Source organism: Amblyomma mixtum, chromosome 9, assembly GCF_055824585.1.
Source record: "Amblyomma mixtum isolate Tamu chromosome 9, ASM5582458v1, whole genome shotgun sequence".
Classification (NCBI taxonomy): domain Eukaryota; kingdom Metazoa; phylum Arthropoda; class Arachnida; order Ixodida; family Ixodidae; genus Amblyomma; species Amblyomma mixtum.
In genome coordinates this window covers 26478858-26550783 of record NC_143020.1, presented here as the reverse complement: position 1 = coordinate 26550783, position 71926 = coordinate 26478858, and the positions used below count along the sequence as shown (strand labels likewise).

The 71926-nt window shown below is 45.4% G+C and overlaps 2 protein-coding genes across 2 annotated transcripts; both read left to right on the top strand.

The window, feature by feature from the left end:
- The first annotated feature begins 12801 nt into the window (after positions 1–12801).
- LOC149328566 (venom metalloproteinase Antarease-like) lies at positions 12802–37710 on the top strand. Its single transcript, XM_089559022.1, has 14 exons — positions 12802–12928; positions 16847–17019; positions 18874–18963; positions 19900–20014; positions 24523–24591; positions 25523–25635; positions 29017–29085; positions 29176–29315; positions 29379–29428; positions 32253–32361; positions 35420–35572; positions 36546–36696; positions 37405–37524; positions 37636–37710. The coding sequence occupies exons 1-14, from the start codon at positions 12802–12804 to the stop codon at positions 37702–37704; spliced, it is 1548 nt and encodes a 515-aa protein (XP_089415148.1). The 3' UTR covers positions 37705–37710.
- Positions 37711–48761: 11051 nt separating this feature from the next.
- On the top strand, positions 48762–67294 carry LOC149328565 (acetylcholinesterase-like). Its single transcript, XM_089562263.1, has 7 exons — positions 48762–49021; positions 52373–52594; positions 55111–55457; positions 60010–60300; positions 63259–63526; positions 65116–65474; positions 66835–67294. Exons 2-7 carry the CDS (start codon positions 52394–52396, stop codon positions 66974–66976), a joined length of 1608 nt encoding a protein of 535 aa, XP_089418389.1. The 5' UTR covers positions 48762–49021; positions 52373–52393; the 3' UTR covers positions 66977–67294.
- Positions 67295–71926: the final 4632 nt, after the last annotated feature.

The following is a 71926-nucleotide window of genomic DNA, read 5'->3' as shown; positions in this document are numbered from 1 at the left end:
TTTCAGAAGTACTGCATAAATGGGGACTGTGTGCCGGCTAAACTGAAACCGGCAGTGTATAGGCCATACGAGTGAAAGCTGCAAATACCAATATTATGTGTTTTTACTTTTACATTAAAGACATTTTTTTATGTTCGAATCTTTTCCCGGTGCCTTTGTAATCATTTCCGGTGAAGCAACTACTTGTGCACAAACTTTTTTTGTAAAATCCTCCAAGGAACGTCGTGAGATGAAATAGCAAAAAAGCACGTTCTTTATGAACACGAAAGTGTAGCGTGGTATTAGATGACTTGCGAAGCACATTTCTTACTAAGAGTAAATTGGAAGAATGTAAGGCTGCTTTACTTCGGACGTATTGCTTCTGAACACGCACGCCCCCCTGCCTCCCTCCCCTCGCCCCCTTTGAATGCCTCAGGACTTTGCATCAATCGGTTGTGATGCCTACTGACGTCATATTGCACCTCCTGGAAACTACACTAACAGCCACCTCTCTACCACAGCCACGCCAACCTTCACCCTCCAAAGGTGGTTCTCGTCGCCCATCCACCCAAATATAAATTTCAGAAGAGCCACACTCAACCAAATCGTCTATAATTACCCTTCACAAAAACTCCACCCATTAGAAGACCACGCAACGGAACAAAGAACTACAGGCACTAATATCGAATTCAGAGGAACTGTTGGAAAGGCAGCTTTCCTCTATAACCACCACCCACCAGACACTTCTTCAGCCTCCGACCTTAGGTACGGACTAACCACACACACCTACCCCCTCGACACACCTTCAGAAGCTCCACCAACCTCGAGCCACATTTAATCCGCCCCAAAATTTAAATGGCATGTATAAAGCGTCGGCAAAGAGTAAAACACCAGAACGATAATCAAAGACAAATGGAACTGTTTGGACAGAATTTCCACACTAGATGTCTGATCGTTCTCTAATTTTTATTGCTGCTCTATCAGGCGGTTTGTATTTTGTTGGGACGCAAACTAAAGGAACCATTTGACGCACACTAACCGCTTTTTCTGAACTAAGGGGCTCTTTAAAGTGATGAATATGAATTGCCACTAACTTTGAAATATGTTGATGGCGTCATATCTTTGACAGCATCTTACAAACTGGTCGTGCTTTAAAAAGAGAACAGCCGCTTGCAAGTCCTGCGATTGGCGAACGGGCTTTTGTAGTATCAGTCAAATATAATGTTGATCAAAACAAAATCTTTATTTTGATGATTAACTATATTACACTGCTCAGGCATATCAACTTCTTTGGGCTTAGTTGTGCCATCATCCTATTCCTTTGCTAAAAAAGTACGGCAAATACAGAGTGCGTCTTTAAGACGGAAAAATTCAGACGGTTACTAATGTCTGCACAGCTTCACTGCACATTATAAAACGTGCAACCACCGTCTCATAACGATGGCATAGAAGCGGGTATTTTACTTGCTTTTTTCAGTTATTACAAACAATTAGGCTCCAAGTTTTCTGTACTGCGTTCACCTGGCGTTAGAATTGTAAGAGAAATTTTTGTTTCTTGAAGTCACTTACAGTTACCCATTCCCGGAAGAGGTAAGCGTTGCTGTGCCAGCAGATTTTATATAAAAATCCTGCACCTGTTTCCCAGTTGCAGCTAGGTGTCGTGCTTATCAGCGCAGCGCCACCCATCTGTCCTGGCCACGAGCCGAAGCCTGCCACTGCTCAGCAAAACGCCACGCATCCGGCTGAAAGAGTCCGGCAGCGCCACGGCGCCCAGATCCCAACAGATGGCCCGCTATGGATGCGGAACGAATTGATGCAGTCCGGCATGCTCTTTAAATCACTAACCCCCTCCGACACATTGGTCACGTCGTATACAGCCTGGCGTAGAGTAAAGCGCAGAAGGCGGAGACTGGTCTGGTGCTACGAGAGGGTTTTCCGCGACAGTAGGCAAATCAATTTAGTACCTAGAAGCCGTGATGAATTCGGCTTCCTTTGTTAATATTTTAGAATGCTGCTTCGAAGGGTGTAAATATAGAAGTTCTCGTTCAGTGTGTTATCACGGTTCTTCAGCCGCCTCGACGGTGTGAGCCCTAGATGTTTTCATCTTAATTCCACTGACCTCTATAGAGCAGATGTTCCTTGTTTAAAAAAGGACGATATAGAGCACAACAGGGAGACTTATTGTTTCAAGCCAAGTCAGAATGATTTCAAACCAAAGTTTGCTGTGAGAGTACAAACACAGCGCTGATGCAGAGACCTGCCTGGCGCGCTAAGTGCTGGCACCTCGTACCATGCTCGCTCGCATGAACACACACACACACACACACACACACACACACACACACACACACACACGCGCGCGCGCGCACACGCACGCACGCACACGCACGCACACACACGCACACACACGCACACACACGCACACACACGCACACACACGCACACACACACACACGCGCGCACGCACACACACACACGCACACACACGCACACACACACGCACACACACACACACACACACACAGACTCCGAGTGACGAAGCAGTCGATAACGCCTGCCGCGGTCTAAGCACAGCCCCGATGTTCTTTAGCGAGGAGAGTGAGCACACGCGTTTCGAGTTGGGCGCTGCATTCATTACGACCCGGCACCAGCGGACGCTTCGCTTGCGCCGTACTTCCGGCGCTCCTCGTGCGCTCAGTTTCGGTCGCGTGCGAAAAAATGCGTCGGATTTCTTCGGGCTGCATGGCTATAGAAATTGAGTATTTTTTTCGTTTCAAAAACTGATATGGACTTGCCTTTTCACGGCGTGAAACTCCCGATTGAGACTAACCACTGAGCTACGATAATTAAAAAGCAAATAGTTGGTTTTGTTAATCACATGGATAATCAGAAGGGGTTTGCAGCATATTTTGTTCATCGGGGCAGAGAGTGTGATCCTAACCCTAATTTTTTGGTGTATTGAACCCAATATATTCAGGAATTTTTGAAAGTGTTCGCTGAAAACACCCATGTATTATCATCGCTTTTCTTCATGTGTCAGCAGCCGAAACTCGGATGGAGCTTTGGAAACCAGGGGTTCGACTCTGCAGGTAGCGCGAGCATACCCTGATAATGAAACTCTTTCCCCGCGAGTAAATCCCAGTCATTTTTTCTGCATGTTTTTGAATAATATTAAAACATCAGCGGATTAGGAGAAGGATTTTCCTTCAGATAGGACCGCAGCGTTGGCCAAGTGGGTGGAGCATCTGCTCCTTAAGCGATAGGGGCGGCTTCCCACACAAATTATGGCTGGGTACTTACCGGTTAATCAATGAGTGGAAGCTTTTCTGTGAACTATCACTTTAAAAATTGTTGTTTGATTCCACCTTGTTAAATCTCAGCCGTCATACAGGCTTTCCGGAAGCACGATGTTGAAGAGGCGCCTGTAAACGTGGTGACACAGCCACCATAGTTCGTTACAGAGTAAGTAATGAAGTACCAATTAGGCAGTATGTCAGACAAGGAGACACAACACTTCCGCGCTGTTCACCGTATTTTTACAGGATTATTTCAGTGAAGAGAATTTGGAAATGAGAAGAATAAACGAAGAGTATCATCGCAATCTACCATTCGCTGACAACAATGGCTTGCTACGTTACTACCTCAATAAAACGAAAGCATCATCAATGATGTATACTGAGAAAAAAAAACAGAATTGCAGATTTGAACATTATTAAACAAACACCTAATGGAACATCCAACCGAGGCCTTATTTATTTACTGAGCGGACAAGAGCCGGGAAATGAGTGGCTCGTTATGAGATACTTATGAAGAGGGCCAACAGTGACCTAGCAATAAAAAAGCATAGACGAATATTTTTAGTTTTTTAATGCGAATATTTGATCAACTAGGAAATAATGGCATAATGATTTTATGCCTCAAAAGAAATTGATTAATAGGCGGAACAAAAACAACAAAACTGCAGAAACATAAATCCTTATGCTTACCTTGCGTCGGTAACAGCTGGCTTTCATCCTATATATATCTCAAGGAGTCCCACATTTCCCTACACTCTTCCGCTTGAAACCTTGACAAGGGACTCGGCTTCCGCGGTATTATGGCACATGTAGCATAAAAAGGTTCTCGCGAAACTGCCGCCCTCACCTTTCGATGAGTTCCATATGCCACTTAAGCACTACAGGACGTACAATGTCCGTCGTTGTGGACGGGGGTGGTGCTGGTGAAAACTCTCAAGGTTAGGTTACACGCTAAATAATTACCTCCGACAGAAAAAATATTCGAAATACTCCGCCCTTGCTCATTTGTTTCAGCCCCGTAAGCGACAAACAGAGGGCGTGGGCTGGGTAACGCTGGCGGCTTTTTTACTTATTAAAAATTCTCTTTCGGTCATAAAATTATTACACTATTTACCCATTCATCAACGCAAATGCTTAAACCAAAAGAATTTCCGTCTGCCACTTTGGTTTCGGTCACGTGGCTTTCTTCATACCTGCGTCACAAAGTGCCCCTCCTTTCCTTGGTCTTATCTGCTCAAGATATTTAACAGCTGGAGAAACGACCACACATTTCGTGGCGGCCAAAGAAATAGCGCATGCTTTTTATGAGTAGATATTGCCTTCGATTTCTTGCCGGGGTAGCCAGAATATGAATCAGGTGAAGTGAGAGAACAAAGCTGCTGTTCGATACTTGCCAGGTTAAAGCAACACAAGTTGTCGAAATTATCGCTGAGTGCTCTCATAACTGTGCCGAAAAGCAAAGCATAACCATAACTCAAAAATTAAGAAAGAGCTTTTATAATGCACTCTTGAGTTCCTCATTTACAGCGTAAGCATACTCGTCTAATACAGAACTCTAATTACAGTCAACTGCACCTCGGAAGACGGTTTCGGCTTTTTGTCTAATACGCCTTTACGTGCCGCCGCACCAAAAATTATTGGCGTTTCGATTTTGTTTGATCTACCATTTTGCGCTTTCTGTCATAAACTCGTTAAAAGTAAGGCAACCAACATGTTATTACGGCGATCAAACCTCGTTGCATTTCCTTCCGTGTTCTGCTCGCACTTCGTGCACACCACGCCTGCCTAGGTATTTTATATTTTGAAAGATATTAAAAACCTCCCGTGAGGTAGCGGTCTGTAAAATTCTGTCTACACCGAGGAGGAGGAGGATATAGAAGAGGAAAGGCAGGGAGGTTAACCGAAATAATAATCGGTTTGCTACCCTACACGGGGGGAAGGGGGTGAGGGGATAAAAAAAAGAAAGAGAAAGGAGAGTAACAGAAAATTGAAGTCATTATAAAACGTCACTGTTCGTTAAAGTCACAGCCTATCGTGGAGGCCAGAAGTTCTCAAGAAGCGGAGCAGTGCCTTGCAGGCCTTCTCCGCCGACGACCGCCGCTGCCAGGGGCCGAGAATCTTCATTTCCGTGAAAGGGCGTGTATCTAGGCGCTCCAGCGCACGGCTGAGAGACTGCCTTTCGGTGGTGTGGGAAGGGCAGTCACAAAGAATGTGGGTTATGGTCTCGTCTTGCCCGCAGATGGAACATGCAGGCCTATCAGCCATACCGATTAAGAATGAGTAGTGATTGGTGAACGCTACACCAAGCCAGAGGCGACACAGCAAAGTTTCTTCTCGTCGTGGTAGGCCTGATGGTAGCCGGAGCTTCAGGTCTGGGTCCAAGGATTGTAAACGGGAATTGCAAAATTGGCCGGAATTCCACGCGGCAAGCGTGTTGTCCCGCGCAAGTGCGCGAAGCCTGCTCGCTGCATCCGATCTCGAAATGGGGATCGATACAAAATCGCCGTCGTCGTGCGCAGTTCGCGCGACCTCATCCGCGCGGTGATTACCTGCTATGCCGCTGTGCCCCGGTAGCCATTGGTAGATAATGTCATGCCCTTTGTTGATGGCAGAGTGATGTAGCTGTCGAATTTCTGCGACCAGTTGTTCATGGGCTCCACGGCGAAGAGCAGCTTGTAAGTAAGCCTTGGAGGGCAGCTTTCGAATCGGTAAAAATAGACCACCGCTGAGGGCGCTGCTGACTGATGCATTCAATGGCGACACGAAGAGCGGTGAGTTCTGCACCCGTCGAAGAAGTGCGGTGACCTGTCCTAACTCTAATTTATGTAGTGCTTGCGGGTATGACGACGGAGCCAGAAGAAGATATAGGGTTCACTGAGCCGTCGGTGTAAACGTGCACCCGGTTTGCATGGTGCTCATGTAAATATTCAAGGGTGACTTGTTGTAGTTCTGTCGGCGATAAGTCTATCTTCTTCCTGATGCCAGGTATCGAAAGAAGCACACGGGGATTATGCAGGCTCCAAAGTGGCGAGGACGGTCTAGAGGCAGCTGTAAACTGGGACGGCAGAATGGCGGGATGTGCGTCAATGACGTCTGTAAACGATGTGCGCGGCCTGGTAATAGGAAGACTGGCAAGATGGTGAGAGGGAACCCGGGAAATGTGCCGGAAATGTGCCCTCAGTGCGTCAACTGTTAAGTAGGTAGGGATTGGATGCTCCTGGGCGATAAGTACAGATGCGGCTGTAGAGGCACATTTTGGCAATCCTAGGCAAGTCCGGAGAGCTTGAGCTTGAGCGCTCTGCAGACTTCGTATGTTTGTTTTTCGAATATTTCCAAGTACAGGGAGGCTGTAGCGAAGAAATCCCATGAATAAGGCGTTGTAGAGCTGCATCATCGACCGCACCGACGCTCCCCACGACTTTCCCCCAAGAAAGGCGAGAACGTGAGAAATCGCTGTCAGTCTATTTTTCATGTATGAGATATGAGGGGTCCATGATAGATTTCGGTCGATGATTACTCCCAGAAACCGATGGCTCTTTACGTAGGGTATTGCTGTGCCGTTTATGCATACGGTATAAGGAGACATGTTCTTTCGTGTAAAGGCAAACAGCGAGCACTTTTCGGTTGAAATCTGTAGGCCTTGCTGGCGAAGGTAGGCAGCAAGAATACTTGACGCCTTTTGAAGTCTCGCTCGAACTTGTGGGCGCGTAACTCCAGATGCCCAGATACAGATGTCATCCGCATATATTGAGAGTTGCGCCGACTGTGGTAGTATATCGACAAGCCCGACAAGTGTAAGGTTGAACAGCGTTGGGCTGAGCACTCCACCCTGCGGGACTCCACGGGAAGTGAAATGAGAAGATGTTGGGCCTTCCTCTGTCTGCACAAAGAGAGATCTATTGGATAAATAACTACGTATCCAGCAGAATACGCGGCCACCAAGCTCGGCAGTTTCCAGAGCGTCCAAAATAGCCTGGTGGGTTACATTGTCGTATGCGCCCTTTACATCCAGGAACAACGCCGCGGTCAAGCGCTTCAAATGTTTTTGGCGCTGGACGGATGACACTAGGTCGACCACGCTGTCGATTGAAGAGCGTCTACGTCGAAACCCGGACATTATATCCGGATATATGCGGTAGCGCTCCAGGTACCACTCAATGCGTGTAAGTACCATCCTTTCCTGTACTTTGCCAACACAACTAGCCAGCGCAATTGGACGGTATGATGTCAGGTCAAGAGGCGATTTCCCTGGTTTCAGGAGCGGAACTAGACGACTGGACTTCCAATCGTCTGGGACTGTGCCCTCATTCCAAGATTTGTTGTAATGCTCCAGAAGGACACGCCTAGCTTCTTGTCCAAGGTTTGCAAGTGCAGTGTATGGCACACCGTCGGGTCCCGGCGATGATGATCGTCTGCAACAAGCCAGCGCAGAATCAAGTTCCTCCACGGAGAAGGGAAGGTCCATCCGAGAATCCCGAGAAGCAGGAACATCGCTGCAATGCAGCGTCGCAGATGGGGAAGATGGTCCTGCTACCCTAGCGCAGAAATCCTCAGCTACCTCGGCCTCGCCACGTCGTTGGAAGAGTGAAAGAGACTTGAAAGGGTGCAGCTGGTGTGGGGATGTTCGAAGGCCACGAACTACATTCCAGATGCGTGACAACAGTTTCCGTGGATCAAGCGTTTCACAGAATGACCTCCAACGTTGTGCCTGTACTGCTTGAATTCTGCGCTGAATTTTCTTTTGCATGCGCCTCGCATCTCTGAGGTCAAGGCTCGACTTTGTGCGTCGGTACCTACGCTCGGCCCTACGCCGCAGTGATCGCAGGCGCTGCAATTCCATATCGAATTCCGTGTACTGTCAATAACACATTTAACACTCACACTGCATGTATATTAGTTGCTAAGGGTAACAAAACCTAGGAAGTAGGAATATCAATTGTTGGAGACAACGGCAGTGAAGTTCCGCCCACATCCGGCACCGCCGCAGAGAATTCCTCCACGACAAAAGAGTAGCCCCTGCTTAAACGTTCCTTGTTGACTAAACAAAAAGCTTCTCAGCAGAAAAAAAAATTATGAGCGCTTTAATTGTGATACGGCGATTCTTTGATATAGTCAAATTGATTTACTTTACTGTTGCGATTAGCCATCGGAGCAATTCAGGACGCTGCGAACCACGGCCCAGCGTTAGCAACTCCTGTTTGTTTAAATTGTATCCTGCTACAGCTAACTCCAATATATTATATTATGTCTTGTGAATAGGCATTTTTGCTAGAATTGTACCGCAATGTATTATGCGTGCTCCAATTCCACATTGTCGCGTACATTCTAGCATGGAAAAGAAGATTAGGGAAGGGCTATGAAATGCATTTTACTCATGTTGTTTTTTGTACCCCAGTTTATACTGACATTTTAACACGCGTTTATTTTAATTTTCTAGCTGCGTTTCAATGTATCCTGCCCTGCACCTTGCAGCCGTTATCACTGATCAGTGGCATCCAGATTTCAAAGCAAGATAAGAAAAGAAGTATGAATCTGGCTTTACATTTTGGTTTTCCCCTGAATTCTGCCAGCCAGATGCCGTGTTGCACGAGCAGCAGAAGGTGCCCTTTTCTTTGACCTCAGAAGCATTACTGACCAACTAGAACCCTGCGCACTTATTTCAGCGCCACAGATGTGCGTGGCAACATGAAATGAAAATCGCAAACCTCGCCTTTAATATCATCGGCATGCCTTTTAGCATGTTATTAAAAAGAATGCCTTGGTGCTCATATATCAACTGAAGGTGAGCTGGAAAAAACATGTTGAAGACGCGTCGGCATGGTGAGTAGAAAGCAATTTTATTTCGCTAGGCCATCATTTAACATTACTATGCTGGAAGCTTCACAAAACGCCTTCATGAAACTAGACCTCTTTCCCGTATAAAACTCGGTCCACAGGTTTCAGTTTGAGCAAAAATGGCCAAGGCAAGTATGTTGGAACAGCTATTATCGAGTACCTTTAGGCTTCAGCTTTTGCCCATAGCTTGCTTTCTGCTGCTGGTATCTCCTGCTAACTTCGCCGACTGTAAGCATCTCTTTCTAATGTTCTCCTTCTGTACTATTATATTAATATCACCGAAAAGCGGCTCTATATATGTTGCGCGAGGGCATCTGCAGATGGTAATATCTGCATATTAAACATGAATTGATATGAAGCTTGGAAGCTCTACTCCAGCTGAAGGGCGCTCAGCTTACCGACAGCAAACAAAAGAAAAATTTTACTAGGACAAACTCTTTTAAAAATACCTAGGTCATGGTGAACTGCAAAAATCTTTTTTAGGGAATGAAACAGAAATATAGCCCATTTCTTACATCCCCCCTTATTTTGAAGCGGTATTGTAACTTTTTTTATAGCGGGATGTATTTGCCCCTTTCACTGCCTTCTTAATCCTCTCTGGGATCTATCCCCATGTTCTCTTCTGCTGAAAAATTTTAAACATAGTCTCTATCTGTAGTTTGATAGTACTGCGGAAGGGTATATGCTTGGGCTTGTTGGTTCATATTTGAAAGGTGAAAAACGTAGCGCAAAGAGACGAGGACACAGAAAGACGGACAACACACGGAAGCTTATTCTTCACACCAGGGTAGCATCAACCGCATTTCCTGCTGGACAAAGTGACGCATAGCAACTTCCCCCCTATACCCCGCCGCGGTGGCTCAGTGGTTACGGCGCTCGGCTGCTGACCCGAATTTCTTGAAGGCGAAATTCTAGATGCCCGTGGGCTGTGCGATGTCGGTGCACGTTAAAGAACCCCAGGTGGTCGAAATTTCCGGAGCCCTCCACTACAGCGTCTCTCATAGCCTGAGTCGCTTTGGGACGTTAAACCCCAATAAACCAAACCAAACCAACTACCCCCCCCCTATAAATTCCGACGTAACGCGCGCGCGCGCGGCGCTCCCACGTCACGTTCGCCGAAGCGAGACCCTCTGTACTCCGACGCCGCTTGACCACCGACGTTTTCGGCGGCTTCATTGCGATCTGACGGTGCTGGCCTTGAAATGGAACATGTGCCGATTCTTCGCCGGCCGCGTCGAAGCCGCGAACCCAGAATGCACCGCGCGCGTCATCTTCGGAGCGCGCAGCCGCTACTCGGAGGATGGATTTCTGCGCATGCGCGTGGCTTGTCCTTCAACGCGGTTTCGCGTCGACGTGGCTGTGGTATAGTGGGGAGAATTTCTGCGCGGCGCAGCGTCGCCAGCGTCTGACCACAACCGCCGAGCTTGCGTGCGCCAAGAACGTCGAAGTTATAACAGAGCCATGAGTGTCGCGCACCACGTACAAACTCCACCCCCCCCCCCCCGCCATTAGCCTAGTTTTTGTGTGTAAAATTATGTCCTGGCATTTTATTTCATACTTCGATACCGCTTTTTATCACTTCTTAACGAGAAGAAATGGTCATGTAGCATGTATACATGACTGACTGGGCCGAATGTTGACTAAGGAGATGTGTGCTCTGTGCCATGATCTCAGCGTCACAACATTCAGTTTGAATTCCTTTGCCAAAGTTGGCCTTCGACAGAGTGTCGACAGAAAGTAAGAGATAGCGCACGTACTATCTGCAAACTTTGTAGATATGTTTATAGCACTGGATATTTTTGCGGGCAAATGGTGCATAAAGACAGGACTACAGAGGCACCAACGACTACTACATCGACGCCAAGGATGCGAAACTATAATAAGTAGCTTAATACAGCTTGCTGTGTATAATAAGCACTTTTCATTACAGCTGATAGAGACCGTATTTTGCCTGGGACTCCCTCTCGCTTTGGATGGTGACGCCATTCTTCTCCAGGAGCGCGTTTATCTCGTGTGTTGTCCTCGTTCTTCAGTAAGCAAGCAAGTGCTCCTAACCGCGCGTTGAAAGGTGGTCTCTCAAGGCGACTGAAACAAGTGAAAATTGAAGCATGTATTCTCCTACCAGAGACACGCCAGAGGATCATGCGATTTGGGATTGATATATGCTTTAGTGGAGGGGATGCTGGAAATAACCGGGTCCAGTTGAACGCTGATAATGTCTGCATTCAAAATTGTCTTCCGCTCACTGCGCTGCCAACTGCCTGCGACTGCATCAGTAGCAACCTGAGCCATGCGTGCGACTATGTTGCATTTGTTCAATTGTAATGCGGCGGAGCTATAGATCGTGAACTTTAGGAGTCACTTCAGTCAGAGGGTCGGATGATAAACTAAGGAAGATAAAAAAGTACTGTCTTTACGTGGCACCTCGTTGCTATATGATGTACACCATATGATGTGCACGTGCCACATCATATACTGCCCCTGAAGAACCGGTTTCCAACTTATCCTTCGGTTCCAATTATTTCGCTCCTGTAAACGATATCTTGGGAGCGGCTAAAAATGTCTAAGGAATCAGTTTTCAGACTCGTAGTTTTGCAACAGTGTCTTTTCCTACATGTGATTTAATGCATTCGAGTTCACTTACGAAGAGTGATCGAAGCGTAACTCCCGCTGTTGATAAGTGGTCAAAATAAAAATATTGTAACTCATCCTCGCACAGTGTTACGCCACATTTTCTTTCAGTGGACTTCCTACTACAAAATTAAACAGTTTACTTTAGCCGCTGAAGTTTGCTTTTCGTGGAACCCTAACGAACGTCTAGTGCAATTTAAACAACGCTTGCTTTTAATTTATGGGTGTCACAGTAACGATTTTCTAATAAATGAAAATCGCATGTTTTTAGTTGCATGGCAAAGAACTAAAAAAATACTAGCTCACCGCATACTGAATCGGCAACTTGCCGATTCTCAACGCTGGCATCTCTTGCCAAAGTGCTGCAACTTCGATGTGGAATTACTATCAAAGTAGTTTCCCTTCTCACATTTCTCCTGTACAGGAGAATAAAGGAACGCGTTGGGCCGCTGCATCAAATTCATGTTGTGTCGCTCATTCATTCGCGATATTGATAATTGCGCCGTGGTTGTAGGCAGTTTGTAGGGGAAGAAAGCTGGAATCGCATGGAATGCGACCCTATGCTGGAGCGCTGAGGGCTCTTGTTTGAGCACGAAAATGCTTTTTACTCCCATTCTCGGCAGTCTAGGAAAAAAATCCCCACGAAATCAATGTGAAGCAGGAACATACCCCAAGAGGAGGGCCTATTGCTTTGCTCGCGCTTGTTTCCCCTTCATTCTGCATGGCAGCATACTCCCGTCACCTTGCATAACCGTACAAAGCTTCGCTCAACATCGGAGCCAGAGTCGCGTTAATTTCCTTAATGCCATAAAACAAAGCGACTCCAGGTGCTTATGCTAGTGACCTACAATGACCCGTCTGGCTAGCACTTCGCGTTTTAGCGGACGCTGCTACACATGGGCACCACTAGTGCATGTTGCAAAGCAATCTGCATCAAAGTTGATGCCACCAGTTGTTGCGGATCAGGTAGCATGGTCGGGCCGGAGTAGGAATGAGGGAGGTCGGAGACGAGGATGCGGGAAAGAAAAGGAGAAAAAAAATTATACAATTCAATTACATTATGTACAAGCAGAGTCTCGACAAGGAGCTTGATGACGAGAGGCTCGATGGTGAGACGCTCGATGGTGAGACGCCCGATGGTGAGACGCTCGATAGTGAGATGCCCGATGATGAGACGCTACTCGGCCGTACTCGTTGCCGAGTTCTTAAAACATTTCCTTTCTCTGGGTTCCTTAGATGGGGGCCGGGCCTGCCGAGGAAGGAGTGTCCTGATAGCTCACTGTGGCACACACTCTCTCCTTAAGAAACACGCCCCCGTCACGTGTTGGGAGAGGGAGAAAGATGGCATTTACGTCGCGCAGACGCTCGTATGTCCACGAGCGGCGTTCCCGCGCATTTCATGCGTTCGCACGTGCAGGGTCCAGACTACATGCAAGTTCACGCGGTGTAGCGGAGACACTCGCTGAAAACTTCTTCCTGGAAGATGGACGCTGCTGTCAGACTGGACTCAGCTGACCCCCGGGCGCACTGCAGAGCTGTGCTGGGGAGTTGCGGGGTGAATTACTGACGCCACTTCCGTGGCTAATCGAGGCGTTGACCCCGCGCCCCTTTCGTGACTTGTAGGCATTCCGCTGCAACTGCGCCGATTTTTCATCTGGACGAAGGCGAAACGTAACACGTTCCTCAGCCACGAAACATTGGTGACTCCAGCGTAGGATTTTCCACGGCTTTAGGAAACCGCAGTGTCTTGTCAACTCTTCTTCAACAATACGCTGGCGAGTTACACTCCATAAAAAGATTACGTCCAATGTCGAGGCTCAATTTACAACTAGTGGCAGTGTTTCATATCATTTTCATTTCAGTTTTTTTGTTTCGATGGGATTTACAGAAAACAGAGCAAAGGCAAAAGGCAAGAAGCCTGACAAAGGCCACAGCTCCGTTTACAGTCCAGCAGACAGGCGTCAGAAACATAAAAGCCCAACTGCAGAACAATTGCTTACCGTTTTAAGCGACAAAATGGATAAAACAAGCAAGACTGAAGAGCCATAAATGCTAACAAATCACTAGAGAAATGAATCAGATGAATTCAATGTTTTTTTGCATTATTACATTCTTAAGGAACTTTTTGGTAATTGGCTTGCTGAAATCAACTCGTTTTTCAGTGTGATTTAGTAGAGACGCTATTTTAAACTGTACGTGCTGCCTGCTGTAGCGTGTACTGACTATGGGGATTTTCCTGCCATGTGTGCGGAAGCAATAATCTGCTGCGGAGTTTGCTGTGCTGTAAAGTTTCTGGTTGTGGAAATGTTGTAGGAGCCTATAATACAATAATTGGTTAGCCTTTATCAATGAATACTTTCTGGACAATGGATCTGTCGGTAAATATTGTCGATGCCCACGGTAGCGTGCAAATATGCGCAAGACTCGCTTCTGTAAAGTAATCAGCTGATGAAAACTACCCTACGCGCTCATTCGTCACATTAGCCAGCAATAATACATTCTGGAGTAGAAAAGCGTATAATGCACAGGGGCTCTAAGTCATTGTTGTACCAATAGGCTTTGTTTATAAAGGCAGCTTACTGGCTTACTTAACTCGGCCGCCAGTTCCGACACCTGATCATTTCATGACAAGGTGTCCTGAAGCCACACACCCAAAAATTTTTGAACCTTAACGCGCTCTTGGCTGACACCATGAAAATTAAGCCTAATATTAGAGGTGACTGGTTTATTTATAGGTGCGAATACCATATACTTTGTCATGCTACTGTTCAGCCGTCAAGGTATTCTTGTTAAGCCAGCCCGGAAGGAGTTTGAAATAACAATGTCATCATATTGAAGTTGAATAAGTGAATCATTCATGAAAAAACGTTAGTGTCGTCTGCTTACGGGATTATTTTCGGAGGGTTCGGTATACTGCAATTATTATTTACATAGATTAAATACAATAGCTGCCCGAGAATAGACCTGTCAGGAACACCATTCTTTACTATGGCATATAAAGAAAATTCTTGATTAACGCTGACGTATTGTGATACCGGTCGGATAAGTGACTGTACATTAAACCTAGAGCGATTTCGCGCACCTCATACGTGTTTAGTTTCGATAAAACTGTGGTGTGAGACAGAGAATAGAATGCTTTCTTCAAGTCAAGCAATGAGCTAAGTATAAAGTCTACGCTCCAAATTATTCATTATATCATGTTTTGTGTCTATTAATTCAAGTTCCGACGATAGTTTCTGTCAAAACCCATATTGCAAGTCATTTTCTATATTATATTTATTGAAAAAGTTTTCCAGCCTATTCTTCAGTGCACTTTGTTAGCAATGCACTATTGTTCAAAGCACTGTCGTATGATTTGTACAATACTTACTTTTATTGCTGATTTACTTTAAATTAAAACTGTACAACGATTCTTGTGCCCTTTACTCGGTGACAGGTCTTTTCAGATGAGGTTACAATGCGAAAATAAATAATGAACAGTGTATGCACAGATCGCACTAAGAACTTTGTTCGTGAAACTCTGGGCAGATAAAGACGTTGAGCTAATGACGTCAATAGTCGCCTTTACGAAGATCGCATGCGTAATTCTTGCAGATACTGAACACTGTGTGGTTGTTTGTATTCTATGTGGACATAAATGCCGTCTTGAAATAAAATCTTAAATGTTATGTTGAATATCGTCAGTATGCCTTGAACGCTGCTTCCAAGTAGGTTGCCCTGCATCTCATATGCTATCTGCAGGTCTGATGTGTAAATGTGAAGTGTAACAGGCGCGTTGACGTTTTAAAGAGCAGACTTTGCAAAGCAACAAGAGCATTACTTAACAATAATGGGGTAAATATTCAGGATTTTCAGCAGTGCTGAAAAACTTAAACAAAACAATGTTCAGCTGGGGACTGGTTTCGACCACGTCGTTCGTTTCATAAAGCAAGGCTATGAAAGTCATGCTCCAGCGGGGGTTCGAAAGCTCGATTTGGTATCAGTGCCTGTTGACACTTTGCGCTATGCTGCTTCCATCTGTAGTTGATTGCGCCAAACGTAAGCATCGTTTTTAACTACATGACTCATTCGTTCGCAAATGCCTATATGTCGTGGAAACGCAATATAACAGCTGCCAGTTCTCAATATTTTATTAGAGTATAGAGGATTTCCCGAGAACTCACATTCGGACAGCGAGCGCCGCAATGGTTTCCTGCAGAGTTCTGTGAAATGTACTATGTTTCGCGGTGAATTGTTACTTACTTGTTATCAAGTTCTTGCGACTTTTTAGAAGCTGCAGCAGCAAACAATTCTCGGTTTCACACTCGTTTTTCGCAAATATCGGTACATGTTTTCTTGATATTTCATTCTTCCCTGGGCTATGAAATTGTTTTGCTATTTTTAAAAGCCTAATAGCCGTCTGACAATTTCCTATTAAAGATTTTCTTCCCAGCGTATTGTTACCTTTATTTATTATCGTTAATAAAAAAATCTGATCAAATAACTTCCAACGATGAGTCTGTATACTCTCTTTAATTAAGGTTTTTGTCTTTTAATATCAACTTTGTTGAGATTTGTTTCCCCTCTCCGCCTATTTGTCGTCTCGGGATATGTACATAATTTTGCTTTCAACCATGTCCGCATTGTGCTCTTTCGCTTGGAGTGGTTGTACACAACTTATAGTGCGGTTTTTTATGTCACTCGCACCTGTTACTTCTACTCAAGCATCTCCCTCTGTCGGTTGGTCTGCCTGCCTACCTACCTGACCTACCATACCCTACCATACCCTACCCTTGCCTACCCTGCACTACCATACCCTATTATACTCTAGTTACTTACCTACCTACCTACCTACCTACTTACCTACCCACCTACCACCTGCCTGCCTGCCTGCCTGCCTGCCTGCCTGCCTGCCTGCCTGCCTGCCCGCCCGCCCGCCCGCCCGCCCGCCCGCCCGCCCGCCCGCCCGCCCCCCCGCTCGCCCGCCCGTCCGCGCGCCAGCCCGCCCGCCTGCCCGCCTGCCCGCCTGCCCGCCTGCTAGCCTGCCTGCCTGCCAGTCAACATGTTATTTTTTTCCTTTTAATTTGTTTAACAGTCGCTGTGCATTGAATGCTTCTTTTCTCCAGCCTCTGGCAAGATAAACATCGTTCTTCCGAGAATAATTGAGAGTCGCAGTAGTAACGGACTAAAAATCATTCAAATAACAAAAGATCTTACTCTGAACTTGGAAAAAAGCTGCGTTGTAGGCAAGGAGCTTTTCCTTCGCACATACCAAGGAGATGTAATGCAACACACCTACGTAAGTCTGCCAAAAGATTTTTTTTTTGCAATCAGTTTGCCCAGTGTCCCGCACAGTGGACACGTTCAAGGAGCGAAAATTCATTTTGTACATTAAGAACGCGCTTTAACTAAATGAGCTCAATTGGTTTGTAGTTTTTTTGTGTAAATAAATGAATATCTCGAGCTAGCACCTGATTTAAAGTCATATATCTTTTCACAACGTCTTATGGCGGAATTTACCTGCGTGAAGAACAATTAGCAAAGTAGGAGAAAAAAAATTATGGGCAGAAAAGAATGCACCCTGTTGTTCAAATCGGCTTCGTTTATCTGAGATACTTTTAAAAGTTGCTTTCCCCGCTTAACTTCAAGGATAGCCCAGTTCTAGTGGGAGGTAACACACTCTTATTTGAGTGAAACGTTTTGTGGAGGTGAATATTCTAAAACAAGGTGCCGAGTATAGGAATGCTGCGTCTGCTGGAAATTTGGTCTTGGCTAGCTGTAGCCACAAAAGAATGATGACGACCGAGCCTTGACACACTCTCATTACCGGATTGTAGGTAGTTTATTAAGCGCTGCCATTTACAGGAGTGCAGTTAAGGGCGTTTTTTTCAACTTCTAGTTTTATCGGAAATCTACATTTTGTAAATGAGTATTACATTCAGTATTATCATCAGTATTCATCAGTTCATTGCATTCCTGAATGCACAGTGAAATTATCAGTGCGTGAGTTCAGTTAGCCATTGATAAAAATTTCAGAAGTCTGCGATTGCTGTAACTCGGATGAATGTGGGCCTAAAATGTAGCAGACTCTCTTGAAACGGACCCCAGTCTACTATTTCAAAAAATACGTAATTGGATATTCGACTGTGATACAAAACGCGCAGACTGGAGACTCTAATAGACCGAAAAGATGTGTGATATTCAAATATCTCAAAAGATAACATTCCGCTCAATAAATCGATTCCTTTTCTGAATGCTTCTCTCGTGTCAGTCCACTAGTAAGAGCTCGCGATGGCTCATGACTCATAGCGTCCCCTGCATAGCAACCTGTTCTAGTGAAAAATTTTGGTGCCAGTAAAAAGCTACATGAGCGACGCCGGGGCGGAGAAAAAGTGAGGAATCAATATGGCTTACAAGCATGTCGTTGAGATTTCAGGAGCATGGCATTGAGAATTCAGGAAGGATATTATCACTGAGATCAACCATCGTTAATAGAGGTAGTGCTTGATTTGCAATTCGAAAAATACCGCTCATATCTTCAACGGCTGCTTATGAGGTCGAAGAAGGCGTTTATTTTTCCTATACGGCCAAGGAATCAGTCGCGATATTATGTAATAAGCCGATGTTCAATAGATCAAGAACAAAGTGACGATAAAATGAAAATTTCCCCTAAACTGAGATCCCGTTGGTTATGACCGGGAATATCATACGCCTGCCGCAAGCGATTTCTGCCCAAGTGCTCGGTAATAAAACTTACCTGCTTCGAGAGATCACTGGAAATGACTTCTTGTATTAAAAAGCACGCTTCGGGAAAAATATATTTTGATGACCGCTTTGTGAAAATGTGCGCGGTTAAGTTCTGTGACATCCAGCTACTAGTGGAGAAGTCGGAACATATTCCCGGCAGATGGTGACTGGGCACAAACATAGCTTTGAATTGACAAGCACTGCGATTCTGCATTTTATTACAAGGTGCGCTGAGCAGAAAAGTTTACAAGTTATTCCTTTTAGTTCTTCCCTCGTGGAGTGAGCTTGCTGGCTAAAAATGAGGAACCTGCGTGCAACTCCAAAAATACCGTTTCAGTATGAACTAACGGCGGGATAAAATATGAGAACGTTCACTTTTCAAAACCAACACATTTCTCCATTTCAGCTGGACGGTGAAGCACTCGAGGAAGACCTCTACCAAGATACCCAGTCTTTATCTTCGGTTATGGTGTCTGAAGAAAACGGGCTCAGAGTGGTATGACACCCGCCTGCAGTTAAAACTCTGATTACTGGTACCCTGCCGGTGAAACACGTGGAACATGAGCATGGGTAAAAATTTTATTTAGAGGCAATCACATGCACAAGTCGCCGGTAATATGTCAAGATATTAAGTGGCGTGGATCATTTGCCCGGTGGCAAGAGTACCATGCGACTGAGTAGCGGGCCACAGCTACAATGAAATTCTTCTGAGAAGAGGTGTCCCAAGAACATTTGATCGGGAGAGTACTGTTACTTGAAATGGACAATAGAAGAGACGTCTTTCTTTCTCTGTGAACGATGAACAGTTGCATGTCCTGATTTTTTCATCGCTCTGATTCTTATTCTTTAGTGATTTATATGTGTATCCAGTCCATATTTATTGGGATATTACCTATATCGATGTTAAATTCAGATTAAAACATCTTTACTACTGGGCTGCAGTAAATTCTATCGTACAAATCTCCAGAGGTGCCGCATAACTAAAAATGATGTCGATCGTCATAATCAGCCTAACTACGCTCACTGCAGCACAAAGGCATCTCTCACACCACTCAAATACACATTTTACTGCCCCAGCTGTGGGCTGGTTATCCACGCAAACTTCATAATTTCATGTCACCACCTGGCTTTCTGTCGGCTCTTGGAACGCTTATTCGAAATTCGGCGATATTTACGTCGATATTGCTGATTAACGGCCTACTCTGCTGATGTCCCACTGATACCACAGGTAATCTGTAAGTAACAATACTTCTAAATTCCTTTTCTACTTTGCTCATTTGAAGAAACTGTCTTAGTAAATACAAGTAAAAGATGGTGACCTTTAGAACGACTATATAGAGTGATTAGGGTAAGTGGAATTTTTAACGCATTTTCACCATTGTGAGCCAATATAAAGGCGAAGGGAAACATTACCTTTCTCTCCACTTGACAGGAAGGCTTTCTCGGCCTAAAGCTGCGAATAAAACCCCTGCACGGACAAGAAAGGACAGCCGACGGCAGTGTTCCGCATATGCTGTATGAACGCAACGATGACAATTCTTTTCTTGGCTTTAGAGGTAAGTACAACTGATATTACAAGACAACAGAATTGTTTCAGCGGTCATTTCAATTAATTTGTTTTAGAAATAATGCTTTTACATTAAGGTTGACACACGATTTAGCAGCAAACATTCACAGCATTATTAAAAGCTTTAACGCCAGTGCGACTGAGTTTAGCACTTTCAGACGAGTCAAAGAATACTTTTTGATTAAAGTCTTCGTCCTGGCCCTCCTCCGGTTTTCGTGACGGTCTGCTTGCATGTTCTTAAGGATAGGTTTGACCCGAATGCATTCGCGTATTTCTGTCGCTAAAATTACCTGGCCTGAAGGGTACCCGCATTCTATGCCTAAGCTTCTCAAAATGAAGTGCCCCGTATCTGTCTGCCTGAGCCGCTGCTCTTCCAATGTAAGTTGTGATTCAATCAGCTCTTCAAGGATGTTATGGACCCAAAGAGAGAGAAGTCTCGTTGTGGACGTGTTTCTGGGGAGGCCGAGAGCCACCTTGCAGTTCACGTTTTCACTCTCTGCTCTCTTGAGATCCAGGTGAAGGGTAGCGTATACGAACCGACTGACGACGAAAGCCTGAACGAGCCGACATGTGTCGCGCTCTCTCATGCCTTGTCGCCGAGTCGCCACGCGTTTAAGGAGGCGTATGGTCTGTTGGACCGAAGTCACCAACCTGTCCAGCGTTACTTTGTTGCATCTGTTGGATTGTACAAGCATTCCGAGCACCCGTATCTTTCCTACTTCAGAATTTAGTTTCCATGGACTGTCAGTTGTATCTTATTCGGCTTCGTGTCGCAGGCTCATCTGCTATTACGGATGCCCAGCAGCTCCGACTTTTGTGGGGAGCATTGCTGTCCTGTCCAACGGGCGTGGACGTCTACGACGTCCGCTGCCTCTTGTAGGGCCGTCTCGATCTGCTCGTACGATCCGGGATTTACCGAAATCGTGACGTCATTAGCATACAGGGTATGTCGAATACCCTCTATGGCATCAAGCTTCCTATGAAGTGTGTTGAATATAGCGCGGTGTTGAATATACAACTCTCAGAGTTAATTGCTGAGTGCAATGTGAGAGTTTTAGCCGACCGTTAGGGACAATGGTTTAGTTTTTAGAATTTCAGGAAACAACTTTCCTCGGAGCTGAGGTTGAACAAATGTCGGCCGCTCGCACCTTTTTCAAAAAGTCTGCATTGATCAGCATTTCTATAATATGCGAGAGACAGTGACTCATGCTCACATGGCCTTATCTCCATCGCCTGTACTGCGATGCTGCCGCTGGTCATTGCTTAGCCCACACCCAAGGGAACAGCAGAGGTGACACGTTCGCCATGGAGCGACGTGTGAGGGACTGATGACGCTTTGCTCACTGAGGACGCACGCTTTTTATAAAGGGCACGTGAAGGCAAAAACTTCTATCGCCATAGCGCGTAAAGTAAACGCATTTATGAGATTTATAAAAGTGATATGCTAGTTACAGCAGCCGGCAACAAATTCCCTATCGATACCAATTTCCAAATTGTAATTGCTAGAAGGTTATTTATTAGAAATTAGTTAATGAACGTAACAGTTAGCATAATTGTTCTCTTTTCTGATGTCCACCAATGGTGATAATGATTTATTATGAAAATGAAAATGATAAAAATTGCGTATGACTTAGGGAGGTGAGGCGAAATGGGAATAAGGTGCGCTAGCACTTCTGCTTTCTCTTATGTTCTCGTTCGAGGTGCGGTTTTCAATGTCAAGGGGGCTTCAGACAAAGATCAGACGAATCGTACATAGGCTCCACCTTAGGTGTGTGACTTGACAGCGTGAAAGGTTAATGCCTGTATTTGGGGAATTGACCATTCTGTAGTTTGCAATTATAGATTACTGGGAGTCCTCACACCACTTCCGGCGCAGTGATGCAGCGGTTAAGCGATGCGCCACTGCCCTGCGTTTGCAGGTGCAGCCACCGATGGGGCTTGTGGAACCAAGGTTGCTATTACCGAGCAACCTCCTGCGACCAGTCCTATTCTGAACTGGCTTCGTTCATTGTGGGCATATGGACCGGAAAAACCGACGCGGTGAAATTGGCTAGGAGAGGCTCTAGAGCTAGAAAACTAAAAATCTTGAGCTTCTCAATACCTCATGAATGAATGGAACTTTTTATTAGCACTACAAGCAGATCTGCACCCTAATATAAGTAGCAGCAGCAGTTGAAAAAAATTTAAAGATTTGCACCGTTCCGCAAAAGACTAAGCTGCCCGTGATCACCATCGGTTGCAATCTCGTTCTTCGCTTGCAACCGGCCAACCGATTCGCCGGCCGCTTATCAATCCCAGACAGCGTTAAGGCCTTTGAAAATTCGCAGTTCCTATCCTGCTGCGTTCGACGGCTACAGGCAGGCTGACTGAACAGAGTGCGAGTCGAAAGCCGTATCACTCGTGTTTGCTGCTAACTTTTCCCTCCATTGTCTCCTTGTGCTCTTTTAGGTACAGTACGTCTCGCACTGTCAACTATGCTCGCAGTGCTACTTTCCTCGTATATCGACGGCGATTGCCGATCGGATACGGTTGAATAGTGTTCGCTGACGAATATGTCACTCGTCGCCGCTGCACGACTGGAGCCCCCCGTTGCACCTCGTTTGTACACGATTTTCTGGTTTATAAAAGCGGTGCTTTCGGTAAAGCGACGTATTTGCTACCGGGTGAACCTATAATATAAATCTAACCTTAGTATTCCCCTTTAAGATGGCAAGAGGCCTAGAAACATGCACGGGTGAAATTTTTTTTTTACTTGATATTTTGTTTTCCCCCCTTGCGTCCAAAATAGGTATGGGATGGAGCGGTTATTTGCTAGCGGATTGTTGGAGAAGGGACAAAAATTGCAAAAGGCAAAAACAACGAGCCTAATAAAATGTTTATGCATTTCCTTTGGTGTCCTTGATTCAAAATTGACTGAAAAAGAAACAAGAAAGGCAGGCTATTTTGCTCGGCGCCTAGAAGTGTTCCGTTGTCAATAGAAATTACACCAAACATTGCGTCTAATTGTTCAAAAGTAAGAATTGGAGCATCAAACTTTGTACGCATCTTGTTTTTTATCTTACAGAACACAGTAAGGTATTTAAAGATGCAAAGTTTAATATAATGTTTTTAAAACGTGTGTTTGCATAATTAATACTATACAGATGTTTTGGCACTGTAGGTTTGGCATTTTAATTAAAATACGAAGAGGCTTTTTTTTTCAACAACTAGCTGTTCACGCGTTTTGTTTTTGAAGAGTCGCATGTGGCACAATCATCATGTGGCAAGTCATCGTTTAAGCTAACTGCACTCTGTCCGAAAATTTCTCTAGGGTAGCGTGCGCACTTTCCCCAACGAATATTCACGCATGCTTCTGAGACAATGTATTCTGGCCCGAAAACAATACTTGATATCTAACCATAATGTTCCCTAAACTTCAAGTTGCGATTTGCTGAAACGTCTTGAAATGAAGCTTGGTAAAGATTTGGAAGATTTTGCTACTCTTAAAATATCCCTGAGAAGGCCTTCGTTTTATTAGTATTCAGTATTAATTTGGCGCAAAAGCAGTTTCTTAATTTCCTTTGTACGGGTGCCCCAGATCTTTGGGCCTGGAAATTACACCAATGTCTGCACAAATACTCTCGTCGTCAAGCTTAAGGCAGCCGCCCAATTTTAGATCTTTTATTTAAAGAAGCGAAAGCATTTCATTTTCAGCCTCTAGTGTTATTTCGGCAAGCACCAAAGCCGGAAAAAAAAAAAAACGCCATTCAAGCTCCCCTTTCAGACACAAAATGGCTGCCATCCTAAACTCTTTCTCATGTTCAAAATTTATCTGTAACCAAAGCTTCTTAAGCACGGCCCGTTTAGCCCCATTTCCACTTTCAGTCACCCATCTCACAGTGTTAGATTTATTTTTTTATATAAAAAACCTGAATTTCTTTTTATTTACTAGTTGTTGTTGTTGCTGTTATTATTATTATTTTATTAATACCATTAACGTTTTATCTAGTTTTATTTATTTTATAGCTTTTGAGCACCTGTCAGTCGCCGCCAGTGTCTTAGCCAATACCCCGCAGTGGGTACGCGCCATTATCTACTTGAGGACAACAACAACAACGACGCCTGGAAGGCTTCTTCTCTAGTTCTCTGCATTGTTTTCAATATATACTGTCAAGTTGAACCTAAAAGAGGGAGTTCGTATTTCCTTCGGTCGGTTGATACGACACTCATCTGATTCGATCCGGCTAGCGTTAAGAATTTAGAAGTTCGATTGGTCAACTTGCGCCCGAACTTAAGGCCAGTCGCCCCACACCTGTCACCCACCGCGGTGCGCCTTCAAATGCTGCGACGAGCGAAGATGGAGGACAACAAGGCAGCAACGGCGGGGAAAACAACACGAGCCAATCCGGATGCGACAACGTGGTGACAACGGCATTGTTACAAATCAGGAGTGAACGTTAACCCTGCCGGAGATACAGCAGACCACCATTCAGGCGACAGTCAAAGAAGCCGTCAAAGGCATTGCGCTGCTCCAGTCGCAACATGCAGTAGCTGCACAGTACTCCCGCTCGAGAGAGAGCCCGGTTATCGGCTACGTTTGACACAATATCGTCAAGCTCGCCGACAATAGACGCATGGATTCGAAGTGTGGACTACCTCGCTGAAATGTACCGTTAGACCAACCGACTGATCACCTGCAACGTACTCTCGAGGTTGTGAGGACCAGTGAAGACCTGCTGTAACTCTGTCGTCCGTCAACAAAGCCTGGCCGGAATGGAAAGAGCAACCAAGAGCAGCGGCATGCTGAATGCTGTCACTGAATCTGAGGTGTCCAGCAGTTGAACTGTCGTAATAAGTGGGTGTATTTTGCAATGGAGGCGAAAATGCATAAAAATTTAGGCCTCCCATATGACGGCAAAATTACTTCTCAATGGATTTCTATTTTGAAGGCACGATACGAGTGATGCGCTCAGAAAAGTAGCAGAAAAATATCAATATCTAATTTTTCGCCACGGAACTTTGGGGCAAGAATTATGTCGCACGTGTTTTAGATTTCACCACATTCCTAAAGAATGCAGGCCGATTTATACTTTAAAACATGACATATTGCAAACTCGAGGTTTTAGGCTGTCATCGAGATGGTAGTTTATTAGAATTCCGAAGACAGAGCTAAGCCTCGGGGATACATGTTACTAAGCCATACATTGTGCACAGCACAACCATACCTCTATGCAATATTGCTACACCCTGTGGTGAGGCCAGCGTGGCTTCTTGTCAATAGTCTCAGTCTTAATGAAAAAAAAAACAGCCTACCAAGCCGTAAGATATAATTTCAGCGCATTATAGTATTTTCCCATCAATCCTATTTGTTTCAGGTGTTAATGGGATCAAAGCGAGAACATCCTTCTATGGGCTTCCTAACCGCCGTCAACGTAAGTTACGTTGTTGAACATTCACTGTCACTGGCTATTAAAACGTTATCTTGCTTCTTTCTCGGTCCAAGGTAAAGACTTACCAGGAAAAATATACCCGGAATTAATAATAGTGGTCGACACGAACTTCACCATGCAATTTAGTACGACGAGAGATCTACTAAGACACGTTATGATCACCTTGAATGCGGTAAATGATTGAGCTATACCTTTTCATTTTTGTGCTTTCCCGCTTTCTATGCCTAGCTTAAGCTGCAAAAGGAAACTCTGCAGGTTTCGTAATCTTATGATATCAGAGAAGGCTCTAAACATAGCTTATGACCCGAATATTGAAGGAAACAAATGGCTATGCAATGTAAAAAGATTTTTTGTTTTGTTTTCCAAAAACGCTCGGCAGCAATGCACAGGATATAGAAAAGGCGCTCTAAGGAGGAAAGCCGAAAAAAATCAAAGATAATAACATCTCACCAATCGTTGCCCGTTCACAGAGAGGGACACGGCAACTATAGAGACAGCAGGACATTGAAGTCCTAGAGCTCTTATATGCCAATTTTCCAACAGCGGTGAAGCTGCCCGATTTACTTATCAAATATACAATGATTCAAATAACCCCCATTGCATCCGTGAAGGATAAAATGCGTTTAAGGGGCTCTATAGATCTAAAAAAAGTGGTTAGCTCTTTAATTGCCTTAATGTTTTTGGGAGTCGTTCGAGGAGCTCTACAGTTCTTTCAAAGATGATATTCTACAAAAGGTTGACGGGTTCTCTTCAAACCTTACAAAGCTTTAGAGCCCGACATGCGTCATAAGAAAATCATGTCGTTAGAATTAATCAAGGGTGTATTTGTTAGCTACTTTCATGACTCCTGCACTTGTCTCCATGCCTTTGGTGGTACTGCAGGGCTGGAAGAAATCGCTTGAAAGCTGCGTTAAGTGTACTGAATAGCTTAAATACTCTTGTATGACTGGTGGCTCACAGAACTGCGGAAATACATCTATGTGGTGGCTTCTGTGAGCCGACACAAAAAGTTATTTACTGAGACCTGATGACACATCTTTTAGCAACACTTTTTGACGTTCGCATCCGTTAGGGTAAGCTGCGGGATAGTAACCTCTTTTAATGTTCACTAAACGTTCAGTTAACAACCGCTGCGCTTTTAGCATCTTCTGCTCAAAATATATAGATTTGAATGCACCACAGAGCTTAACAAAGAGAGGAGACAAAACGGGCTGTCAGTACTCTCCACAGTGCTGGAAGACTCTGAGACCTTTACATTTTGCTGAACTGAAGCTATTTTTGGCATTGTATTACAGGCATCGTGCTTTACCTGATCATATCTTGTGTGCACCAGTTTCGAAAGACAGAAAAAATTTAAGAGCGATGATTCGGAGTTCGCGCAAAGAAAACGAACTTTCTTTCTCTCATTCAGCAATATATTCTAAAATTACTTCTATTCGAATTTAGATTATATTCCATCTCTGGTTCTATTCTGAGCTCATTTCTATTCCTAATGGCTTCTTTTATTCTGTTTCGCTGAGTCATCCTTGGCAATTTTTATTTTGCTCAGTACTTTTTAGTCCAGCCACTACACCCTCTTACCTACAATGGAGAGAAGTATTTCCCTCACAGAACCTGCTTCCTGCATCATCGCATGGTTAGCACATGGAGGCTTCGCCCTGACACCGCCGACGCCGAAGCCACCTGACGGTTTTCGTACTTACGGCGCTCCTAATGCTACTGCGTTAAAAGGCAACTCTGGGTCTCACATGTTCAGTAAGGTTGAAGCAGTCTCTGGGATAACTCCTGTGTCCCCCTCTTGGTCCGGCGAGACTTCCAAGTTGGTACTAGATGGGCAAACCTTGTCCACGTTCCCACATTCGGCTCTAACTGTTCTTTTTCACCTTCCTGAGAGCCGACTAGGCGTAGATGTGGGCTGTATACTAGAAAACCCTCTCGTGACTTACAGTCGGGGCTGGCGGTGCTTGAGAGACATCGTCTAAGAATATGTCCCTTTCCAGCTTTGTGAAGATGAATTGAATGCATTTGTGGGCTCGATGGGGGTAAATAGCGGAGAGCCCCATTAGGGCTACCCACGCAAGGCAGCATTCTGTCGACGTAGGTTCACCGCAAAACTTATCTAGTGACTCTAAGTCGCCCTAACACGTCGTAAATCGCACGCAGTGGGGCGTGCTTACATGCTTACATGCCTTTTTTTTATAAACAACGTAATTTTGGGGATATGTTTAAACCGTTACAGTAAAACACACATGTACCAGTTTTAAACTTCGCGACATTTTTAAAACAATCTTTCATTACTCCAGTGAATATAAATAACGCAAAACAAACATGCCACACACGCGAATAACTGTTTTAGCTCAGTACGATGAACTAGGTGTAGTATAGCAGCTGCTCTCGCTTACTGTAGGCTCCGAGGCTATGGCACTCGGCTGCTGACCCGAGAGACGCGGGTTCGAGCCCGGCCAGGACAGTTAAATTTCGATGCAAGCGATACTCTATAGGCTCGTGTACTGTGCGATGTCACTGCAAATTAAAGAAATGCAGGTAGTCGAAATTTCCGGAGCCTTTCACTACGGTGTTCCTCATAGACTGAGTGGCTTTTGAAGGTTAAACCCCCTTAAAAAATAAACCGCAATATATTTCCCCACACATATACCATTCTCTGGGTACTATAGATTACATTACTTTTTACTACAGAAAAAAAAAGGTACAGACTTGTCCTGAAGCATAAAACAAAGAATGCTCGAAAGAACTCAGAAGAGCAAGAGTAAGGTGGATCAATAATCTTGAAATACAAGGGAGAAAATACGATTGCATTTCAAAAATTCTTGCAGTGTGGAGAGGGAACAATGCATCAATGATCGCCTGCACGAGAATCCTAAGTAAACAAGCAAACATTCCTACATGCTTTGCTTCACTCTTTATTATATGAAATTTTGAAGGAAAACAATGCCGGAAGGAGTGTTCAAGACTCCTATCAAAATGATATGACAGATAAGTTCGGTGGCACGCGACAACGTACTTCCTCACAGACAGCGGTACCGCAAAATTTTGAGTGGGTCGAAGTGAGTCTGTTTAATACCTGAAATTTATTTTTATATTCAGCCTAATGAAAAGGCTTCAATTTTGGCACATAGGTCAACTGACAAAAATTTCTTTAACGCGCGATAATTTTTTATTGCTCCTGTAAAACTGATATCTATACATAGTGTATTTTCTATCTACGATTTTGTTTCTCTTTTTTTGCATTTATTTCAAGTGGTATTGATTGCTGCCCTGCCCACGCTAATAAACGCTGCTTAGTAGTTTGCGTAGCCTTTGGGCCGCCCTCTAGCGTCCTTGTTCTAATCAGTGTTTCACGGCTTTCTTCTACTCCGGCGGTAGAAATATTTCAAGAAATAAGGAAAACATTAAAGCTTTCCAGAGTTACTCTCAATGCTTTCAAAATTTCTTGCTTACAAACCGACTGATACTTCTGACGTGATCTCTCAAAACTTGCCAGTTTCGATATTCCCGGAATGCTTATCTATGAAATGCATTTTCTATGCCCCAGGTGAACCTAAAGTATATGACTGTGTCAGCGCCGCGTGTTCAGTTGGTGTTGCGCGCGATTGAGGTCTCAGTGGTAAGAATGCTCTTCCCCAATTTGAGATTATTTTTTCCTCATCTTGGCGGCGATAGCTGTTCTTCATTTTTAATCCTTTTTTTGCAGATAACTGAAGAAAATTCTTTTTTAGTGCATGCTGAAGAGAAGAAGATTGATGGATTTTTCACACTTCTGAGGCTTCAGCAATACGTTACCAGAAACTACGCAAAATACGGGGTTTATGACCTCGTGTATCTTATAACAGGGTGGGGAAAAACACAGTTTTTAAGAAATCGCTGTTTTTTTAACTTTACTTTATTCTTTTTCAGGCTCGATATGGCCACAAATACTGTTGATGGATGGGACAGTGGGCTGCTGGGTAAGCTTTTCCCAATATATTCAGCCCGAAGGGTGGAGAAAGGCATAATGGATAGTGTAAAGAGAAGCATTTCGTTAAAACAAAGTGGGAATTCTGGCCTGATTACCCTGTCAATTTTTAAACGCCAAAAAGCCAAGGAAGGAAGGAAGGAAGGAAGGAAGGAAGGAAGGAAGGAAGGAAGGAAGGAAGGAAGGAAGGAAGGAAGGAAGGAAGGAAGGAAGGAAGGAAGGAAGGAAGGAAGGAAGGAAGGAAGGAAGGAAGGAAGGAAGGAAGGAAGGAAGGAAGGAAGGAAGGAAGGAAGGAAGGAAGGAAGGAAAAGGTTTATCTAAATCTACTATCCTCGACATTCGCAGACTTGGTTGTGTGTTCAGAGGTCTTCCCCCTTGTTGTCTCCGGCAATGTTTCTGTCGATTTTGTGCATCTATGGTCAATGGTCCGTTGTCCTCAGTCCAGCGCTCCGCTAGCCTCTGCCGCCCGTTGAGTCGCTCTACTAGACCCAGTTGGTCTTCGCAGCGGTCGCTGTAGAACAGTTTCTTCCAGTGCTCCGCACTCTAATCTCCAAAGTTTTTCAGTTCGTAATAGCTTCCAAAGCCTCGCCAGGCTTTGCAGCTGAAACAAACATGCGAAGAAGAACTCTATTCAGCAATACTAATTGGAATGCTAAAATAGCAGAACAACAAAATATGAAAATGTTTTTGCAGTTATTCAACAATATCTGTATATTTTAGGAAGGGTCAGTCATTGCTGGATGCTCGACGTTGAGTAAAATACAGAACTTAGGCGCCACCAAGACCTTCACCCGAAAGGATAGCCGAGACTAAAAGAAAACGACCGACATATTCGGAACTATTTACGTTTAAACCACAGTCGGAACTTCTGAGGCGATTCCTACTAGCTCCCGGCTATTTCCACTAGTCACTGTGTAGACTGTTTTTTTTCCTACCAGCTGTTCGACATGAAAGATGCGTCGGATTTTTCAGGATTGGAAAAAAATGATGCTTTTCTATATTCGTTCTATCATTTGAAGCTAGGAAGTGAAAAGAAAATGCGTATGGATAGGAGTACACAAGCATGTACTTCACACCAAGCCAGGAGCTTAAAAAAGAACTACACATCAATTCACAAAACTTATTTTCTGCTGCACTGAACACGCATTTTTAACAAATTTTTTAAAGCACAGTAACACTTTCAAGTGTCACTTTAAAGATTATGAAGTATGGATTTCTGGAATCCTTTTCTAAGTAGCACCCGAAGTGAAAAAGTGCAGGCACAGTACCTGGATTTATTGCTAAATGAAACAATTTTAGGATGCGTTTAAGAAGGTCTCGCGCGGATTTCTTCGAGTTCAAATATTTGCACTGCTGTCATGAAGTTCGTTCTTAAGTACCGTGCTATGAACTGGTATTTATTTTGAAATCTATGCCAACCAGCAATAAACGTTTTTACGAGCGACCTTTTTTTAATTGCCCCTGTAATATCAATATCTATGTATGTACGTGTACCCCACAGTGAAAATAAAGGATAATGGTCACGATGATGCTTTTTATGTAGAGTACGTGTAGCAAAAGAGACCTCTGACGCATATTGGTACTCCCAGGCTGTGTACAACCATTTTGCTGTACAACCGACCCCTCTCCGGGAAAGAAGATTGCAGAAAAATAAGAGGCGGAGGTTGGTTAGGACATGTTGCGAACGACGACTGGAACTATTACTCCGAAGCGAGCATGACATGCCTGTTATCCTTTCGATCGCATTTCAGACTTATACCTACTCAGCGTTCGGACTTATGCCTGGAAGACACATGTGCTACTGCCTGCTGCAGTTGGAAGATTGAGTCGCCTAAGTTGCCTATGTTTGTCCGCAATCTTGTACTTAAACTGGTCCACCTGTGCAGCTTTGGGGTGCTTCCTTTTCTACCGTGACTGTTCAGCGCACTCCAATCTAAGAGTGACAATACTGGCTGTGGGACCTATTTTCTTCGTTTTAGAAATCTCGCTTTGCTTTTTTACCGTTTCTAGTGCTTAGGCATTAAAACGCCCATTCAAAGATTTCGCCGATGTTCTCATGCCGAAGCCCCTCTCTGTGACGTTTAGGTTGCTAGGGAAGAGCAACTTAGGTCCCACATGCCAGACAGGTGGGAGCACCTGTTATCGCAGAGCAGCAGAGCATTGCTTAACCACTGAACTATAGCCCCAGGAGCCGTATTAGGACTACCAGCGATCTATAAATGTCGAGTAGAGAATGAGCCGCTCCGCATATATGGGTACTAAACATTATAGCTTTCGCGTCTTTCCTTTAAGGCGGAGCTTAAACCGATTTCGCCAATCTTTCTGTAAAGCCCGCTTGACCGTGGAAACTGAACTTCGAACCCAAACCGATGTGACAGCCGATGTGGTAACCAATTTAATTCATATTTGCCCTAACTACGCTTAATTGCCATCTATTTTTCATCCTTTCTTTCCCTCTTATTTTTCCATTCGTCATTTCGTTTCCTTAATACAGTTTTTATTTTTCAATTTTTTGGGCTTGTAACAAATATTTTTATCGGGTCCCACCTTTCTCTAGTAAACGTCATTGGTTACGCGAATACTTTTTCTTTAATCCCTGACGTGTAAGCGCAAGCAGACAACAAATATGACTCTCCTAGTTTGCTTTATGTGCAAAACAAAACCTTCAACATAAAGCTTCTAAATTCCATTTCCAGAAATGTGAATTCACTTCGTATCCACAGCAGCGCACATTGAAAATCAGTTATCTCATTTTGGGGTGTCTTTACAGAGTTCTTGAAAACAATATCCTTCCTCTTTATGCCTCTTTTATTCAGGCATTGCGTTCGTTGGTGGAGCATGCGGGCATGAAAAAGTCGGCTTAGGTGAAGACAAGGCGGACACATACGACGGAGTGCGAGTCATGGCGCACGAGCTGGGACACGTGTAATATTGCTTGTTTCTTCTCTGTGTTGAGGTCTTAAAACTTAGTTTCGAAAAAAAGTAAACTAAGTGGAAGAAGTGAGCCCAGTGGGCGTAGCTTTTGCGTACACCTCATACAAAGCAATGTTTAGAAATTATCTTTCTTGACGGATGTAGTGATTCAACATGCTTTGGCTTACAAGTAACTTCAAGTGAAGACTAAAAAAACGCACAGGGATATTACCACTGTCTGAACCCACATTCAGCAATAGGTTTAGGATTTTTATTTCACTATATAGGGGGGTAAAAATGTGAGAGTGACATGAATGTGCGTGTATGTGTAGTTATAGGGAACTTTCACTAGTTTTTCACACACATTCGTTTTTTTTTTTGACTATCGTTCCATTAAGTCAGCCGTTCCAAGTACGCAGCGCCAACGTACGCTGAACCCCAACTCGGTAGGCGTGTTTCGGAACAGCCGTTACAAAAGAACCGGGAAACATTCCTACGCTCTCGCCATACTCTCCCTTCGTTCCACAAAGCCGCCGCGATGGCTCAGTGGTTACGGCTGCTGACCCGAAAGACGCGGAATCGATCGCGGCCGCGGCGGTCGAATTTCGATGGAGGCGAAATTCTAGAGGCCCGTGTACTGTGCGATGTCAGTGCGTGTTAAAGAACCCCAGGTGGTCGAAATTTCCGGAGCCCTCCACTACGGCGTCTCTCACAGCCTTAGTCGCTTTGGGACGTTAAACCCCATAAACTTAAACCAAACCAACCTTCGCTGCACGGTAATCACTGAGGAGTTTTAATTTCTTTCGCTGTCACTCCACGCTGTTCTTCACGGTTACGATGCAGAAGGTGGCTCCGTAGCATTGAATACTTGACTGAATAATTGATTAAGCATTGAATTAAAAACTCATTCCTGCGCTCTCGCTCCACCCTACTCCTTCCACGGTAACCACCTTACGGATACGCATTCCTCTTCTATGTCACAATCCTAACTCAGGACTCTTCCACAGTGTAGTTCCTGTGGTAGTCCCTCTCCGGATGGCAATTATTACACTCTATTAGTCCTCTTCTTTTTCCGCGGTTACCCCTCGGAAAGCGGCTCAACAGAAGCCACCCATTTGCTAATCCTTCTCTCTTTCCATGCCCGACTCTTCCCTCAGTAGCTTACTCCTGTTCTTTCTGAGGTAACCGCCCTTCCCCCTTCGCGTACGTTCTCCTCAGCTTCCGCCGTACCCTTCACCTTCGATATTAAACACACTCCGTGTGGTTCGTCTGGGAACCTCTCTGCAGCTAGCCGTTGTTAGCACTCTGCATACATTTTTTTTATGTTTACCGCACAGAGGGCGGTTTACATGCAGCTACCCTACGCTCGCGCATCCTTCGCACTTGTCATACCCTCCTGCTTCTGCGGTAGCTCTTTCGCTGTTTCTTCAGCAGTACCTGCTGTCTGGTGCGGACTCCCCGACTCCATCAAACGCTTCTTTAACAACCCACCGGTACGCTCCCGCGGCAACCACCCCTGATTGCGCATTGCTCCGTTCACTCCACACCCTGCTCCTTCCATAAAACCTCCACTGAGGTGGTTTTATGAGCTCCTTTTCAGTTGCGTATTCTCACGCCCTCACTGTGCCCTGCTTTTCCGACTGTAACGCGCCTACTGCTGGTTTCTGTAACAACAACTCTGGTTACAGTGAACTAGAATTATTTTTTGTTCACTGCACTCCTGTTACGTATTCGTACGCTATCGCCATACCCCTCTCCTTGCACGGTAACCCCCCTCCGAGACACTCTCTTGCCAACCGCTCTCCTGTTAAGCACTGCTACTGCTACAACTGCTACTGTGCAACTACTACACCGTGTGCTATTACTACACGACGCGAAATCCATGTAACATTCATATATGAGTGACCCTTTAATGCGCCCCATAAAACCTGAGTGCAATAAAACCAATATTCTTTACCGCGGTGAGGCGCTGCTCACAGCATTCCTAGGTTCCGCTCATTAGTTCCTAGCAATGAATTTTTATGAAAATATGAAATGTAATACGAGGGTTTATTGAAAGAATTGGGACGACGGGACCAAGGACAAAAACCGACCGAGGCCAGCCTGGCGGAGCACCGACTTACGCTGCGATAGCAATGCTGTTGAGGCGCCTATTCTTCTTCGCCTTATCACGATGCTGCGTCCTTTTCTTTAAAGTAATATTAATTTTAGGCCTGAGAGTTTCCGCCCATTTAAAAAATGGTTTGAGAAGAAGCCGGTTCTGTTTTGTGTATTGGCGCATTTTGGACGCGATACTCTTTTTTTAGGGCAATGAAGAAAAGCAATTAAAAAAAGAAAACTAAACATGGCGCTGATTGAGCTCCGGCTGCGAAGTGTACGCGCTGACAATCGCGTTTTGAACGAACGAAGGGTGCGCGTTAACTGCCTCTAAGTAATTCGCCGATGGTGCTGTTCATATATACTTCGTCTTCACTAAAGCAACAAATGAGACTAGGTGGCTTTTTATGCTTGATTTCATCAATTTTCTACTTAGTCTCTGTTCTAAACGGCAAGGGAAGAAAAACTGCAGAGACCGAGTGGCATGGCGGGAACTTTCATTAAAAGATCCCGCAACCAGGTAACCCTAATTCTGCCGCTCACATCGGTCCTATTTTCACAGCTCTAGCTCTTGAGGCCAGAGCTCGCAGGAAAACAAAACTTAATTTTCGTCTTAGTCATTTCCGTTGTAAGCGCAAAATGAAGGCGGCTTGGGGGATACGTCACTGAAGCGTCGACATTGCTCGTTCTTTAATTAGCACCGCAGCAGCTTTCTGAAAGCAGACCGATGTGCCGGGAAAGCCGTGTTTGCGTTTTGCTGTCATCTGGAGTCTGTACAGCCGAAAGTTACAAGAAGGGAAAGACAGCGGAGAAAAGGGAGGAGGGTAACACCGATTTTGTGCGAGCATCACACGTGGTTATTCCACGTCGCCTGCACCTTTCAGTGCGTACTTACGACTTCGTATCACCGGCCGTTTAGGTAGGGCAAGGCAGTTGTGAACTTCCAATTATTTTATTCTTTCATGCCGCGCAGCCTTGGATGTCCGCACGATGGTCAACGAAGTACCTACTATGACTCTAGAAACTGCCCTTGGGACGATGGCTTCATCATGACCTACTTGAATAAGGACAGCAGGAGCATGAAGTTCTCGAATTGCTGCAACAGTATGATCAACCGCCTGGTTGGGTTGGTGCCTTCTTTCTGTCAAGAACAAAAAGTGTTTGAACTTTCCTCTAGGTTTTGAAAACAACACCCCATCTACTAGCGTGTTTTAACCGTTCTTTCACGTTTGCTAGCAGACAACCGGATCAAAGCAGTATCCTGCTAAATACCTTTGCAATTTGCTTTAAAAACCTATTATAATCAGCATCACCGACTTATGTTTGTATAGTGGACAACTAAGTTCAAACTTTCCCGAGAACTAACAAGCACTCTGTGAAGCTTTTCGAAGCCAGAAAGAAATTCTTAGCTGCTTGTCCGGCAGGTCAAGGAGGTTTTGCGCTACAATGAAAGGATGAGGCAGAATTAGCTTTCTGATAGATGTTCAGGTTAAAAATTACCACTCTAGTAGCCTATTTCCTGTCAGTTTCGTATTGCTTGGTAGGCGCGCCCAATTACCCGCCTTTCGCTTATTTGTCGTTTTTGTCCTGTCCAAGTGTAGTCCTGTCCTCTTCCTCTCGCCCGGACAGGATAAATGAGAAATTGAAGAGTGAAGGTCAAAAGCTGCAGGTGATTGGGGACGTCGGCCTCAGAACACTGTAACAGGCTAGCACCGCGAACATGCAGCGGGACGCAGATAGCATGGCCGCTTTCAGGAGACTGTCTGTAAATGGTGTGCGCGAAAAGATACATTGAACATATGCCAAGTGCCAAAGCATGAAATGCATTGCGTATCGCAGAAAAGACGAACGTCAACTGTGCGATCACGGCGAACACCATGCGCGAGAACAGCGTCAGTGTCTTGTACACACATTTCGCACCCCAAGAAAAAATCTTAATAGCATTCCCAAGCATAAACAACGCTGGCACCGTGAATCATACCGTCATCATTGCGCTAACAGTCTGGAGAACTAGCTAGCACTATTCTATCGAAGCGCCATTCAAGTATGTGTCTGTGATTGTCGCAAAATGTATTTGAAGTAAATATCTTTTTGAACAGGTCAAAACAAGGTGCTTGCTTATGGGTCCAAAGCGCCAGAAGGATAATTCGAAAGTACAATTTTACGACAGAACTGCCAGGGGATATCTACAAGAGGAACAGGATATGCCAGATGGCTTTTCCCAACGTGACAAACACACGGTTTATAACTGTGAGTCTTATTTCCACTGAAAAGTTGATATTCCAGTTCTAAGTTGAATAACGCTCGCTTTATTTCGAGTCGCATAAGGGAACTACCGCAGAAGGACTGCAGGAAGTGTTGTGATGTTTGCAATAAATTGACTGCTATGAGCTGTAGACGTCACTCTTTGATCCAGCGGTAACGGGAGTGAATCGTGATTTTAAAACTCCTGTATTCATCACACAAAAATAGATTGAAAATTTTCTTTAAAAATCTGCATACCTCTATCCTAGTCGCATATTGAGCCAAAATGCAGTTGTGGGATGTATCGAGAAAGTGGCCTTCATATGTACTACATGGCTGCCTCCAATTTAATTCTAGGCTCCTACTAATGCGTTTTCACCTGCATGGAATGGTTTGATTGCTTTGATAATGATAATATAATTGAAACACGTGTTTTCGCTACATTATCGAACGGGTCTCTTTTGAGTTGAGTGTGTAGGATTCGAAACATTAATCTTTCAAAGTGAACAAAACTGAGGGCAGCCAATAATTTAGTTACTATGTTAGTGTTCAAGGTTTTAGCAAGGCTTAACCTGAAATGCGCATGTGTTGTGTGGGTGAGTGGAAAGTTTGAGATGTACGAGCACGAGTTTCGTGCAACTAATTACCATTTCTATACTAACTACCCTATCTGCTCTTTTGAAGTTACTGTTGAATGCATGTTTTTTTTTTCAGGATGAAAATAGAACCGCCAGATGTCATGGGTATTGCTCTAGGCCAGGTGCTACAGACGGCAACAATGAACCGCTGCGAGTGCTGCTGCCAGACAACAGTCCATGCAACGAAACGGGCGGAGTACGATTAGTTTGAACGCTTTTTATTTTTATTCATGTAATACCACGCGTATCTCCGGAATTGATTCATTCATCAATTGATATTTACTTTTTTCCTTCATATCTCTTTCAGAGGTATTGCCTAAATGGTGATTGTGTAAGGAAGAAAAGGAGATACAGAGAATACAGGGGCTACGAGTGAGAGCTGCAAACACAGAGCGCTATAAGCCTTGTTCGGAACCCAATAAAGCACACTTTCATTCTTGGTATGTGGTGGTGGTGGGTCTTTTTTGAAATTTTCTCCGATCGAATTGAGGGCTCATAGCGAAAGGGATTGTATTGGATGGAGCAGGCAGGTTCTTAAGAGCGCTGGAATGCAGAAAAAAGAAGCTTTATCGCACAACTAGCGCCACGCTTTACTGTTAGCTCACGTGCTTCACGCAGGTTGTGAGCAGCGAATAAAAACTGTCAGGATATATATTTTTTCGATGTTTCTGCAAATTATAGATGAAACTGGGGTAAAGTGTCTTATCTTAATGTAGGCGTTGCTGGCTGGGGTGAAAACCTATGGCTACTAATTAGAGGGACGGGAAGGACGTAGCGACGTAAGTACTACGTATTCAGTCATTTTGATCATTTCCTCACCGAGCGTAGCTAGCGAAAACTGTTGAACGAGAGAAAAATGCTTTGATAGTTATCAGCGGACACAGATGAAGTGCTGATTTGGCATCAGTTAATAGTTATTTAACACCGTTTCTGAGTCAAATGTAAGTGTTATAGTTGCAGCATGCAAAAAATCTTTCCTATGCGCGCATACAACCTACCTCAAGACCAGGAAGCTGTGTGCATGCGGCGCATGCTGCAGTGATTTCATTTCAGTTTTTTGTAAAGGAGATCTGTTAATGAGTATCGCCTTACGCGGTCATCCATTCGAGCATTATTTATGCTACAGATGATAAAAAAAGGTTCTCGCAAAGCTAACCTTTCTCAACTTTCAATAATGTTCCATGTGGCACATGCAGATGACGCGACCGTGCAGCAACCTGCCAAGTGCTCTGAGGCCCGCATAAGGGTAAAGGACGCCACTGTTTCGGTTAGCAATGGTGTCACTGTCTACAATATGAGTGCGAAACGTCATCGCGACTGGTACCTTGGAGTTTCACGTATGATATATCTCACCGACCGCCGAGTGCCAAATCTTCCGCATTAGCTGTTTAAATCCGTCTTCTCTGCGGGATGTCAGAATTCTCTGCACAATCGGTTCATACACCGCCCAAGTCTAGTGTGAAAATGAATAACAGCGTCTCAACAGAGTGCTTACCATGAAAGCATGTTTGAAACGAAAACGAGGGAAGTGCTATGTGAAGACAAGGACCTGCTGCCCATCTATAGATGACCACTGCAGTCTGAAGCATTCGCAGATTGCTCTAGCTCCGTGCAGCGTCTCTCAAAGTAAGAGTGCAACCACCTCCTTTAATACAGGTGGCAGATACTGCTCATGCACTTCAGCATTTCTGGAACCTTACCGATTACGTCTAGTTCAGGAAAATTGTATTTTCGAGGCGCAACACCGGCAACGATTGAACGTGTCGTGGACAATTCCGCGGCACGGTACAAAAACGGTGTGTACTTTAGCGCCTGCGACCGAATTCTATGCGTACACCAATAAAAATGCTTTTTTTTTAGCGATATTGATACTGAAGCTCCCATAGAACAGGAACAATCTACGATAAGGAAATACTGTGTACATAACAGAAAAAAAAAACCCGTGCAAAAGCAGTGTTGCCAAGTTTCAGCACCCCTTCATTACCACAAGAGGACACAGTTGGTTTGTTTAGCGCTTGGATAATTTTTTTTATTTCAACACAAATGCATTTTATGTTGGCTGGTTGCCTCGCTATGCACAGAAGATTCAAAGATTCACGCCAAGAAACGCTGGCATTGTTCACCAACTCTCTTGCATGGCTGCTGCAAAGTTCACGAGACCTTCCTGATTCCTGTTATTACGGCAACTTCTGCTCGATGATAGCGACTGCCGCGGTGCCATTTTACTCGATTAATGCCGTCACCTCTAAATTTATGCCTCCAGCTTGGTCCCTCCCGCGTCAAACACTGGTACTCTTGCACCCAGCGCTGATTTTTCATGCGCTATTAAAAGAAAGCTGCGGCTAAACTAATGGCAATATGAGTCTTCTGTCAATAAAGAGCGTTCGTATAAAGTCGTAAACCTAGTGTCGGCGCTATATTACGGTGCTGAGGACCACTGGATTCGCAACATTGTCCCAATCGCAATATTGTCGCGTTGTGGTGACTGCAGTCCGGCGAACAGGAAAACCGCGAAAATGGATTTTATACGAAATTATTTAGTTGCGCTGACTTGCACCCGCAAAGAACTGAATGACTCGGCGGCGGCGTAGCAACAGGCGTGCTCGGCGGTCATCGAACAGAATGCCCGCCGCTCTCGGCCGTGCTCTTTTAAAAGCTGATAGCGAACTTTCTGGATGAACCGCACAAAGTTACTAGAACATTATGTCTCAACGTAGAAGCGATTCCAACCTGGATGCGATTAACAGAGATAAATCAGGTCGCTCTTTGCATAAAAAAGTGATAAAGCGGCGCGCTAGCAGCTTTGAAGAATGATGAAACAAACTACAAAGATTCGCGGCATTACCCCCCGTCAAAGAAGCATCTACACTATGCTTTAAAACATAAGGTGTTTCGAAACAAGTAAAATTGGTTGTGATAAAATAAACAAGGAATGCGGACACAGCGTCTTTTAGCGCGCATAATAGGGTTTTAGACGAACGATATGGACATCTTCTGGTTGTTCTCGGCGTCGCTCGGATGCAGTCACTTCTTCAGGGACGACTTCGTAGTTCAGCTGAGCTAGCCGACGATGAATCTTGTACAGATCTAAATAACGGTGCAAAAGCTTTTCGCTCAATCTGCGGTAGCGAATGGGCTTCCAAACCAGGACTCGGTCTCCTGGCTTTTATTCTGTGTTCCGTCTTCGTAGGTTGCGGCGTCTGGCGTCGGGCTGCTGCTGGTCATCGAACCGTAATTGGGCAAGTCTTCGGGCTTTTTCGGAGCGTTGAAGGCAGGCGGTAACGTCGACGTTATCTTCAGTAACGTTGGGCAGCGTGCCGTCTAGCAATGTCTTGGCCTCGCTTCCATGGGTGAGCCTAAATGGCGTCATCGAGGTGGTCTCCTGCTCTGTGGTTTTGTAGGCGAAGACGGTGTAAGGCAGGATTTTGTCCCAGGTCTTGTGTTCGGCATCGACATACATGGCCAGCATATCGGCAAGGGATTTGTTGACCCCTTGGTGAGTGCGTTTGTGTGCGAGTGGCATGCAGTTGTCCTCCCGTGGCATGTTTGGATGTAGCGCAGGATGGCTTACGTCAGTTCCGATGTGAATGCTGTTCCCCTGTCCGTGATGAGCACATCCGGGGGCCGTATTGCAGAAGAATACACTCCGGAAAAAATTTTGCGACTTCTTCTGTTGTTGTGCTCGGTAGGGCCTATGGCTCGGCGTAGCGGGTAAGGTAGTTTCACTGTGATGATCCCCTTATTTCAGACGTTTACTTTGGTAAGGGGCCAAGCAAGTCCATGCCGATCTGGTAAAACGGCCTCGAGGTGGGTTCAATGGTGTTCTGAATTCCTGCTGGTGGGTCGGAGGGTTCTTTTGTCGCTGACAATAATGGCAAGTTTTCACGTAATGTGCGACATCGCCAGACAGCTAGGGCCAGTAATACTTGCCTTGAATGTGCGGAGGGTGCGAGAAAATCCGAGACGTCCAGCTGTCGGCTCTTGTGCGAGGCCTGAAGAACTTCTTCGCGCAGACTTGCATGTACAAAAGGAGTTAGGCTGGTTTGTTCGCTGCAAAGTTCTTCTTCACGAGGGCATCATTTTGTACGTAGAACCAAGACAATCCTCGGCTGAAGGATTCGAGGGGTGCAGAAGCCTTGCCTTACGATGAGCGGTTTTAGTTCAGGGTCCGAGCGTTGCTGCTGTGCAAATGAGCTGGAGCTGATCGGTCCCAGGAAGGCGTTTTGATCGTCGTCCGGTGGCGGTGCACCTACACGGGCTCTTGACAGGCGGTCCTCGCCAGAGTGCTTGCGTCCGGACTTTTAAACGACGGTGACGTCAAACTCTAGGAGGCGCAGGCTCCACCAAGCGAGGCGGCCCGAGGTGTCCTTCGAAATTTCAAGCCAGCCAATGTGTGGCAATCGCTGACCAGCTTGAACAGTCGTCCGTACAGCTAGTGGCGGAATTTCGTCGTAGCCCAAACGATGGCAAGCACTCCTCTTTTGTCAAATAGTTATCCTCTGCCTTGGACAAGGAACGCCTTGCGTATGCAATTACGTTCGCTATTCCGTGAATTTTTTTAATGAAGCCAACATGCCACCTTCAGCAGAGGGAAGGTACCAGTGATTCATTAGTTCTGGAGTTTCCGCGCGGTTAGAATATGAATAGGAGGATATATTTAACAACTCTGTCTGAGCCCGTCATTACGTACCTCACTTTACGCACCTTGAACCCGTCATTTGGAGTAGCCTCATATTTTGCAGAAACCATGTGACGGGCCAATTCCATATTAACCTATTTTAGGCATTTCCAAAGCTTCTCGCGCACGCCTCAACCAAACAGTAGAGCCAACTCATACTAACCAACGGCATACTGCAGCCACTGCACCGATAACTTAAATCCTCGCTGGAGGAAAAGTGAGATCTAGCACTGGGTGGAGATGCCCGCGCTAATGCTCTTAGGCCTGCGATCTGCCAAGTTGGCAAATTGCTTTTTGAGGAAAGTAAATGGCGCATTATCTCTATCACATATCTCGGTAAACGCGTGAACCACGCTGTAAAGGATGAGAACAAGGTGAGAGTGGAAGAAAAGAGAGAGAAAGAGGTGCCGCCATGGTCGCGTTCGAACCCGGGTACTCCGGCTCGGTAGACGAGTGCCATAGCCACTAAGGCACCGCGGCGGGTCAACCATTTTGGACGATATTCGACGATATTCAAATCAGTGACCCGCCGCGGTTGCCCAGTGGTAAGGCGCTCAACTACCGAGGCGGAGTATCCGGATTCGAACGCGAGCGCGGCGGCCGCGTTTCGATGGGGGCGAAACGCAAAAGGCGCCCGTGTGCTGTGTGATGTCAGTGCACGTTAAAGACCCCCAGGAGGTCAAACTTATTCCAGAGACCTCCACTACGGCTCCTCATTATCTCTTTCTTCTTTCACTCATACCTTCCTCCCTTCCCTTACGGCCCGGTTAAGGTGTCCGCCAAGATATGTGAGACAGATGCTGCGCCATTTCCTTTCCTCAAAAACCAATTTATAATCAGTTCAAAAGAACTTTTGCATGGATTACCTTTCTTTACTCTCTGATAATTCTTTGCGGAACAGTCTTGTACCACTCCAGCACCTGCTCAGCGTATTGTTCGACTATAACCTTGGCTGCAGCACCTACACAGGGGCGCCCTGCATGCCTTCAGTCAGCGGAAAGTCCTCACGTTTCACAGCATGAACACGGGAAAGCACGTGTTTTTGTGCGTCGTGACTTGGTTAAGGCCCCAGCGACATTGTCTAAGATGGACCATTTTGACTGCGGCCGCTCGGAAAGAAAGAACCAAACATTGATGCGGGAGCAAGACATGAGGTCTTCGCCCTAGACCACATGAAGCCGCCGGATTCGTAGCTAATTACGTGTCTCCGTGTTTTTTTAGCGCAGCTCTTAGGCGCCCGTTTGTGCGTTTGGCGGCGTCGCCGTCACCGTCGCCGTTGTCCGTTGTAACCAGCAGTGGACACCGTGTAAGCTGCGAAAGCAGTGGAGCGGGAGCTTTGAAAGGAGAATGTAAAAGTGCAACCTCCTGCCCTCCTTAGCAACCGGGGTGCTGACAGGGTGCGTAGCTGTGCATATGAACGGTGACGTCACACAGTAGCGGCAGAACGAGCGCGCGCACGTCGGCGGCGGCAGCTACACCGCCGCTCCTTCGCCCGATGTCTCGTTGCAGTCGAGTGAGTGAGACGCATGGCTCCGAAGCGGCCGAGTGATTCCGCACCAAGCGGTTCGTAGAAGCAGCCGTGGGTTGACCACAAGGCTTTCGCCAAGCACACTTTAGAATTTCCAATGTCTCTTCGGTGTTTTTTTGAGGAAATGAAATGTGCAGTATCTGTCTCCCCCAGCTGCGAAACCAATAGAGCGGGGGCTTGGACAGCAGAGGGTAAATTTGTAAATTGGTTTTTGAGGAAAAGAAATCCGCAGTATGTGTCTCACATATCTCGGTGGACTACTCAACCAGAGGGAAGGCGCATAACTGCCATCTTCGAAGAGTGGGAACTTCAATCGTGCTTTAAGCTACGTGGCGGTAGTGACAGATGTGCGCTGCATGCTTTGACATTGGCAACGTTGTGCCAGAAATGCAGCGACCTTCCAGGGTGGCAGGGTGGTGTTTTGCCGGCGACCACATTTCGCTGGCCGGCCTCTGGAAACCAGCGCTGCGCGCCCGCCGTCGCTCTAAGCAGGCCCAGACTGTCTCGGTCATGTCGGGGCTTGCAGCTTGAATCATCCCGCCTCGCCGGTGCCTGGCGCGGACCCTTCGTCCTCCCCCTCCTCTCCGTCGGCTCGAACACCTGCGGCGCTTCGCCGGCCGCCCGTTCCAGACTGCAAGCCTTCAACGGCCGGGCACCTCTCGACCATTTGTCTGATTTGAACGGTGGCCAGTGCCGTGACCTGACTGGAGGATTTGAACTGCTGGCTGCTGCAATGGACACCGGCGGCTATAAAAACGGAGCCGCGCTGAACCCGAGCAGAAGACGGGCAGCAGTAGAGCCATCACGCCGGAGCTACGCTCGCCGCCGGGGCCGCCCTTCTTCTTTGTGCTAGCCCGTGGTGCTCTTGGCCCTTGTATCATGTAAAAGCCCCTGTACATACTGTACATAAAAGTCCTTTGACTCAGCGTCGCCTCGACAGTTTCTTGTCTCGGAGGCTCAGACCCAACAGTGGGTAGGGACTTTAATGTATAGATGTAAAGACAAGCGGGAATTTGTTACCACTTATGCGGGAGAACATCCCGTTTCTGTCGCTCGTATCGGCTCCCACAACTGTGACTACCTCGCGAAATACTTGCGCCGACCTCGTCTTTGAGAACCAGGCATTAGTTCAGGCGTCGAGCATATATTCTTCGATTTCTGCGTCCATAAAGCTTCCTTCATGTCAATCAAGTGGAGTGTTCCTTGAAGAAGGAGTATGTGTGAAAAGTAACAAGTTGTCTGTAATAGTACATACATTTTTTGATCGAATTCTCTGCTCAATCTATCGAAAAGCTGAATCAGCTGATGAGCTGCGCTCAAATTTCGCATTCATAGGTAACGTGACCGCCGGCAATTTTTTTTCTCTCTTTCGTGCATACACTCTCCTGCCGTCTTTTCTCCGCACTCTAGAGGGTAGGCCTGAGGAGGATGCGAAAAGGAGACCACGCGCGGCTCCGGCGCTACTGTAGTCGCTGTAGGTCGTACACTCGAGATGCTTGTAACGCGCGCACTGCTCATCGGTCACTTGAGACACGTGTACGCCGCGGCATCATCAAACGTCTGCCTTCTCCACGCCACCCCTCTCGTTTCCCCCGCGCTGCCCCCTCGAGTTCGTTTCTTTTGCGAAAGAACTAAGCAATCTGCTTGAAGGTCCTCACTCCCATGTTTTCTCCAAATGGGCTTTCCACCCGGATTTAGCTCTCTTTAGAAGCATAGTCTTATTCTTTGGAAATCAAGGTATCAGCGAAATGGTGGCTTACCTACATTTAAATTCTAGCTACAGTGTTTAAAATTGAAAAAAATGATGCTGGCTGAAGTGTTAATTTTTTTTTTACAAACCGATATACCTGTACACGAGGTTCTTTTTTGACGGCTACTTTTACCTGTAGCCTGCTGTCCCTCTTATCATAGGTAACATAGAGACATCTACAACAGCTATGAAAAATCACTCTTATAATCTGGGGTGTTGTCATCTGAGAAAATTGTGAGTGTGAGCCCCTTTTAAAATATTCTGGGATGAATATCCTTTTTGAAGTGGTTTAATTCTTTGCCAGCACTATAATTTATCTCCATAATTCAGACTGCCTATCATTTGGCGTATTTAGAGCGTGATCGTGAATTTCAATAGCTACTATAATATTTGCCCGCTTTGGAGCACTATGTAGATACTCGCCGTGGCGGACTGTATCTATATACAGGCGGTTGCTTATAGTTGTGAAAAGGACGAACCAAGGAACCTTTGCTTCCTTATTTTTCAGCGCCGGTGAAAAGTTGACGGTAGCAAAATGTTAACCGGAGAGAAACAAAAAAGACCTCATAGCATTGCCTATGCACGTTTTCGAAAAAAAAAATTTCATGCCATATTTAAATATTCTTCGCATGATTTATGGAGAGATACTATTACGCTGCGGTAGCAATGAGCTCGCAAAAAAGAAATGTGAACCATTTCGGAATGATAAAAAAAATCTGATTTTTGCGTGAAGTTTAACCTCTAGACAAGAGAGGATTTCTAATAGCGACGTGTTCTTTTTGCAGTCTTCGGAGTGCGTGGGCCTGGGGTTTTCATTGTTCTTTATTTAAAGATGGAATAGAAGTAAATAATTAAAAGTAGCACATATACGATTCACCATTTATGCTTGGCAATGCTTAAAATGTTTTCCTGAAGGCTGCGAAATTAATTAAGTATAACACTTCCATACAACTAAGCATACCAACTCAATGAAACGCTTTGCGTTCGTATGGGGAATAACCAAATACAGGGTGTGCCCGCAAACTAATTCCATTTTTTTCTTGGAGAACGCTGCTATCGGTTGTAGCGTGCTCGGATTTGTTAGGTTATGTGATAGCGCTGATAGTGCTATGTCACGACGAGCTCCGCACGCGAGCAACGGTAAGAAATAATGTTCTGTGCTAAATTCAATAAGAGACTTGCCGATACATAACAAATGATTTAGCAAGCCTACGGGAATTCTGCTTTGTCATTTCTCAAGTTTCATGTTGGTTGAAGGCGTTTAAGGCACGGCGGGAAACCGTCGATCATGAATCCTGCTCTTCACTGCAATCAACGAGAAAAAGGACGAAAATGTGTCTCGCGTTCGCGATCATTTGTGGCACCGATCGTCGAATGAGGGTGCGGATGATATCAGAGACTCCCAATATTCCGAAAACCTCCGTGCACGGCATTGTAAGCGACAGTTTGAACATGCGGAAAGTGTGCGCTAAGCTAGTCCTCAAATTGTTAACTCAAGGCCTCATGGGCAACACAGTGGTTAACTTTTGAAACGCGTGAAAACTGAACCTCATTTTTTGGACAGAGTCATCATCATCACCAACGAGAAGCATGGCTTTTTGAGTACGACGCAGAGTCGAAGCGCCAACGTTCCGAAGCGCACACCTCAAAGTCACCTCGCCTCAAGAAGGCAAGAATCAGCAAGTCGAAAGTGAAAACAATGTTAATTAACGTTTTTTTTTTTGACACCAAGGATGCAGTTCACAAAGATTTGTTCACCGAAGGGCTGACAGTCAACAGTCTCTACTACGTGGATGTGCTCGAGACAGTGAGAAAAAGTTACTCCGAGCGAGAAAGGAGATCGCTGATACCTGGCTGTTGAATCCCGACAACGCTCCCAGTCACACTTCTCTGCACGTGCGGAAGTTCCTGGCTAGGCACAACTTCGAAACGCTGCTCCAGTCCCCCTATAGTCCCGATGTGGCTCCGGCAGACATTTTCCTGTTCCCGAGACTCAAGAGCGTCCTTAAAGGAATCCATTTTGGAAACAACGCAGAGCTCCAAACCGCCGTGACAAAGGCTCTGAACGAGGTTCCTTCCAATGCCCTCCAGGATGCGTACAGTGGATGGCAGAGTCACTGGCGAAAATATGTAGATGCCAAAGCGGGACTACGAAGAATTTTAAACGTTTGTAAGAATATGTTGAAAAAATTATGTCTACGAATAAAATTGTATTACCTTCCGGGCAAACCCTGTATGTCAAGATAAAAATACGCAAAATATATTACACATGTCTAATGTTTGCAAGCAAAAACGTAATTCGCTTTAATTAGAAACCTCACTAAGCAACGGCAAAAGTGACCGCAACATTGATACGGCAGCGCTCAGCGGTTTTGTAAAGCTAGCAATAAAAGCTACAGTTATGATAGGATTGAAGTCACAGATTATATCTGTGAAAATGTTTTTGCAACTCTCGGAGGGATCTCAGTGTAACGTGTGGAAGTCATTTATTAACGTGGTTATTACTCATAATATTACAGTTTCATTACTCTTTTACGAGAAGCATATAGGCGCCATCTTGGCCAGTGGCTCTTGCTGGTAAAATTTCTTTTTATCTTACTTTTAGTGTTCACCCAATCAACCGTTTTCTTTCAGTGATGTATGTGAAATCTTGAAAAAGTTCATTGTTGCTTTATTGTTTTGGAGTGATAGCTCTACTTCAAGACCAAAGCTCCAAAAGCCAATTTCTCGCTCAATCCTTCACCTTGGCCTTGATGGCGTGAAATAAAAAAATGTTGCCTCTACTGGGATTTGAAGCCGCGGCGATGCGAAAAGAGCAAACTCGCTCGCCACTGTTCGAGAGCTTAACCGGAGTCTTAACCCCATTCAAGGGAAATCATGAGCCAGTCAGGCTGAATACCTGCTTTCGCCTTTGTACCCTACTTAACTACGTTAAAACTTTACCCATTTCTATCTTAAGGCCCGAAGCACTGAGGTTCAGCACTGAAAGAAAAAAAGGAGAAATTTGGCTTTCGGGCAGCATCTCGAACTGATGCGTTGCAGGAGGCAGTCCGAAACTTGAAGAGTAAAATACTGTCGACGAACGCTTGGGCCTGACAGATGGCACCGTACCTGTGCCTTTAGACGCTAAGTTTAGCTCGAGAGAAGAGAACGCCTAATCAAAAGTGAACGATATAGCTGCCGCAGTTCCAGCTGTCGAAGAAAATTAATCGTAGGTGATGTAGTTGTGCGCATGAATGGGTTTGCGTTAGCTCTAGTTATTTCTAAGAATAGTGTCTGTGTTATGCTCACCGAGATAGAGCAAGCGGCTCCTTTCTAGGCGATAATACGAGGCTGCTAAGCATCTTGCCTTTTCTTGTCCACTCATGCTGAAATCCTATCGCTGCCCTAGGTGTCGTTCAAGAAGTTGTTGTCGTCCCTAGCGGCACTCCTTAGAGGCACTCCAAACAGTCTGTGCTATTGCATCCAAATTTAGTGTCCGTGTACCAGCGTTAAGGGCACCGACGGTAACAGCTGGGAACTAGAGAGCGTAGCGGTATCAGTTTGGTGCATAATATCAGGAGCTTCTCCCGCGCTCGCAACAAGTGCTGCTGCTCAAAATTTCCGACGGTGTGTCATGTCTTTTCGACGTGGTCGGCGACGAAAGCTGGGTTGTCAGTCATTGCTTGGGCAAGGCCAAGGCCGGTATTGAATCTCCAGCTGTCCGAGGAGGCGGCACCGACTGATTGAAGTACTAGGTAATGTACCATTGCTTTTCACCCATGGGCACCAGCTTTTTAACCAGGCAGGAATCAATGGGCCCGTATCATCGACTCCTTGCTTTTTCAAACACGGCCGTTAGCGTACAAGATCAGGAAAATGCTAGAAACGATCCGGTCTAGAAAAGACTGGGCACCAGTCCTGCATGTGCTGTGCACCTAACCATTGCAAATAAAGGGAACCAGCGAAAATAGACGCAAGACAAGAACAAAGAAGGCACACACCACAACGCTGGACTTACAACTGATTTATTGTGATGAACAATTGCTCAATTTAAAAGAATTTCCTTCCTGCGCACACACCCTACAGACAATACACTTCGCGGTGCGCGAAGTGTATTCTCTGTAGGGTGTGTGCGCAGGAAGGAAATTCTTTTAAATTGAGCAATTGTTCATCGCAATAAATCAGTTGTAAGTCCAGCGTTGTGGTGTGTGCCTTCTTTGTTCTTGTCTTGCGTCTATTTTCGCTGGTTCCCTTTAATTGCAATATGAACCAACTAGCCCAGCAGTTTGCACTCCTGCACCTAACCATGAATTTGAGACGCTGTTGCAGCCTGTCATAGCACAATCGTTTGTACGTTACGTGCAAGCTTGGCAGCCGCTCCTGTAGTTGACCTCAGAAGCCGCATTCGCCAAGCTTTGCACTAACCGTGTGATGGAATGTAAGGACCGCGGCATGCAGAAAGGACCCCGCTATTATGAGAATTCATATCCTATGCGTACCTGTTTCCTATGCGCATCCCATTGTAGAATTAAATGTTTCGCCCAGACAAGTTTTTGAAATTTTGATTCCGGAATACAGTATGGAGGTGGTCATAATTTTGCGCCGTAGCTTTCAGTGTAACGTGAAGGCCGAACTACGTCATACAAACCTGAAATGTCGCTCATGGAGGGAGCGAATAAGAAAAAGTGGCGATCTCAGCAATTTTATATCACAATCGCTGTGATGGACGGCGAATGGTGGAATAGTGAACCGAAAATTGAGGCTCCAAAAACGAGTCTACATTATGAAAAACTCTCCAACTGTGTTACAAGCGTTGATCAAACGCGGTGAAATTTCATTTCAAGTTTTTGATTAGAATACAGGCAGCATGAAATCGGAGACTCCTTAGTCCTGCAGGAAACGTAATTTGGCTGATAATAATGATATTCCCAGCTGGTGGCATTATTTTGGCGGCAACCCCTTCACTGTTTACTAGTCTTAAAACAAATAATAGCCGGCTTCAACTCCAATGGGATCTCGCGTAAAAGGAATGTGTTGAAGTGAAAAATAGTTTGGCAAAAGTGAACAAGATGCGATGTGCCTTCCTTTTTTGCCTTCGCTTGTGGCATGTGAAAAAAAAAAAGAGTACAAACAAAACTGTAGGCATTCGATTCAGCTGATTTACACTTGACGGCATTAAATTATTCTAAATTTACATCAAGTAAGAGTCCAGAACAACTTATACGAAGCACATTGCATTGCACGTTGTGCAGCACTGTTTACACATAATTAGAATGCCAGGATGTGCTTTGCGCCGTCAATAACCAAAGAACTGCCGTGAGACGCCATTAGAAAATGTACGTATCTTAATAAACAGCTTTGAAAAATCAGGCATACTAAAACGAGGACTAGAAATGGAAGCGCGAGTTGGAAGGTAAAGAAATCCTATATTTACATCTTTTTATTTACATGCGTAAATGGTAATTATGCCTGAGGCATTTTGAAGTTGAGCTTAGTTAAATTGCTCTAATACAAAATTTTAACACCTTAAACCTTCACCAGAGCAGCTCATCAACCTAAGAGGAATAAGTCAATAACAATCGATATCAGTTAGCGTAAGTTTAAATTCCCGGTGTGCAGCTCCTCACGAAGTAGCGCCCTTTAGGCGCTGTTAGTACCGTAGCGGTAATTTCCGCGAGAATATCTCCTAAGAAACTTCGAAGTTACCGAAAACTTTGTCCAGGTCCGGGGTTCAAACCCGGGACCATCGCATCACCGGAGCAGTCGTTCTACCAATTGAGCTAACCGGGACGGTAAGCTTATAGTAGGGCGAGAGCGAATTGATCCAAAACTCGAAGTGGGAACATTGTTGGTCAAATGTTTAAGGGAATCCCCCAAGGTGGTGTAGATTTGGAAGAAGGGAGTAATTACTCATTGACATCCACCCAAGCGCCGCCATACGGCTACAGAGGAAAGCTGTCCAGCTATCTCAGAAACTTCGAGCAGTTAAAGAAAAATTCATCCTGGTCTGGGGTTCGAACTCGGGACCACTGCTTCACCGGAGCAGTCGCTTGGTGGATTCCCCTAAACATTTGACCAACACTATTCCTTTTTCGAGTTATTGATCAATTCACTCTCGCCCTGCCATAAGCTTGCCGTCATGATTAGATCAGGTGGCAGAGCGACTGCTCTGGTGAAGTCATGGTCCCGGGTTTGAACCCCAACCAGGAAGAAATTTTCTTTGAACTGCGAAGTTTCTCAGAATCCTTTGTAGCCGTATAGCTGCGCTTGGGTGCATGTAATTGCTCCCTTATTATATATCTCCTGAGAAAGCGGCATGGATTCGTTCGAGGAATAAATTGATATTGGCATCGGAATTTAAAGATCAGCGAAGTGTTGGGCGGTTCTCTTCGTCTACAAGCCTATTTTGAACGTCATAGCCTTAAAGGCCCCGCTATCCAAAAAGCGTTGTGAGCGGTAAATCTTGAGCATGACCTTGGCAGGTGGTGCCGAGGTAGCAACCTAGGAGGCAGGTGGGCCACCTAGGTCACGTGACCTTGGGGCGCCATAACAACCTGCCCACCGTATTGTGAGTATACTGCCCACCGTGGCAGGTGGCAGTTCAATTAATGACTGATCGCTCGGGAAGAGCAACCTGGGGCGCACAATGCCTACCGCTTGGAGTAGCTGCCATGGCAGTGCAGCGGTGCATCGCTTGAATTCTCCTCCACTGCGTCAGGAGGAGCATGACGACTCCTATGGATCTATGAATGTAAAGTAGAGAATTACCTCCTGCATATATGGGAAATAACTTATTAAGCTATTGCATCATACCATTTAGCAGGAGCTTCAGTGTCTCCTCACTTTTATTGTTTTATCGTGCACTGTGGCCTGTACCTCGAAGACAAGCTCCAGCTTTTCGGTGATCTCTTCTCGACTATTTGACCTCTAGTAGCACTGCGGAGACCCCATTCGCTCTGACCAGATGAACCACTAAGTTTATTTTTGAGAAGATTGGAAAAGTTAGAAGCAGAGGGAAGGGCAGCGACTGACTCACTGATACATGCTTGACATTGCACAAGCAGAACTACGCTGTTCTCATAGCTCTTATTACCATTGCTTTTTAGGAAGCTCGAAAGGCTGCCAACATGAAGAGTGCGGTGGTGGCGGCCATTCTCTTAAAAGCGCTGCTTTGTGCCGCTTACGATGTCCAACGCACTACGGACCTTGGACCCGTGGGCGGGAGGAAAATTGACATCTTGGGTGCCACCATCGAGGAGTACCGTGGCATTCCTTTCGGGGAGCCTCCTATCGGGGAACTGCGCTTTAAGCCTCCGGTGCCTGCCAAGGTAAGGACCGCCTTGTGTATTGTGGTTAAGTCCTGCCGACAGCTCTTTAAAGTCGGGCTATTTGTTTTATGTAATACTTGTGTTGATTTATGAGCGTCAGCTGCGCTTTTCTGATATTCCTACTGTTCTTATCAGGTTTTCAAATAAAATGTTAATATAAAGTAAGCTTACTGAACCACAAAAAGGAAAATTTTCCTATTACGCTGAAGATTTCACTGTAAGACCGGTCAAGGAAAGAAATTGTCAACCAGATAGTGCACAGCGGCAGAGGACCAAAACGTACATTAGCCATGGTAGGCGATTTATTTTTACGAGTTAGATGAAAGTGGTAGGGGGCTAATATTTCTGAAGCACAAGGGTTACATAAGAGAAGCGCGGAAAACCCCCCTTGTTTGTTTAGAAGCTTGCAAATGCCACAGGCTGAAATTTATGACCTCAATAACACGCATTTGTTTTTATCCAAGCAATCGGGTAATCTACAAACGTTTTGAAGGGAGTGGGATGATCCACGATGTGTTCAACGTGTGCCTTCTCAATATCCCCCATGATGCACAGAAAAAAATACGAATCTCCTGCTCGTGCTTAACAAAGTGTTCTCTTTCCAGACCGCGGTTATCATGCCCCCTAATGTTGCATGGAAGGTTCAGCATCGTTCACGCGCTTAAGTTTCCCTATCGGTAGAATATATTTTATAGTACACTTAAAAAAAATTGACAGATAATGTGCTGATGTTCCTGTTTGAATGTATTTGTTCACTGCCGTGGAAAGTATTAATGAATTGTTGTTGGAGCTGAGTGTGAAGTAAATCATGAATTCTTGCCTCAAAACAACGCCGTTAATAGCCTAGAAACTTCGAATGACGCAGTCGAACACCCGCATCGTCAAAATATGTTGACTGTCGGAAATATCACGTTAATCCTCCACTGTCTGGACCTTGTCTCTCGAGGTGTTACTTTATTGGTGCTATCAGTGAAGACAAGATCTTACAGCTATTCAACGATGAAACTATCGTGCACGAAGTACGAATGCGCTCCGACTGTCACGAATCCGACGAAGGCTGTGGCGGGGAGTCGGACATACTATTAAATGCCTCGAACGTGTATGCACACATTAGTTACGTCACGCAAGCAATGCAGCTTATTGACACCAAGGGTCCTTTCTAGGAGCGCATTACCGCGCTAGCTCGCAAAGTTTCGTATTAAGATCTGCTTTGAAGAAGTGGACTGCTCTAAGAACTTTTAATAAAGGAATGGCACTTTCATGTGAATGCATTTTGGTTGCAGTATGAGTATCCACTTAATAAAAAAACTTCGGATACAACGAAGGCAATCCACGCAACTATCAAGTTCAGTATAAGAGGACTCGATTTGGGCCTAAATCCTGCTACTTATATCTGCATGTGCCCAAAGAGCACCTTATGAATAAGTCTTGAGGGTTCTAATAATTTACCAATTCCCCATATAGGCGAGAAAGCTGCCGGAGGCTTGCTCCTGCGTCGTACACGAATCTGAATTGGCGCGAAATGACCCTAAACGATAACAAGCATTGCGAAAAATGTGCAATTGATAGTAATAAAACGCAAAGATGCTGCATACAAGGAACATATATTTCGACTAATATATGTTACAGCTCCAAGGGCTGCTTTTATTGGTAAGATTACTCACCAGGCTTCACCTCCTCAAATTTCTGGTTATTTCCTGTGCGGCTACTATGTATTAGAGTGCTTAAATATTGAAAAAGTGCTGAGCATTATCAGTCTTATTTATACTATATATCTTCGATTCAGCTTAGAACTCTCCATATTGCTTCTCATTCACCTAGTGTTAGAAAAGAGACCATGCGCTGTTTGCTCAGGCATGGCGCCTACCTGAAACCCTTACACTGCAAAAGATGCAAAACTGGAAAGCAAATAGAAAACATGCTGCGGGGCGAAAGCTACCCTGAACCTCCCCTCATGAAACTAAACTCCTGTCTTCAAGGGGATGTATAAGGTAAAAACCTTTCAAGTATAATACATTTTAGGTCTAATTACCAGCTGTTGCACGCGGAATATTTCGTTACGAATTAATAGAAGACAAACTCCATTCGCGTTACTTTGCTTGCTTATTAAACGTTTTTGAAGGCATGTTTAGGAATGCAGGATCAGTTCTCAGGGCGCTGTGAATGTACACTGCACGACAACAAAGAGCTACAAATAACTCCACCTCATAGTAGAAATTATACCTGTGTAATAGCACACCATCCTTTTCTTTACGCTCAAGGATCGCAAGGTGACTGAGTCAGTTTCTGCAAGGTTTCTCTGAACAGAGAAATGGACGGCGTATAGCTGCTGTTTGATTGGGCACCTAACAGCCAAGAAGGAAGAGCCATAGTTTAACCCTCCTAAGCAAATGGCCGCGAACAGAATGTTACCATGACGTGACATAAGGGACAACCTCCAAGCACTTAAAATTTAGTTTCTAAAAATAAAAACTACAAATAAAATTTTTTTTCTAACTTCCTCCCTCTTGTGAAAGCCATGGGAAGGAACGCTGGATGCCACTAGCCGCCTAAGCGGCTGTCCGCAGCCCATAGTCGACACATCCCTTACCGGCCACATCGAGCTCGGCGAGGACTGCCTCCACCTGAACGTGTGGGCGCGAGAGGGCAGCAGTAATGCGCCAGTGCTGGTCTGGATCTACGGAGGTGGCTTCACGTATGGCTCGGCATCACAAGACAACTACACGGGTGCCGTGATCGCCGCCAAGACGGGCATCGTAGTGGCCTCCATGAACTACCGTCTTGGAGTTCTTGGCTTCCTCAACACGGAGAGCCCGGAATCGCCTGGCAACATGGGCTTTCTGGACCAGAATTTAGCGTTGAGGTAAGGACTCCCTATATTTTGTTTCACGGCATTAAGTGCAGTCATCTGTCAGGTAAATATCGCTATCTGTGTCCGAGTCAAAGCATCCACCCCCCGTCGTGCAGCGTCCCTAGAGGATCAAAGTACAAAACTGCAATCCCACTTAGAAACCTCCCCACTCCTCTCCTTATCCACCCGCCCACTTAGACCCTGCACCCTAGAGATGCTTCACCTTTCACTCCTGTCCCGAAACCTCTATCCACCAAGGTGCTACACTCCGCTCACTCCGCAACCTCTTCTCTCCTGAAGCCCTCGAGCACCCTCCTTCCTCGAAAAGGCCGTACCCACCACAAACTACGTCACCTTCCTAATCTAGAACCCTGTAATCTCCAAAATACCATCATCATGCTAAATTAAAAAACGCATTGGGAAGGCAATTACGTCAAAGCGAAATGTCTAATCAACAGCGTTAACGCAGAAATCTTCGCACCATATTGCCGCGAATCTTTGTAGCGTTTGTTTGATGTGTTTATTTTTTCATGCTTCAAGGCTGCCGGCACGCCGCCTTATCGCTTCGTTTGTGACGCAAGACGCGCCTAGAATTATCTCCATTGATCGCATCCAGGCGCAGCCGATTCTACTTTGTGCCAGAAAGTTCTAGTAACTTCCCAAGCTTCATCTCGAATATTCGCTATCAGCTTTAAAAAGCGCACGGCGGTCAGCGGCGGGCATTCTGTTCGACGACCGCCGAGCACGCTTGTTGCTACGCCGCCGCCGAGTGATTCAGTTCTTTGCGGGTGCAAGTCAGCCCAAATAAAGAGTTCCATTTCGAAGACATCCTCGTTGCTTTCCTGTTCGCCGGACTGCAGTCACCACTACGTGACAATATGAATACCGGTGTAATGTTTTCATTTATTTTACAAGTACCAACAGCCTGATAAAATTTGTGGACAGGAATTTTTGGCGAAATATTATCAAGTGTTTAACATGAATAAAAAATTAACGCACAGCATGATAATGGCCCACGGGCTAGTAACGTACGCAAGCCGAGGGAAGGAACTGAAATAAATAAAATTTTGGTGGTACCAATCTCTCTCCTAAAATTGGGTGAAGAGAACCGGGCAATCCAATACAGAAGAGCTACAAAAAAAACATAATGAATCAACCTTGAAGTCTCAAGAGGCAAAGTGGGGCAATAATTAACAAAAGAGCGCGAAATCAATGACAGGATCGTAAAATTTGTGCAAAGAACGGCTTTAAGGAACCCATCCTAGTGCGTATCCAGACTACATAGCCTTCCAGAGTAGATTTCAAAGTTCTTGCTTTAAGTTTCCAAAGACGTGAAGTCTCGCCGCTGGTAAGAAGGCATGCTGATGCGTATGGTTCGAGGAAAAAAGGAGCTATTAAAAGGCTTTGTATGCTAGAAAAAATTTGTTAGCTTTTCGATGCGGTGTTATCAGTTTGTGCGGGATAGATTAGTGCGCAAAGTTTCTGTAGCGAACAAAAAAAAAATTAAGCAGTGGCTTAACTCTGGTTAAGCCTGGATATAAAAGCGAAAACCTTCAGTTGTGCTTGGTTTGACGGCCGTCCACACACTGCCTGTACGGAGGCGGAGGAGGAGACGGAAATCGGCGCGGTTAAAACTGCCCGCAGGAATGCGGAGAGGACGGTTGCCGGCTGCGATGCGGGCAACACGCGGCTGCAGCGAACGATGAAACGGTGAGCGAGGACACCAAGCGCGCAGTTGTAGCGACAGTGAGGAGGCGACGCACATGCGCAGTAGCGCGTGTGCGTCATCGGAAAGATGCTGACTCTCAACATCATCATCATCATCGTCAACCTGACTACTCCTACTCAAGGGCAAAGGCCTCTCCCTAGTTCTCCAATTAACCCTGTCCTATGCCAGTTGCGGCCACCGTATCCCCGCAAACTTCGTAATCTGATCCGCCCATCTAACTTTCTGCCGCCCCCTGCTACGGTTCCTTTCTCTTGGTATCCAGTCCGTTACCCTTAAGGACCACCGGTTACCTGCATTGGGCCGGGCATGTAATGCGAAGGCAAGATAACCGCTGGTCCTTAAGGGTAATGTAGTGGATTTCAAGAGAAGGCAAATGCAGGAGGACGCGGCAGAAAGTTAGGTGGGTGGCTAGAAATTAAAAAGTTTGCGGAGATACGGTGGCGCAACTGGCAAAGGACACGGTTAATTGGAGAGACATGGGAAAGGCAGTGGGCGTAGTCGTCAGGCTGATGGTGATGATGACGGTGATGATGTCATTAACGCGCGTTTGTTCCCTCACCCACTCCGCCCGCTTCTGATCTCTTAAAGTTACACCAATCATTTTTCTTTCTATACCTCGCTGGTTGTCCATCACTTACGCTGAACCCTCTTTGTTAGCCTCCACGTTTCTGCCCCATAGGTGAGTACCGGTAAGATACAGCTGTTGTAGACTGTAAGTGTCTCTGTTAGCAAAAAAAAATTGATATTTTTTGCGAAAATCACGTCTGTTATTGAGCCGACGCTCACGCTGTTTGAAATGAAAAGAAAGTGATTATAAGTCACTTCTTTTTGGGCTCTCAAATTCCGTACTATTTTTTAAGAAGCCCATGCATGAAAAAGATGCCATTTGCATATGCAAATGCAGCGTTGGTCTTTTTCGATATGGTGCTTGGTTGCTGACCCGAAAGACGCAGTTTTGATCCCGGCCTCGGTGGTTGAATTTCGATGGAGGCGAAATTCTAGAGCCCCGTGTACTGTACGTGCGATGCCAGCACACATCAAAGAACCACAGGTGGCTGAAATTTCCGGAGCCCTTAAAAATTGTGTCCTTGATAGCCTGAGTCACTTTGGGGCGCTAAACACTATTAAATCCGACAAAAATTTCGTTCCCTATATTTCTTTTTTTTCTCAAAGAATGTTTAATAGCGGATAACTTACTGACACATTTTTAGGTTTTGCAGCGTCGGTATCACTGACAGCGATCACGTGGGAACCCCTTGCTCTTACCTTGCATTTATTCAGTAGTCTTCAGGTGGGGAGCACACACATCCGTCATCACGTGACCATACGTATTCGATTTCTCCGATCTAGTTACCACCAGCTGTACACAGGTGGAGCTTGGCGCATTGTGGAACCTTCATTACAATCGGGTAAGACGAGCAGTCATAGGACACCGCAGAATTTTTCGCAGGCCATCGGGGACGAATTCTTTGCCTGTCTTGATTTTATAATGATAAACTTGCGGCAATAGTCATCCCAGCAGGTTGATACCTCATCGATAGCTGACTGCAGAAACTTTTGAAGGAAAGGATGCAAAGGATCTCATTATTACCCTGCATAGTTTCGTTTAAATAGCCTTTCTGCAAGTAGGTAAAATAAAGGTGTATTTTTACTGAACCAAGTTATGAAAATTCAGTTAAGACATTCATAATCGTGTTCGTAAACCAGCCACTCGCTTCGAAGCGCTGCGCCGGCGTCGCCAAGGTGAAATGTGCTGAACAGATCCGCAACGCCAAGGCCAGCATGAACAGGCTCTGATAGGCGCTTTAAAACTTAAATCAGGATGTAACATACATAAAACAACATAACTTAGTCATTCAGTTTGGCTTGCTTTGGTTAATGGGGTTCCACGTGCTAAAGCGACTGAGGCTACGAAGGACGCCGTAGCGGAGGGCTCCGGATAATTTGGACAGCCTTGCGCGCTGTAACGTGCCGTCACATTCAAAATACGCTGGCCTGCAACATTTCGCCTCCGTTGAAACGCGACAGCCGTGCACAGTATCGAACCCACGTCTTTCGGGTCGGTAGCTGAGCAGTATAACGCCTGAGCCACCGCGGCGGCAAATACGTCTTCGACATTACCCATAAATGTCGGCTTAATTAACGTATTATCAATGATGGTACTTTTATTGTGATATATGTTTCATTTTTTTAATCAGCTAAGATTTCATTTCTGTTGCCTTTATGTTCACATCTGCATCACGCAACATCGTTCTCATGAATTCCTTAATTCAGCGTCTTTTCTGCAGCTATATAGGTTCCTTGGATAACATTTGCCTGTTATGATACCTAGTTGTCATCATTGTCCTTCCTTGCATTCATTTCTGAAGTTATTTATTTTTTTCTTACTGTAATCATTATTCCTGCTGCTACGCATTACCTCTTCGAACACTGTAAGGTGCGCTAAATATCGTAAATTCCGGTGCACAGTCTGCGCCTAATGTTTAGTTCATACGAAGGACTTATGCCTGATAAGGCTTATTTTTTCGATATTTTGCGCCTCGAGTAAAAAGGTCGTATTCTGTGCACAGTAAGCACGTGGCACACAGGATCAGTTTGGGTATTCATGATATTTTTTGCGATAGTGGGAACAAAATCATGTGGAGGTACACCAAAAATAGCCTTAAAATTGCAAAGCCAATCGCTTTCGCTTTTCTGGTCCACTGCACGCCTGAATTTGGAGAGAAGAAATTCATAAGATTGCTGTCAATCTATTAGGGTGCAACATTTAAGCTGTACTCTAGAGACTGCCTGGAATCGAAAGCGAAATGGTATTCTTTGCGCCTGTTTGCGCAGGTGGATCAAGAACAACATTGGACATTTCGGCGGTGACCCTTCAAGCATCACGTTGTTCGGGGAGAGCGCTGGAGCTATGAGTGCGCACGCTCACGTACTTTCACCCATGAGCCGGGGACTGTTCCGGCGTGCCATCGCCATGAGTGGCGTCATCAACGCACCTGATTTTACCGAGCCCGCCCACGAGAGTGCGACCAAGGGTGACGCCCTGGCCGCCATTGTCGGCTGCCACCCGGACAACAAGACGCTTGTGTCCCACCCCGACGAGGTCATTGGTTGCCTGCGAACGCGGTAAGTATTTCTGTACTGGTACTGACTGACAGGATTTTGCAGTATTCATATGAGTGTGTCGAAACTTGCTTTATGCTGCTGCTCTGTAGTCAAATTCTACTCGTCCTAACTTGACGTAACACTGGCCATGTGATAGATATCTTTGGTTCTGGAACGTTTTTCAGGTTTGTCTTCAGGGATTAATAAACTCAATTACGGGCTTAAAACGGTAACCGCGCGGGCCAGCTGATAGTTCAGTCTTCTTAAAACAGCGCAAAAACTCCGACGCAGACAGAAGAGAAATGCACAGCTTGCTTTAAACTATGTTATTTCTGAAATTTTGATGTATATGCACATATTACTTGATGCGCGAGAGGTGATAAACAGATACGATAACATAGAAAGAATGCTAACCGCGTCCTCTGCGCTTTCCCATGGTCACGCGTTGTTCTCCTTAGTAAGCCAAGTAAGATAAATTATCAAAACTGGTTTCTATATTGTGTTGAAGGGCTGATTTGCGAACCTCCACTTTCTTGTAGCAAAATGTGCGCTTCATTGCTCTGAACGCACAAAACATTGTTAAGAAAGTGTGCAAAATCATGTTTGAAGGTGGCGAACCTACAAAAGGAGCAAGGACCGAATCACTTGGGAAATAACCAAAAAAACAACGCATCTTTGCTCTGGGTGACCTTTGCGTCAGCACCCCTTATCTTGCGTTATGAGGAAAGGAACGCGCGTAATATGCAAAGCACCCACAAGCCGATTAGCATTTTTTTTCTTGCGCACTATATGTTAGCCACCTCTCGCGCATCAAGCCACGTATATATTGCATGCAAATATCAGTAATAACCGTAGTTGAAAGCCAGCCCTGTGTATGTCCAGTCTCTGTGCGTTCGTGTCTTTCGCGCTTGTTTAAAAATCAATTACGAATGCGATGAATACCTATAGATGCAGAAAAAACAGCGATTAATGATAATCAGACATTGCCTCTGCATCTTTCACAGTACATGGGCAGGAATAAAAGGAATTAAAGTGATGAGACCGAGAAAGGGGAGACTCGGGCGGACATTCAGTCCATTGTGTGTGCGAGGCATGATAAGGGTCATTTGTCTCGAGTGGTAAGTAAAAAATATAAAAGAACAAATTAGATGCAAAGCTCATATGGATGCATCCTCCGCTCAAGTTTCTGACTTAAAAATGGCGGTAAATTTCTAACATTATAAAAAAAGAATATACCTGCCTGAGAGTAGAGATTCATGTAAGGGATAGAACTACTGAACACAGGGACAGGGCGTTGCGGAGTTCCTTTGTCTAAAAAGCGCAAGGCTATAGCCAAGAGAAAAGCTGAAGATGACAGTGAGGACGGCACGCCAAGCTATGAGAACGAAAATCGTTGTAGTAACGCTACGAGGTTGATAGGAATAGATATTAGAGAGGAATAAGTAACCACTTACAAACTGATTGCAGACGAGAGAACATACAGAATTCGAGGCACATCAATGTAAGCGGTCGTTTCATAGCCTGACAAAGTGGCTTGAAAAAGCAAAACGCCGCTGAAGGAAAGAGAAAGTCTGTTAGAAAGATTGAACAGAACCAATTTTTTTTTACTGCATGGGGTGTCTGTGCCTCAGGAGCTGTAACTCATCTCATCTTGCTGCGAAGCCATGTTCAGCTATACTGACAAACGAGGAAGTAGTAGAGGAGGTGGCGTGCCGTTGATCTTAGCCGAATCCTGTTACGACTATTTGATATTAGACCATACTCACACTATCAACCAAATGATAGAGAAATGCGCAGGATATAGCTAATCCACTCATAGTTTACTTGCAAGCATTCGACTTTGCCGGAACCTCAGCAGTCATGCACTCACTACAGGGTAAGGTTGTAGAAGTGCCTTATGTAAAAATATTACAGCATATCTACAATGGCTGCAAAGCTACTAACGCGCTTCATAAAATAAGCATAAAATTATAATCGCGTAGGGTATCAGGCAGAGACACACGATGTCTCCAATGCTCTTCATCGTCTCGTCATAGAAGGTATTCACAGGCCTGGATCGGCAACCGGTGGGGATAAGAGTTAATAGAGAATACCTTAGTTATCAGCGACTAGCTCATGGCATCACCTTTTGAAATGCCTCTGGGAATGAACTGCAACAGATGACCAATGACTTAGACAGGGAAAGCAGAACGGTGGGTGTAAAATGTAGTATGATGAAAAGTAATGTTCGGCATTCTCGGAAGGAAATAGCAGTTTAGGATTGGAGGCGAGGCGCCGGTGGGTACAGAGTGCAGATCCGGATAATGAGAGTGAAAAAATTACAAGAACAATTACTGGGTTGAGCCCATTAGCCATTGTTAGGCATGGCATTAGGCATGGAGAGCATTAAGCATGGGTTGAGTGCATTAGGCATTAGGCGTCATGTTACACATACCACCCCTGTGTAACCTGACGTTCAACGACAGTACTAGCGGTTTCCCATGAACATGTCTATCCATTCAGTTGTACCTTCTTCCTTTTCTATATTGCATATGTGGTGCACGTAACAGAGCTTTATGGTATTTGTTATGCTATGTATGGATGCCCTGTTGCATTCAATGTGAGCAGTATATCTTTATCGTCGGTTTTGTGGCAGTTAATGAAAGTGTTTGGTGCGACTCGACGCATCGCGCATACGTATATGTGCTCGCATCCGCCGCTTCACAGGAAAGACGCCGAGGATGCGTGAAGGTTTCTGTTCGGGTGCTGAACCATTCAGCCTTTCTCTTTATCTTCATCACTACACGTTCTCTTTATCTTCATCACTATCTTCATCACGACGCCGCAGTTCCGGGAAATGCGTCATGAACAATTTTCGTAGCAATTACGTATTATAAACAAAGTTGTAGCTACATCATTGTTGTAGCTACTTCTATCAAGTCGAACAACGACCTACATATGAAAAGTGATTGCTCTCAATCTGGTCTCCGTGCGTGCCAGGCCGGCTGATGAACTTGTGATGGCGGCATTCTTTGCGGTGCCCGGGAAACACATGCCCTTCCTGCCTACGTACCAAAATGCCTTCCTGCCCGAAGAGCCGTCCTTGGCCATTCGGTCGGGTTCTTTCGACAACAGCGTGGAGCTCCTCACTGGTGTGACGTCGGACGAGGGTTCCACCATGCTCTTCTGGTTACAATCTAACCCTGAGATTGCTGCTGAGCATCTCGAGAACGTCGACAGAGAGACACTCATAAAAGCCCTTCACAAGGTCAGTGACCCTTGTAGTTTATTTATAAATGAAGAGGGGCCACTGGAACGTGCACTGTTACAACCTAGCTTCCCCGTAGCGCTCATCACGTGATAGCCTATTGCACGAAGCCTTACATTCCGCATATGAAGGATAGGTGCGTTCAGGCGGTCATGGCAAAGCACAGGCAAACCTACGCGGCCTGTGGCATAAGTGACCATGCACACATCCCTCGCGCTACATTCATCTTCTTCGGGTAATGTAACCGCGCCGCGCACGCAGCCCATTACTCGTGCCCCATTCGTTTTTATTGGACGAAGATTGAAGCTGTGTAAAGGCGTTAAACGCTTGTAAACGCGCCTCTCACTGGGCGTAGGTGGGAAGCCAGTTTGACAAGGTTTCCAGTAGATGTCGCAAAATTTCACGATTAACGCTAGAACTGTAAATTTTTATTTCTTCAATCTACGCAACAGATCAATACAGATATGTGACGTAAGCAAGAAGCGATGGCGGTGCTATCGCTGATCGAGTTGACGGGCGAAGAGCTAGCGCCGTGAGATTTGCTGCCGCTACGCAATGCGTGCGCCGACGAGCCCAGCACTCGTAGCGCCATCCAGCATCACGGCCAGTAACCAGCTCTAAGCTGAGTGCTCAGCAGTGACGCTCCTCTCCAGCTGTGCCCACCGACGGGACGGGTTCATTCAAACGAGGTTCAGTTCAGTTGCAAGAATGTCGGGTCACACTTCTGCATCGTACTCCATTCGAATGCAGTCGTCGCCAGTACAGTTTAAGCCGAGCAATGGAGCATGATGACAAAAGAGCTGGAAGCATCACTGGAAGCGTATTTTGAAAAGGGTATCGCTTTGCGAGTTATACACCAGAACAGAAAGCCGCTCAGTTGTGTCGAAGACAGCTGGATTATGAGGCCGCTGACAGAGGTGGCAATGCCACCACATAAGTCGAATGCCTAACCGAGACCAAAGAAAAGCAGGTCTTCCTGCCACCAGTAATAAAAACTATTTCGTACTTACATCTTCTCCCATTTACGGGAGTCCTAGTCTTTTTTTCTGGTGGTGATAAAAGGAATTAGAGCTGGCAAAACAGGTCATCAAATTTCCGGAGCCCTCTACTACGGCGTCTCTCATAGCCTTAGTTGCTTTGGGACGTTAAACCCCATAAAAAAACCAACCAAACAGGTCATCACAATTGACAAAATGGTGCCTGCCATCGCATACGTTACAATAGCACGACCTAGTTTATGATCTCATAACTGCATTTTCTGCGAATTCACTGTTGTGGTAGGATAGCAGGGAACATTTTAAGAACAAAGTTTTAAATGTATGATTTGAGAAAGGAACTTAAATTAGGTTACACTAATATTCAACACCATCTCAAAATGGCGATACTTAAGCAGAGAGGCAAATAAAAGTTGAGTGCTTCGCGTTGCTATCAAGGGAGGAGCAGCAGATTTAACTCACATTTCCTGGCAAGCACTCTTCGCCTAACTACGGTTATTTGTTGCGCTCTTAATTGAAATATTGCGCACAGTTGTTAAAAAGGTTGCCAGCTGCAGAAAGATTAGGTTAATTCATGTTCACTCAGTTCTACAGACACTCTCTTCGTGGACGAAAGGTAAGCCTGCCTCGCTGCTGAAGGACGATGAGGTCGAGAGTACAAGCAAGGCTGCGATCAGGCGCAAATACGTGGATTACTTGGGCGATCGGCTGTTCGTGTGCCCCATGCACTCTGCGGCCGCTGCCCATGCGTCACGCGGTGCCACGGTGTACACGTACGTGTTCGATCACTATCCAACCAAGAGGGAACCAGTGACTTGGGCTGGAGTTGGTCATGGCCTGGACCTCTATTTCATCTTCGGGTTGCCTTTACTGGACCGCGAGCGGGTGCACTATAGCGACGAGGACGTCGCGGCATCCGAGAAACACCTCACAATGACGGGCACGTTTGCAGGGTGAGACACATTCATTTTTTTCCCTTGTTCAAGTTCGAATGTTCTATCTATCGAAGATAACCAGAAGTTAGTCTATGAGACGGTCATATATGTAAGTTCTAGTTTAAGGCTGATTTGTTTGCAGTGTACAAAAATTACCGCAAAACACGAGACAATCACAAAAAAGGGGGACAGGACAGCGCTTTGTCCTGTCCGCCTTTCTTGTGATTGTCTCGTGTTTTGCGCTAACTTTTGTATGTAGAACTATGCACCGACTAGCCCAGCAACAAAAGTTAATTGTTTTCAGTGGTTTGTAGTTTCTGTACTGTCGCCTGGTTGCATGCGTCGCGACATTACATCTTTTAAACCTTCCGCATTTTCTCCCCCCTGATAAAGAAGGCATCATGCTTCAAATTCTGTTTCGTTTCTCGACATCATAGAAAATGAATGTGCCTAGCTCCTCTCATTTTGGCACTCCCCATCCCTTCTCATCTTAATGACCTCTGTCATGATGCTGCACTGTTTTAAAAGTAAACCGATCAACATGAGGATCGTGTATACGTTACGCTTGTTTTAAAAGTAAACTAGTCGGCATTACAGCTGCCCGAATAGTAGTGCTCGTTCCATCCGAAAGCAATGATAATTACAGAACTGTTTCTGTTCTTAGCCTTATGAAGGCACTACAAAAGTAGTGAATACAAAATCTGCTGTAAATCAACACCCCGTAAACATGATTTCACATGGCGAAGACAAACACACGGAGCGCGAAATTCGCAATGATATCTTTACATTAGGGAAAAATTAAATGCTTTAAATGTCTTTAAATCTTCGCGAGCGCTAAATAGACTTCCCTGAGTAGAGCTACAATGAGCAGAATGCCATCAGGGAAAGATTTTCACGCTCGTTGAAAAGAAGCGTTACTACAATTGCTGTACAAGATACAGGATATGTGGAGGTTCAAGCTCATCTAAGCAACTTTCTGAAACGCGGTCCCACTTAACAAGTTTAAGAACATATCGGGAGCGGTGTTTCATACGCGTATATCTGCTATACAGCTGCTCATAACCTTCAATGACGGAAATGTTGTTCTTCATATTTCATTCACTTTTTTATTTTGAGCACGAATACGGTTATTAAGGTGGGCATTTTTAAAGCAATAATTGCTTTCTGCAACCAATTTTGAAACAGATTGCGAGTGTACATCTGCGCTTCCTTCCTAGCGACGCTGCTCAGAGTGTTGTGTTGTGTCCAGAGGAATGCATTTGCGTGGGCGACATCGAATGGAAGGTCGGATGGCAAATAATAACAGGCTGAGTGACTGTGGCCATTGCAACTCAGTCCCATTGTCCTGACAGTGCGTTTTCTTATTCCGAATTTTCAGCCTGCCTGTACACCCGGGGGTGTCTGCATGGCCAAAGTACACCGCCAGTTCGCCCATTTCCATGCTGCTGAAGAACGACAACTCCACCAATATAATTGGCTTCCATTCCGACCACTGCGCCGTCTCCATTAGTCATCTTTAGAAGTGTATGTAAAGGCGTGCACAATTCGAAAGGATACTGCAGATTGAAGTTAGCCAGTTTGCGCGCACATGGCCCTCACAAAAAGTATGGTATTACTTTTTACTCATATTACGAAGAAGAAAGTTGACGTCGCCTGTCATTCTCTGAGGTGAAATGATGGCATTTACCGCAGATTTTATTTAAGACTGTAAACGAGTCTTTGTTTTTTGGGGAACTCAAAGAGTGTGTATTTGATATCTGCGACATTTCACAGTTTCCTTTGCCATAGTTTGGAGCTAATAAAGTTGTCCTTTTCATTTCGGGTTTTATTGCCCAGTAGATGGATCCAAGCGTTCTTTTTTCAGAAGACTGAGTCATTTCGTACTTTGTAGTATAGATTAAAGCTGCTGATTCATACGCCAACTATTGACGTCACATTACAGTTTCTCGGTGTTCATTTTGTTGGAAAATTTAGAAAAATAAACTTCTATCGGCAAACTCTCCATATTGAAGAAGCATGACTGTGCTGGTTATGCTTAAGTGTAACATTGACACACGAAGAGATCAGTGGGCAGAAATCATGGCATATTTTTTCTAAGAATTAAGCTTAGCACCATGAAACGCGGCACATTAACAAAACGAAACACAGAGAGAACACAGGGAAAAAACACGGAGAAACACAGAGAAAAAAGACAGGACAATGACGTTTTCTCTATGTCCTATTCACATGGACTGTTTTAGCATGTACTACCAAAAAGGTCAGTATTTTACGGCACGAAAATTATGAGATGGGAAAGAAAACACAGCTGAGTGTTATATGGATTTACGTGTTTTTTTTTTCTGAGATTACTTGTTATTTAGCCAAGCTTCATTACACTCAGTGTCCGGAAAGTCATTCATGAAAAAAACTGAAAAATGAAAACATCGCTATTTCTGCTCGTCATGAATCCAGTAATCCATTAAAAATAAGCAGCCCTCCCCAGACAGTGTTGCGCCATGGCGATGGTCGCCACATACGCAATCGCCACTTCTGGTCTGCTGTGAAAAATGAACGCCTGGCTTATTTTGAAGACAGGAAGCTGCGTACCTCAGTAAATAAAGCATCAATATTCCAATTCCCTGTAGTAAAAAACCATTGATAGCGGTCCATTTTATCTGAGTATAGGTCGTGCTCTTTTGTAGTGTTCTATTTTTGTAGTTTGTTTGAAAGGTGAAGGAGCTCACTGATGCTAGCGTAAGCATTTTTGTGCTGTGGGCAGTCACCATCGCTCAGTTTTCAGAGGAAGGGGGCATTGAAGAAGAGGGAATTGTGGGGATTGAGCTTCTGGATTGAACCGAGTGTGCGCGCGCTGCTGCTGTTTCCTTCGTTAGAAAGGCACCCCGTAAGGAGTCCGCGAGCGGAATGCGTGCAGCTGGCGGCCGCGCCGCTTGTCCTCCCTTGCAAGGGAAGCTCTCCTGAGAATCTCACAGGAGTTTATAAAACTATGTACTGCCTTGCCTTCGCGAGTCGATCACTTCTGCAGCAATCATTGGCTCCTTAATTGCAGCCCACGTGTGTGGCTGATTATGTTCTAATAAGCGTAAGTTCTGCCGTGAAGCTGCTAGTTCCAACTTGTGTCAGCCATGAATGTGAGGTCGAAGCGTCTGCCAGCACTTACATGTGCGTCTACTCTGCGGGGGCTGTTTGTGAAGACCACGCCCTTTACCATGGCAACGGGCACTGGCTGCCATCAATGTGCAGGTCACGCGTCTCGCGGTCCGCTCGAAACGAAGATGCTTCCTTCGTGCATTCAGCTTTCATCCTTGAAGCAATGAGACAAGAGCATTGTAACGCGTTATCGCAGGGAGCAACTAATGTTGGAAAAGACGCCACAGCCCGGCGAGGTTTGCACCGCGCTTGTCGACACCACAGAGGAGGGTTCGTTTAGTGCGATACTTTAGAGCCTATCCAAGTTTTCTTCGTCCGTTTATCACCAAGGGAAGCACCGCTCAAGTTCCATATTAGGGAGCACTGTGTTGGCCAAGTTTTAGCTCTAAAAGGATAGTTCCTCTATTTCCTACAAATTTTCTGCAGCCGCTATAATGGCTGCAGCAACTGCACACACGAACTTTTTTCGCCGTCAGTAACATTTTCGAGTGATCGCTTTACTTATGGAAAAACTCGACTCTTGGTTTTTTGACTATAGTGCACAAATCTGGCCGTCTCCACTATGATCGTGTGTTCTTATCGCTATACTCTTCACCTATCTGACTCGAGTGCAAATGAAATGGGACCTCCTATTTCTGCCATTTTCAATTTGTTCCAGGCCGGTAAACAAAGGCGTCAAGGTCTTTTGTTATCCCTGTTCACGGGCGGTCTTTCTCCTGCCAATACCGATGCTTTTCTGACACCTATGTAGCCTTAAAGACAGCATCTTGTGTATGTTGTATTGAGCGTGTAACGTTCCACGCGATAACATGCATGACGTCCACAGTATGCATGCTGCTTGCTGGTTGCCCCAGAGGATCTGTTCGGCAAGCCACAACTCCAAGACTGGCATACTGCTGGACATATTGGCCTATCACGTACGTACAGTCTTAGTCAAAAAGCTGAGAGCCCAGAGGTTTTTCTTCTCAGCCTTGTAGTTGCGCTCCTGAAGCATTCGTAGCAGCCCTGCCCATTGGAGAAGACAGGACCACAAATCTTTTTACCTTCAGGAAATTTGGAGCGCTGAAGATGCATTACGAACCACACAGTGTGGCTCAGAAGCAAACCTCCTGGGCTCCAAACTTTTGACAAAGGCTGTACATGCGGGTACCCAGCCGTTTCTTACGTCCAGGACGTTACCGTAACGTTCGACACTATATCGCCGCCTACAATTTGTGTTAACGCCAGAAGAAGCCATCGTTGCTGCCTGGTGGTCATCTTGAACCAACTGGCATTACTTGAAATCGTTTCTACCATTTTCTGCTCGATCGTCTAGGCACCTTTCCTACATTCCGCTCCGACAATGAATGGATTGCCGTCTCGCGTGGCTATCTGGCCAGGCATGCACTCAGGCTTCCATTGCCAACGAGTTGTGCCAGAAACGTTACGTACTTCATTCTGGAAGACATTGTTCTTCCCCTTGCGCTGCAGCAAAACTCCCCACCGACAGATTCTGCTACTTATTATCACGAGTCGTCAATGACGTCCTACGCTCACGGTCTACGTAGCGCAAACTCGCTACAGCCTGCCTTTCCGAGAATAATCACCTTCCCAAAGGAACAACACTCCAAACGGTACTGTTTCATACTTCGTTGCCGATAATGATCACTTATTTTTAAAAGGCACTTGTGTTAGTAATGTGAATTGACTCTATTGCATAAAGGATGAATCAACCCGCTTAGCTCTTCGCGTGTGGAACGTACAAAACTCAGGATTCTGGCTAGTTGGCTCATTGCTATGAACACATTCATACACCGCAAAGGAACGAGCATGCGAAAGAGGGCACGCAATACAAAACAGATGTTCTCTTATGGTGTGTGTTCTCTTTTATTTCCTTTGTCCTTCGCGCTTGGATAATTTGAGAATGTACGGGGTCAGTCAAACAGTAACTAAGTTGAATACTGAGTCAAGCTACCATAATAGGCTGGTGCCACTTGAGAGCAAATATGTAATTTGGATCGAAAACAGAGCACCGCCATCCAAAAAAATTCTCTAAACGGTCATAGAAGGACGAACACGTGAGACAACACTTGCGAATTAGTGGAACTGCGCCTGGCCACGATCGGCTCATCGCTTTTACTCACAGTGCTATTTAGATGGCAACAGTCAAGTACCATCGGAGAATCCACCGCCTCTTATTGGCAGTTGCCTTCAAGAAATTACAACAAAATGCGCAGTCTTTCGAGGAAAAGTCGCGAGGGCCTCGGCAGGTTTCGCACTTCAAGGCAGCCACTCCGAAAAGGTCGCAGATCTGTGGCTCACAGCATCTCGTGCACATACTTATGATGGCATACAGCAACTCTTGAAGGTCATCTTGCTGCATTTTGTCCTGCGAAGGCGCTGGGCATGGGTAATTGAAATGCTGTCGATCACCGGCTTGATTAACATTGGCAAATGGGCATCAGAGATGGCGATGCCGACGTTGTAATTACGGCCCGTCGCAAGACTAAACGGGCCGTACTCAGGAAAATGGCGCGTGACCATTCTACGAACAAAGAAGCCGCCGCAAAGGTGCGTCGAGGTCAATCGCGTCGCCGTGGGTTTGTGCTCCGTGTCGCCTGGATCTTTGCCTTTTAACAGAGGATATAATCCTCGCACCATTTGTGAACGTCTACCTGGCTTCAGGCACTAAAACAGACGTCTTTTTTTCTTGATTAGAAGACATAACGATGGCGCACTAAAATAAAATTAGCAAAACGTCCACGACCCGCCGCGGTGGTTCAGTGGTAAGGCGCTCGTCTACCGAGCCGGAGTACCCGGGTTCGAACCCGACAGCGGCGTCCGCGTTTCGATGGAGGGGAAACGCAAGAGGCACCCATGTTCCGTGCGATGTCAGTGCACGTTAAAGAACCCCAGGTGGTCGAAATTATTCCGGAGAGCTCCACTACGGCACCTCTTTATTTCTTCATTTTTTCACTCCTACCTTCCTCCCTTCCCTTGCGCCGCGGTCCTGGTGTCCGCCGAGATATGTGAGACAGATACTGCGCCATTCCCTTTCCTCAAAAACCCATTTAGCAATCTTTTACGTCCGCGTTAAATGGACCAGAACTGCAAAGTAACCCAACAGCCTAGCTCGAAAATGCTTGGAGAGGCGAAGTTTATCCCGGTCGTTAACTGCAGGAGGACAAAATAATGTTAAACATTCCTCAAATAGTGCACGAACTTCTAACCTGCCATGATTCGTCTAGCACAGCGTACGCATCTTGTAGCCTTTTCTATGACTACCAACAATCCTCTCGGCTAGTAATATATATAACAGTGTTCAAAAAATCGTAAATTGTCGT

Coding starts and splice junctions, on each gene's coding strand:
- LOC149328565 (XM_089562263.1), top strand. CDS start 52,394: ATGAAGAGTGCGGTGGTGGCGGCCATTCTCTTAAAAGCGCTGCTTTGT. Junction 52,595..55,110: donor AGCCTCCGGTGCCTGCCAAG/GTAAGGACCGCC, acceptor CTCTTGTGAAAG/CCATGGGAAGGAACGCTGGA. Junction 63,527..65,115: donor TCATAAAAGCCCTTCACAAG/GTCAGTGACCCT, acceptor TCAGTTCTACAG/ACACTCTCTTCGTGGACGAA.
- LOC149328566 (XM_089559022.1), top strand. CDS start 12,802: ATGTACAAGCAGAGTCTCGACAAGGAGCTTGATGACGAGAGGCTCGAT. Junction 25,636..29,016: donor TTATGATCACCTTGAATGCG/GTAAATGATTGA, acceptor TCTATGCCCCAG/GTGAACCTAAAGTATATGAC. Junction 29,316..29,378: donor CTCGTGTATCTTATAACAGG/GTGGGGAAAAAC, acceptor ATTCTTTTTCAG/GCTCGATATGGCCACAAATA.